This window comes from Rattus norvegicus, chromosome 1 (genome assembly GCF_036323735.1).
Source record: "Rattus norvegicus strain BN/NHsdMcwi chromosome 1, GRCr8, whole genome shotgun sequence".
Classification (NCBI taxonomy): Eukaryota; Metazoa; Chordata; class Mammalia; order Rodentia; family Muridae; genus Rattus; species Rattus norvegicus.
Window position 1 is genome coordinate 83,537,914 of NC_086019.1, and position 72,089 is coordinate 83,610,002.

Genomic DNA, 72,089 nt, shown 5'->3' on the forward strand with positions numbered 1-72,089 from the left:
GGCTAGCTACACCCTAGAAAAAGCAAGAAACTAATAGTCTTGGCAAGAAAACAAAGAGAAGAAAAGCACACAAAGATAATCTCACATCCAAATACAAATATAACAGGAAGCAACAATTACTATTCCCTAATATCTCTCAACATCAATGGTCTCAACTCCACAATAAAAAAAACCTAAATTAATAAACTGGATATGCAATGAGGACCCTACATTCTGCTACCTACAAGAAATACACCTCAGAGACAAAGACAGACACTACCTCAGAGTGAAAGGCTGGAAAAAACTTTCCAAGCAAATGTTCTGAAGAAGCAAGCTGGAGTAGCCATTCTAATATCAAATAAAATCGATTTTCAACTAAAAATCATCAAAAAAGATAAGGAAGGACACTTCATATTCATCAAAGGAAAAATCCACCAAGATGAACTCTCAATCATAATTATCTATGCTCCAAATACAAGGGCACCTACATATATAAAAGAAACGTTACTAAAGCTCAAAGCACACATAGCACCTCACACAATAATAGTAGGAAATTTCAACACCCAACTCTCTTCAATGGACAGATAATGGAAAAAGAAATTAAACAGAGATGTAGACAGACTAAGAGAAGTCATGAACCAAATGGACTTAACAGATATTTATAGAACATTCTATCCTAAAGCAAAAGGATATATATTCATCTCAGCTCCTCATGGTACTTTCTCCAAAATTGACCATATAATTGGTCAAAAAACAGGCCTCAACAGATACAGGAAGATAGAAATAATCCCATGCATCCTATCAGACGACCACGGCATAAAGCTGGTCTTCAATAAAAATAAGGGAAGAATGACCACATATACGTGGAAGTTGAACAATGCTCTACTCAACGATAATCTGGTCAAGGAAGAAATAAAGAAAGAAATTAAAGACTTCTTAGAATTTAAGGAAAATGAAGGTACAACATACCCAAATTTATGGGACACAATGAAAGCTGTGCTAAGAGGAAAACTCATAGCGCTGTGTGCCTGCAGAAAGAAACAGGAGAGAGCATATGTCAGCAGCTTGATCGCACACCTAAAAGCTCTAGAACAAAAAGAAGCAAATACACCCAAGAGGAGTAGAAGGCAGGAAATAATCAAACTCAGAGCTGAAATCAACCAAGTAGAAACAAAAAGGACCATAGAAAGAATCAACAGAACCAAAAGTTGGTTCTTTGAGAAAATCAACAAGATAGATAAACCCTTAGCCAGACTAAAGAGAGGACACAGAGTGTGCGTCCAAATTAACAAAATCAGAAATGAAAAGGGAGACATAACTACAGAATCAGAGGAAATTAAAAAAATCATCAGGCCCTACTACAAAAGCCTATATTCAACAAAACTTGAAAATCTACAGGAAATGGACAATTTCCTAGACAGATACCAGGTACCGAAGTTAAATCAGGAACAGATAAACCATTTAAACAACCCCATAACTCCTAAGGAAATAGAAGCAGTCATTAAAGGTCTCCCAACCAAAAAGAGCCCAGAAACAGATTGGTACAGTGTAGAATTCTATCAGACCTTCATAGAAGACCTCATACCAATACTATCCAAACTGTTCCATGAAATTGAAACCGATGGAGTACTACCGAATTCCTTCTATGAAGCCACAATTTCTCTTATACCTAAACCACACAAAGACCCAACAAAGAAAGAGAACTTCAGACCAATTTCCCTTATGAATATCAACGCAAAAATACTCAATAAAATTCTGGCAAACCGAATCCAAGAGCACATCAAAACAATCATCCACCATGATCAAGTAGGCTTCATCCCAGGCATGCAGGGATGGTTTGATATACAGAAAAGCATGAACGTGATCCATTATATAAACAAACTGATAGATAAAAACCTCATGATCATTTCATTAGATGCTGAGAAAACGTTTGACAAAATTCAACACCCCTTCATGATAAAAGTACTGGAAAGAATAGGAATTCTTGGCCCATACCTAAACATAGTAAAAAGCCATATACAGCAAACCAGTACGTAACATTAAACTAAATGGAGAGAAACTTGAAACAATCCCACTAAAATCAGGGACAAGACTGCTCACTCTCTCCCTACTTATTCAGTATAGTTCTTGAAGTTCTAGCCTGAGCAATCAGACAACAAATGGAGGTCAAGGGGATACAGATCGGAAAAGAAGAAGTCAAAATATCACTATTTGCAGATGATATGATAGTATATTTAAGTGATCCCAAAAGTTCCACCAGAGAACTATTAAGCCTCATGAACATCTTCAGCAAAGTGTCTGGTTATAAAATTAACTCAAATAAATCAGTAGCCTTCCTCTACACAAAAGATAAACAAGACCAGAACGAAATTAGGGAAACGACACCCTTCATAAAGTCCCAAGTAATATAAAATACCTTGGTGTGACTTTAACAAAGAAAGTAAAAAATCTATACGATAAGAACTTCAAGACTCTGAAGAAAGAAGTTGAAGAAGACCTCAGAAGATGGAAAGACCTCCCATGCTCATGGATTGGCAGGATTAATATAGTAAAAATGGCCATTTTACCAAAAGCGATCTACAGATTCAATGCAATCACCATCAAAATGCCAATACAATTCCTCAGAGAGTTAAACAGAACAATTTCCAAATTCATCTGGAATAACAAAAAAGCCAGGATAGCTAAAACTATCCTCAACAATAAAGGGACCTCCGAGGGAATCACTATCCCTGAACTCAAGCAGTATTACAGAGCAATAATGATAAAAACTGCATGGTATTGGTACAGAGACAGACAGATAGACCAGTGGAATAGAATTGAAGACCCAGAAATGAACCCACACACCTATGGTCACTTGATTTTTGACAAAGGAGTCAAAATCATCCAATGGGAAAATGACAGCATTTTCAACAAATGGTGCTGGTTCAACTGGTGGTCAGCATGTGGAAGAATGAAGATTGATCCATGCTTATCACCCTGTACAAAGCTTAAGTCCAAGTGGATCAAGGACCTACACATCAAACCAGATACACTCAAACTTATAGAAGAAAAAATTGGGAAGCCTCTTGAACACACGGGTACTGGAGAAAATTTCCTGAACAAAATACCAATGGCTTATGCTCTAAGATCAAGAATCAACAGATGGTGTCTCATAAAACTGCAAAGCCTCTGTAAGGCAAAGGACACTGTTGTTAGGACAAACCACAACCAACAGATTGGGAAAAGATCTTTACCAATCCTACAACTGATAGGGGGCTTATATCCAAAATATACAAAGAACTCAAGAAGTTAGACTGCAGGGAGACAAATAACCTTATTAAAAATGGGGTTCAGAGCTAAACCAAGAATTCACAGCTGAGGAATGCCGAACGGCTGAGAAACACCTAAAGGAATGTTCAACATTGTTAGTCATAAGGGAAATGCAAATCAAAACAACCCTGAGATTTCACCTCACACCAGTGAGAATGGCTCAGATCAAAAATTAAAGTGACAGCTAATGCTGGTGAGGATGTGGAGAAAGAGGAACACTCCTTCATTTTTGGTGGGATTGCAGACTGGTACAACCATTTTGGAAATCAGTCTGGACGTTCCTCAGAACATTAGACATTGAACTACCTGAGGACCCAGCTATATCTCTCTTGGCCATATACCCAAAAGATGCCCCAACATATAACTAAGACACATGCTCCACTATGCTCATAGCAGCCGTATTTATAATAGCCAGAAGCTGGAAAGAACCCAGATGCCCTTCAACAGAGGAATGGATACAGAAAATTTGGAACATCTACACAATGGAATACTACTCAGCTATCAAAAACAATGACTTTATGAAATTCATAGGCAAATGGATGGAACTGGAAAATATCATCCTGCCTGAGGTCATAGAAAAACACACATGGTTTGCACTCATTGATAAGTGGCTATTAGCCCAAATGCTTGAATTACCCTAGATGCACAGAACACATGAAACTCAAGAGGGATGGCCAAAATGTGAATGCTTTACTCCTTCTTTAAAAGGGGAACAAGAATACACTTTGCAGGGAATCGAGAGGCAAAGATTAAAACAGAGGCAGAAGGAATCCTCATTCAGAGCTTGCCCCACATGTGGCCCATACATATACACCCAGCCAATTAGACAAGATGGATGAAGCAAAGAAGGGCAGGCTGACAGTTACCGGATGTACATCTCTCCTGAGAGACTCACAGCCAGAATACAGCAAATACATAGGGGAATGTCAGCAGCAAACCACTGAACTGAGAATGGGACCCCCGTTGAAGGAATCAGAGAAAAAACTGGAAGAGCTTGAAGGGTCTCGAGACCCCATATGAACAACAATGCCAACCAACCAGAGCTTCCAGGGACTAAGCAACTACCCAAAGACTATGCATGGAATGACCCTGTGCTCCAACCTCATAGGTAGCAATGAATAGCCTAGTAAGAGCACCAGTGGAAGGGGAAGCCCTTGGTCCTACTAAGACTGAACCCCCAGTGAATGTGTTTGTTGGGGGGAGGGCAGTAATGGGGGGAGGATGGGGAGGTGGACACCTATATAGAAGGGGAGTGGGAGGAGTTATGGGGATGTTGGCCCAGAAACTGGGAAAAGGAATAACAATCGAAATGTAAATAAGAAATACTCAAGTTAATAAACAAAGAAGAAAGTGTTTTAGTATCTGTCACATTAAATTAATTCTAATTGTTTTTTTATTTTAAAAACTATTCTCTATACTGTCTTCTATTAGTTTTAGTATATTGAGTTTGATGTTGAAGTATTTGATCCACTTGGACTTGTGTTTTGTGTAGGGTAATAAATGTGGATCTATTTTCATTTGTATATGAAGACATAAAAGTAGAGCAGTACCGTTTCTCAGAGATATTCTCTTTCTTTCCAGTTCATTTTATGGGCATTTTTCTCAAACACCAAAAGTCCACATGTGTGGGCTTATTTCTGGGTCCTCACTTCAATTCCATCGAGCAGCCTGTTGTTATGTGAATATCTTGTGGTTTTATTATTATTTCTCTGTATTAAACACCCATATAACCCCTATGGAAATAGAGGCAGTCATCAAAAGTCTCACAACCAAAAATGTCCAGGTCCAGATGATTTTAGCACAGAATTCTATTAGACTTTCAAAGAAGAGCTAATACCAACAATCCTCAAACTGTTCCACAAGATAGAAACAGAAGGAATACTGCCAAACTCATTCCATAAGGTCACAGATACCTTGAAACTTAAACCACAGAAAGACTCAACAAAGAAAGAGAATTTCAGACTGAATTCTCTTATAAATATTGATGCAAAAATACTCAATAAAATACAAAACAAATCCAGGAACATATCAAAAAACATGATCAAGTAGACTTCAACCCAGGATGTAGGGACCAATATATGAAAATACATCAATGTAACCCACCATCTAAATGAACTGAAAGACAAAATCACATGACCATAACATTAAATGCTGGAAAAGCCTTTGACAAAATTCAATATTATCAATAGGGCATACGCGGGCTGGACCTATGCTCCCCTGTACAGAGATCCATCCATTTGCTTAAGAATTTCATGAAGTCTTTGTTTTCAGTAGTTGAGTAGTACTCCATTGTGTAAATGTAGCATATTTTTTTATATCCATTCCTCTGTTGAAGGACATCTGGGTTCATTCCAGCTTCTGGCTATTATAAATAAGGCTGCTATGAACATAGTGGAACGTGTGTTCTTGTTATATGTTGGAACATCTTTTGGGTATATGCCCAAGAAAGGTATAGCAGGTTCCTCAGGTAGTACTATGTCCAGTTTTGTGAGGAAATGGCAGACTGATTTCAACAGTGGTTGTACCAGCTTGCAATCCCACCAACAATGGAAGAGTGTTCTTCTTTCTCCACATCTTTGCCAGCATCTGTTGTCACCTGAGTTTTTGATGTTAGCCACTTTGACTGGTGTGAGGTGGAATCTCAGGGTCGTTTTGATTTGCATTTCTCTGATGACTAAGGATGTAGAACATTTCTTTAGGTGCTTCTCAGCCTTTCAATATTCCTCAGTTGAGAATTCTTTATCTCTGTATCCCATTTTTAATAGGATTATTTGGCTCTCTGGACTCTGTCTTCTTGAGTTCTTTATGTTTTAGCCCTCTATGGGATGTAGGATTGGTAAAGATCGTTTTCCAATCTGTTGGTTGCCATTTTGTCCTATTGACAGTGTCATTTGCCTTACAGAAGCTTTGCATTTACATGAGGTCACATTTGTTGATTTTTTTTTTTTTAGAGCTGAGGACTGAACCCAGGGCCTTGAGCTTGCTAGGCAAGCGCTCTACCACTGAGCTAAATCCCTAACCCGATTCTTGATTTTAGAGCATAAGCCACTGGTGTTATGTTCAAGAAAATTTCCCCTGTGCCTATGTGTTCTAGGCTCTTCCCCAGTTTCTCTTCTATTAGTTTCAGTGTATCTGGTTTTATGTTGAGGTCTTTAATATGCTTGGACTTGAGCATTGTAGAAGGAGGTAATAATTGGTTGATATGCATTCTTCTACATGCTGACCTCCAGTTGAACCAGCACTAAAATGTTGGCCTTAAGGGAGGAGTTAGAGAAAAAACCATAGGATCTGAAGGGGTACCTTCAGGAACAACCCTTTAGGAGAAAAACAATATCAACCAACCAGACACCACAGAGCCCCCAGGGACTAAACTACCAACCAAAAAGCACACAAGAAGCAACACTGCTCCCGCTGCATATATAGCAGAGAATGGCTTTGTTGGGCATCAATGGTGGTAGAGACCCTTTGTCCTGTAAAAGCTCAATGTCCCAGTGTAGGGGAATGCCAGGGCAGGGTGCTGGGAGTGGATGGGTGGGTGGGTGAGCATCCTCACTGAAGCAAGGGGATGGTGGATGGGATAGGTGGTTGCTGAAGGGGAAACCAGTAAAGGGGATAACATTTAACATTTAATTAAAGAAAATATCCAGTAAAACCAAAATTAAATTAAGAAAGTAAAGAAAATGCTGTGTGTTTCCCACTGGATGGTATCAGCTCCTTTGTCAAAGATCAAGTGACCACAGGTGCGTGGGTTCATTTCTGGGTCTTCAATTCTATTTCATTGATCTACCTTCCTGTCTCTGTACTGATACCATCATGATTGTTCTGCAATACAGTTTGATCTCAGGGATAATGATTTCCCCAGAAGTTCTTTTATTGTTGAGAATAGTTTTGCTATCCTGGGTTTTTTGTTATTTGTTATTCCAAATGAGTTTGAAAATTGCTCTTCCTATCTCTATGAAGAATTGAGTTAGAATTTTGGTGGTGATTGTAATGAATCTGTAGATTGCTTTTTGGCAAGATGTACACTTTTACTATATTAACCCTGGCAATCCATGAGCATGGGGGAGCTTTCTATATTTTGAGATCTTTGATTTCTTTTTTTTTAGAAACTTGAAGTTCTTCTCATACAGATCTTTCCATTGCTTGGTTAGAGTCACACCAAGGTGTTTTATATTATTTGTGACTATTGTGAAGAATGTCATTTGTCTAATTTCTTTCACAACCTGTTTATTTTTTGAGTAGAGGGAGGCTACTGATTTGTTAGAATTAATTATATATCCAGAGACTTTGCTGAAGTTGTTTCTCATATTTAGGATTTCTCTGGTAGAACTTTTAGGGTCACTTATGTATAGTATCATATCATCAGCAAATAGTGATATTTTGACTTCTTTCCTTAATATTTTGTATTTCTTGGATATTTTATGTATTTACATTTCAAATGTTATGCCCTTTTTCCCCTTTCCCCTATCCCCTCTTCCATCTTCCTGCTTCTATGAAGATGCTTTAACTCCCACACACTCTCACCTCAGTGACCTGGCATTGAGGAAAGGAGCCATTACGGGGCAAAGGCTTCTCCTTCTAATCATGCTGGACAATGCTGTCCTCTGCTACATATGCAGCTGGTGCCATGGTTTCCCCCATCTGCACTCATTGGTTTGTGGTTTAGTCCTTGGGAGCTCTCCAATTTGAATACCTTTGATCTTCTTTTGTTGTCTGCTTGCTCTCACTAAGACTTTGAGTACTATATCAAATATGTCGGAAGAGAGCAGGAGGCCTTGCCTAGTCCCTGATTTTAAATACTTTGTGCAGCATGAAAAGAACACAATTCAGGGATCTATCAAGCCACGCTTCTACCAATGTATTAAGTCATAGGACTCTGGAACAAGAAACTTTCCTGGGTTTCTACAACACATTCCTCAACTCTGGCATAAGAAGATGGATTAAGGTATCCTTATACACATGACTCCCCATGTGATGTGGATGATTTTCTTCCTGGGAACACCTCGAGTTTCTTTGTTTACACTTAGTGCCATTGATATGAAGTGTTTCTTTTAATGTATATATTCAATTGCAAGGCTAGGTGCTTAGTTTGTAGTCTGGAGAGAGGGAAAGATGATGGAGAGAAGAAATTGGAGGGGCAGATGGAGAATCAGAGTCTGCAGTAGAGGAAGTTGAAGGAGGGGAATGGAGAGAAGAAGAAGGGGAAGTAGAGGAGGGGGGAAAATACAGGAGGCATTGAAGGGATTAGAGGAAGAAGGTGGTAGAAGACAAGATGAACTGGAGTTAGAAATGAAGTGAGTGGAGCAGATGGTGAGGAAGAAGAGATGGAAATGGATGAGGTGGGGGAGAAAAAGCATTAGAGGAAGAAGAGAGGAAGGAAGAAGGAAGAGAGGAAGGCAAGTGGTCATTTTCAATACAAAAATATAAGAAATAGTACCAGACTGAGTCTAGTTGTGGAGAGAAAAGAGTGGGAAGAGGAGGGAGGAGGGAAGAAATTATGTAACAAGGAGGAGACAGAAGGTATAATTGGATCCCAGGCCTGTAAGACCTTCAGAGTGAGCTACATTTGCCACCTGACAGGAGGAACATGACCCTGCATGTCGGCTTTCTATTGGTTTCAATCTGCCTGTTTCACAGCCTTTTCAGTTTTCAAGAAGAAGGTAAGGGAGTGAAGTGAGTGTGTCTTGTGGTGGATTTTTGATGAAGCAGCCTGGTACATCATTGTCATACATAACAAACTCTGAGATGTCCTGGAGGGGAGAGGCCATTATGATTTCGTGTGTTCTAATAAATGAAAAGGAAAGGCAAGTTCTCTACAAAACATGATCTTACAAAAGGCTCAAACCTAGCAAGAAAAAACTAACAGGGGAGAAAGAATGAGAATGATAATTGGGGTATTCTTGTGGCAGGAATCACATGACAGAACAAGTATTCTCTTCATTGTGATATGTTTGAAATGCCTACATAAGGTGAAAGGAGACTGAGTTTTGTAAAGTCTATTCTATTCCCTTATTAAAATTGTGTTGTCCTGAGTGACTCTGAAATGGCTATTTACTGAAGGATTGCTTTCCAGTTCCTGTCTTAGTGTTGTGAGGACTGTGCAGAGCTCTGCAAACTATGCTTTATGGAGTGGCTAAGAGTCACTTGAGTACTCCTCAGCACATCTTTGCATCGAAAAATAATTAAAAGAGTGGATAAGTCTTTAAAAGTGAAAGAGAAAAAAGGAAGATGCTCTTTGTATAATCACTTTTATATCAACTGGAATTCCTATTTTATGATTATTGAAAGGCAGCACTTATTTCCATATATATATTAAGTTGAGTATTTCTTATATACATTTCGAGTGTTATTCCCTTTCCCGGTTTCTGGACAAACATCCCCTCCCCCCTCTATATATATTTTTATTTGAAAAACTTAAATGATATTTATTTGTGTATGTGCATGTACACTTGTATATCATAGTGCGCATATAGAGATCAAAGGAAAACTTGCAGGAGTCTGTTCTCTCCTTCCACTACATAGATTCTGGGGGACTAAACTCAGGCCACCAGCTTTGTCAGCAAGCACCTCTATCCCCTGAGCCATGCTGTTGGCTCAGTTCTCTCTTTTATCATGTACACACAGTACATAATCCAATAAACTACTTAAGATGTTCCTAAGACTTTTCTCATGTTATCCTGAACTTAGAATGATGCAGTGATGTTTTGTTTTTAGTCATCCAATTATTGCTTATTTATGATCCTCCTTTAGACAGCTTACAAACATTTGCTTTTGGAGTTACAAAGGATACCATCATTGCCTTTTTTCCCAAAAGACTTATATGTATGAGTGTTTTGGCTTCAGGATTATACATATACCATGTGCATGCCTGGTGACCATGGACAGTGGAAGATATGCCCTGGAACTGGCATTACAGGTGGTTGTGAGTTGCCATGTGGATCCTGAAAACTGAATTCAAGTCCCCTGCAAAAGCAGTGAGGGCTCTTAAACACTGAGCCATCCCCAGATGTCACCTCAGTTTTTGTATCATGTTGTCTTTTGGGGGGAGTGGTAGCTCATCATAGTGGTGATCAGAGGACAACTTGTGAGACCCCAATCTCTTCTTTCCACCATGTGGGTGCTAGGAATCTGACTTTTGTCCTCAGACTTGGCTTGGTGGAAGTGCCTACAGGCCTTTTGTTTGAGCCGCTGAAATGCATCCTGAAGGCTTGTGGTGCTAACTCTAGTCAGTGTGGGCTGTAATGATCATATTACTGTAATAGCCAGTCTAAAGATGAAAGAATATGATCAGAAGTTAGAAGCATTATGCTTTCAGAGAAATCCAATAATGAAAATCATCAAATCTTAGCACTTTGGCAGTGATATCGTGGTAGGATTGAAGTGAAAAATTAAAGATCACAAATATCTTTAGTCAATGATTGAACAGGCAAGGGGGAAGACAGAAGAAACAGGATTTGAATGGTACATACTGAAACCATTATGATCATAGTCTGAAGATGGAGAAGTTAGAGTTGGAAACACTTCACAGAGGACTGGTTTGAGTGATCTCTTTCCAGGGCTGAAATTATTATTTTAGGAATAAAATATATAACCAATAGCTAGCAAATGGTAACCCCTCCTGTATACTGTTTCTTCCACTTTTGTTTAGAATTGTAATTATTTTTAAGAATTTCATACATACATACAATAAAAATAATTATACACTTATTTTCCCTTTGATTTACACCTACATGTCCTATCCACAAATGTTTTTTAAACGTATTATTTTTTCTGAAAATGTTTTAGGGAATTTTATGTCATGTACCCCATCACACCTATTTCACAGTCCTCCCCTGTATACCCTCCCCTTAGTAACCCCTCCCCTAAAATAACCAAGTCCAATTTGTGTTATTTCTATACTCACTGGAACATGGTCAAACTCTCTTAGCCTGCCCCTTAAATAGAACTGAATTGTTTTGCTCTCGCACTCCATACCAGAAGCCATCAATTGTGGAGAGCTAACTCCAGCATTCTTATCACACTTTAATAGTTCTATTCAGTGGCTCAATATTAGGCTGCTACTATTTTGGGGAGGTGGTGGTGGTTGGGGATATGGTAAAGGTTGTCATAGAAGCCTTTCATGTCCCTCTTTCTCAACTATGCATTAACAGTCATTGATATAACTACAGAAGTAGCTTTTTTGGTCTTTACAGTCATCTGGAACATGGACCATGGGCTTCCACATAGCTTCTAGTGACAGTACGGACAATGAACATGGCCTTAGACTGCAAGAGGACCAAAGACATATACAAGGCCCTTAAAGGCAACCTGAACTTCAGAAATCACCATGGTTTCAGATGGTCATGAAAACTATTCACATCAACATGGCCCCAGTGGCAGCAAGGTTCATTAATATAAACATGGATTTGGTGGCAGTTCAGACCATGGACATCCTCATGCTCTTTGGTGGCAACATTGACCACAAACAGACCCAGGATACAGTAGGACCTCTGACCCAGACATGGTCCTGGGTAGCAGCATGAATCAAATATCGCCAGGGCTTCAGGTGATAGCCCAAGCCACCCACAACAATATGGTCCCCTGTAGTAGGATGGTCCACAGGTATCAACATGGACCTAGGCCACAACACTGACCACAAGCATTCACATGGTTTTTGGTAGTAACATAGATCATGGATATCAACACAGACCCTGGCTTCAGTAGGACCATGGGCCCAGGAATACTGCTCAGTGTCAGTATGGATCAGGAAATCATCATGGCCTCACATGGCAGCACAGGCCATTCAGATAAAATATGTCTCCCAGAGGAAGCACAGTTCCCAAATATCAGCATAGCTTTGGATGGACCATGGACATCTGAAGAACTTTGGTGTTATTGCAGGCTATGGACATCAACACAAACTCCATATCTTCAAGACCAAAAGTCCAGTCATGGCCCTTGAGGACAACACTAGCACAGACATCACTATTGCCTCAGGTGGCAGTTCAGATTATTCAGATCCATGTGACCCCAACAGCAGTATGGCCCAAGGAATTCAACATGGTTTCAGGAGGCAGTACAGACCATAGTCATCTGCAGGGCCTTTTGTGGTAACATGGGCTACAGACATCAACAGAGACCCTCAATACAGTAGGACCATAGATACAGACATACCTTTGGAGGTAGCACAGATATAGACATCACCATGGTGTTAGGTGGCAGTGCAGTCCACTCACATCAGCCTGGTTCTCAGTGGTGCTGCATCTCATCACGTTTCCAGATCTGTCTCTTTCCACAGTGCAAGAAGCAGATTTTTCTCCTTTTATTCTATCTTTCTAATTGCTCTTCATAATTGTGCCCACCACTTGTTCATGAAAGCAAGGAGGCCTAAGTGTCTTCTGATGCCTGTGATCCCAAACATTTTTGTTTGTTTATTTTTTTTTTGGTTCTTTTTTTTTTCCGGAGCTGGGGACCGAACCCAGGGCCTTGCGCTTCCTAGGCAAGCGCTCTACCACTGAGCTAAATCCCCAACCCTTGTTTGTTTATTTTATTGAATATTTTAGGTATTTACATTTCAAAGGTTATCTCCCCCCTCCCATTCCCCTACTCCTGTTTCTTTTTTCTCCCTCCACGTTTATTAAATTGGGTATTTCTTATTTACATTTCAATTGTTATTCCCTTTCCCGGTTTCCAGGCCAACATCCCCTAATTCCCCCTCCCCTTCTCTATAGGTATTCCCCTCCCCATTCTCCCCCCATTACCGCCCTCTCCCCAACAATCCCATTCAGTCTTGGCAGGACCAAGGGCTTCCCCTTCCAATGGTGCTCTTACTAGGCTATTCATTGCTACCTATGCAGTTGGAGCCCAGGGTCAGTGCATGTATATTCTTTGGGTAGTGGCTTAGTCCCTGGAAGCTCTGGTTGGTTGGTATTGTTGTTTATGTGGTGTCTCAAGCCCCTTAAAGCTCTTTCAGTCCTTTCTCTGAATCCTTCAACGGGGGTCCTGTTCTCAGTTCCATGGTTTGCTGCTGGCATTCGCCTATGTATTTGCTATATTCTAGCTGTGTCTCTCAGGAGAGATCTACATCCAGTTCCTGTCAGCCTGCACTTCTTTGATTCATCCATCTTATCTAGTTTGGTGGCTGAATATGTATGGGCCACATGTGGGGCAGGCTCTGAATGGGCATTCCTTCAGCCTCTGTTCTAAACTTTGCCTCCCTATCCCCTCCCAAGGGTATTCTTGTTCCCCTTTTAAAGAAGGAATGAAGCATTCACATTTTGGTCATCCTTCTTGAGTTTCATGTGTTCTGTGCATTTAGGGTAATTTCAGCATTTGGGCTTATATCCACTTATCAATGAGTGCATACCATGTGTATTTTTCTGTGATTGGGTTACCTCACTCAGGATAATATTTTCCAGTTCCATCCTACGAATTTCATAAAGTCATTGTTTTTGATAGCTGAGTAGTATTCCATTGTGTAGATGAACCATGTTTTCTGTATCCATTCCTCTGTTGAAGGGCATCTGGGTTCTTTCCAGCTTCTGGCTATTATAAATAAGGTTGCTATGAACATAGTGGAGCATGTCCTACCCCTGTTTCTAAGAAGATGTTCCCACTCCCACCCACCCACTCCCAACTCAGTGCCCTGGCATTCCCCTACACTGGTGAAACTAGCCTTCAGAGCACCAAGGGCTTCTCCTACTGATGCCAGACAATGCTATCCTTTGCTACATATGTGGCTACAGCCATATATGTGTATTCATTGATTGGTTTAGTCCCTGGGAGCTCTAAGAGGGTCTGCTTTGTTGATATTATTGTTCTTCCTATGGGGTTGCAAACCACTTCAACTCCTTCAGTCCTTTCTCTATCTCCACCACTGCAGTGAAACAATCTGATATTCTCCACTCCCATTAGGAGTCCCATAAAAACACCAAGCCAACAACCTTAACACATATGAACAGGACCTACCTCAGACTCATGCAGGTTTCATGATTGCCACTTTAGTCTCTATGAAAAGCTCCACTTATTTATGGAACCCTGGGCACTAGAGTCAAAGCTAAGCCATGCACTGACCTCTAAGGACACTGAACTAGAGTCATAGTCACTCAGGGTACTCTCTTGTCTTGTAGAAGCCATGATACATTAATACTTACTTTTAAAGTAGTTAAAAATTTTGTGTAACTTGAACTTACACAGGTCTTGTGCATCCTGTTACAACCACTGTGAGTTCAATGTACAATTTAGGAATAAAATTTTTTACATAAATTTAGCGAGATATTTTCGTCTCTAATTCTAAATGTTAAAAAAATTAGTGAAATAAATATTTGTTCCTAATTGTGTTTTTCAGAATATTATGCAGCAACTATAGGTGAGTTTGCTTTTTAAAAACCTTTTATTAGGTGTTGTAAAAAATGTTGTAGTAAGTGGTATCAATGGATATTTCATATTTTTAAAGGATAAAATATCATTTTATGTATATATACTATACAAAGCAAAGTGAGCTCCTTTAAAATAGGTAAGGGTTTTATATGGTTTGAATTTGCATGGGTCCTGTGCATGTTGATAGATCTCAAGATTCCTTCAATTTCTGCTCCATTTTTGTTTCTGCATTTTCTTTAGCCAAAGACAAATCTGGGCTAGAAATTTTTTGATGGGTGGGTGGCCCCATCCCTCCACTGGGGGACATGTCTATCTACTGAAGGTGGTGCATTCAGGTTCTCTCTCCCCAATGTTGGGTTTTTCAGTTAATGTCATTCACATTGGGTTCTGGAGATGTCTCACATCATTGGTGTCTGGAACTTTCTAGTAGTTCCCCAACTTCCCCACACTCCACTGTTACTTATTTCTATTTATTCTCCTGGCTCTCTAAACTTCTATCCTTTCTCTACAAATTCATGGTCTGCCTCCCTTTTTTCCTCCCCCTGCCCTCTTCCACCCAGGTCCCTCACCCTGCTTCCCATGATTATGTAGTTACCATTTCTAAGTGGATTTGGAACATCCACACATTGGTGTTCCTTCTTGCTAAACTTCATATGGTCTATGAGTTGTATCGTGGGTGTTCTGAGATATAGGACTAATATTCACTTATGAATGAGTACATACCATGTATGTCCTTTTGGGTATGGGTTAACCTCACTCAGGATGATATTTTTTAGTTTCACCTATTTGCCTACAAAGTTCATGAAATTGTCATTTTCAACAGGTGAGTATTATCTCATTCTATAAAGGTTTCACATTTTCTGTATCAATTTTTCCATTGAGGAACATCTGGTTTGTTTCCAGCTTTCGGCTGCTATACATAAGGCTGCTATGAGCGTAGTGGAGCATGTGTCCTGCAGCTTCTTTTGGGTGAATGTGCAGTAGTGGTATACCTCTGTCTTCAGAAAGAAATACTGCTAATTTTCCAAGTGGTTTTACTAGCTTGCCATCCTACCAAAAATGAAGGAGTATTCCTCTTTCTACATATCCTTGTCAGGATCTACTGTCACCTGAGTATTTGGTCTTGGCCGTTCTGACTGCTGGGATGTGGAATTTCAGGGTTGTTTTGATTTGTATTTCCCTGATGACTAAGGATGTTGAACATTTCTTTAGGTGCTTCTCAGCCATTCAGTATTCAACAGTTGAGAAATCTTTGTTTAGCTCTACTCCATTTTTAATTGGGTTATTTAGTTTTCTGGAGTGTAACTTCTTGAGTTCTCTGTATACTTTGGATATTAACCCTCTATCAGATCTAGGCTCACTAAAAAACGTTTTCCCAAGCAACAGGTTGCCATTTTGTCCTTTTGACAGTTTCCTTTGCCTGACAGAAGCTTTCCAGTTTCATTAGGTCCCATTTGTCAATTGTTTATCTTAAAGCCTGCTCTATTGGTGTTCTGTTCAGGAAAATTTCTCTTGTGCTGATGTGTTTAAAGCTTTCCCTCACTTTTTCTTTCTTTTGTTTTTAAAATTGGATATTTCTTTATTTACATTTCAAATGTTATTCCCTTTCCCAGTTTCCTGTCCATAAGTCCTCTATTCCCTCCACTCCCCTTTTCTATAAGGGTGTTCCATCCCCCTTACTCCTCCCCCCATATTACCTTATACTGGGGTCCAACCTTGACAGGATCAAGGGCTTCTCCTTCCATTGGTGCCCAACAAGGCCATCCTCTGCTACATATGCAGTTGGAGCCATGGGTCAGTCCATGTATCGTCTTTGAGTAGTGGTTTAGTCCCTTGAAGCTCTGGTTGGTTGGCAATGTTGTTGTTATGGGGTTGCAAGCCCCTTCAACTCTTTCAATCCTTTCTATAATTCCTACAATGGGTGTCCCATTCTCAGTTCAGTGGTTTGCTGCTAGCATTAACCTCTGTATTTGACATGCTCTGGTTGTGTCTCCCAGGAGAGATCTATATCCAGTTTCTGTCAGCCTCCACTTCTTAGTTTCATCAATCTTATCTAGTTTTGGTGGCTGTATATATATGGGCCACATGTGGGGCAGGCTCTGAATGGCCATTTCTTCAGTCTCTGTTCTAAACTTTGCCTCCATATCCCCCTTTTAAGAAGGAGTGAGGCATCCTCATTTCCATCATCCTTCTTGAGCCTCATGTGGTCTGTGGTTGCATCTTGGGTAGCTTGAGCATTTGGACTAATATCCACTTATCAGTGAGTGCATACCATGTGTGTTTTTTCTGTGATTGTGTTACCTCACTCATGATGATATGTTCTAGTTCAATGCATTTGCCTCTGAATTTCATGAAGTCATTCTTTTTGATAGCTGAGTAGTATTCCACTGTGTAGATGTACCACATTTTCTGTATCCATTCCTCTGTTGAAGGGCATCTGGGTTCTTTCTAACTTCTGGTTATTATAAATAAGGCTGCTATGAACATAGTAGAGCATGTGTCTTTATTTTATGTATGAGCATCTTTTGGGTGTATGCCCAGGAGAGGTATAACTGGGTCCTCAGGTAGCGTAGTGTCCAATTTTCTGAGGAACCTCCAGCCTGCTTTCCAGAGTGGTTATACCAGATTGCAATCCCCCCAACAATGGAGGAGTGTTCCTCTTTCTCCACATCCTCACTAGCATCTGCTGTTACCTGAGTGTTTTTTTTCTATCCCCTTGCAATCCCACCAGCAACTGGGGGAGTGTTCCTCGTTCTCCACATCCTTGCCAGGGTCTGCTGTCACCTGAGATTTTTATCTTAGCCATTCTGACTGGTGTGAGGTGGAATCTCAGGGTTGTTTTGATTTGCATTTCCCTGATGACTGAGGATGTTGAACATTTCTTTAGGTGCTTCTCTGCAATTTGGAATTATTCAGTTGAGAACTCATTATTTAGCTCTGTACCCCATTTTAATAGGATTATTTGGTTCTCTGAAGTCTTAACTTCTTGAGTTCTTTGTATATATTAGATATTAGCCTCTGTCAGATGTAGGATTGGTAAAGATCTTTTCCCAATCTGTTGGTTGCTGTTTTGTCCTAACCACAGTGTTCTTTGCCTTACAGAAGCTTTGCCATTTTATGAGGTCCCATTTGTCGATTCTTGATCTTAGAGCATAAGCCATTGGTGTTCTGTTCAGGAAAATTTCCCCTAGGCCTATGTGTTCGAGTTATCCCCCACTTTGTCTTCTATTAGTTTGAATGTGTCTGATTTTATGTGGAGGTCCCTGATCCACTGGGATTTGAACTTTTTTTTTTTATTAACTTGAGTATTTCTTATATACATTTCAAGTGTTATTCCCTTTCCCGGTTTCCGGGCAAACATCCCCCTCCCCCCTCCCCTTCCTTACGGGTATTCCCCTCCCAGCCCTCCCCCCATTGCCACCCTCCCCCGAAGAGTCTAGTTCACTGGGGGTTCAGTCTTAGCAGGACCCAGGGCTTCCCCTTCCACTGGTGCTCTTACTAGGATATTCATTGCTACCTATGGGGTCAGAGTCCAGGGTCAGTCCATGTATAGTCTTTAGGTAGTGGCTTAGTCTCTGGAAGCTCTGGTTGCTTGGCATTGTTGTACTTTTGGGGTCTCGAGCACCTTCAAGCTCTTCCAGTTCGTTCTCTGATTCCTTCAATGGGGGTTCTATTCTCAGTTCAGTGGTTTGCTGCTGGCATTCGCCTCTGTATTTGCTGTATTCTGGCTGTGTCTCTCAGGAGCCATCTAAATCCGTCTCCTGTCAGTCTGCACTTCTTTGCTTCATCCATCTTGTCTAATTGGGTGGCTGTATATGTATGGGCCACATGTGGGGCAGGCTCTGAATGGGTGTTCCTTCAGTCTCTGTTTTAATCTTTGCCTCTCTCTTCCCTGCCAAGAGTATTCTTGTTCCCCTTTTAAACAAGGAGTGAAGCATTCACATTTTGATCATCCGTCTTGAGTTTCATTTGTTCTAGGCATCTAGGGTAATTCAAGCATTTGGGCTAATAGCCACTTATCAATGAGTACATACCACGTATGTCTTTCTGTGGTTGGGTTAGCTCACTCAGGATGATATTTTCCAGTTCCAACCATTTGACTACGAATTTCATAAAGTCATTGTTTTTGATAGCTGAGTAATATTCCATTGTGTAGATGTACCACATTTTTCTGTATCCATTCTTCTGTTGAAGGGCATCTGGGTTCTTTCCAGCTTCTGGCTATTATGAATAAGGCTGCGATGAACATAGTGGAGCACGTGTCTTTTTTATATGTTGGGGCATCGTTTGGGTATATGCCCAAGAGAGGTATAGCTGGATCCTCAGGCAGTTCAATGTCCAATTTTCTGAGGAACCTCCAGACTGATTTCCAGAATGGTTGTACCAATCTGCAATCCCACCAACAAAGGAGGAGTGTTCCTCTTTCTCCGCATCCTCGCCAGCATCTGCTGTCACCTGAGTTTTTGATCATAGCCATTCTCACTGTTGTGAGGTGAAATCTCAGGGTTTCTTTGATTTGCATTTCCCTTATGACTAAAGATGTTGAACATTTCTTTAGGTGTTTCTCAGCCATTCGGCGTTACTCAGCTGTGAATTGTTTGTTTAGCTCTGAACCCCATTTTTAATAGGGCTATTTGTCTCCCTGCGGTCTAACTTCTTGAGTTCTTTGTATATTTTGGATATAAGGCCTCTATCTGTTGTAGGATTGGTAAAGATCTTTTCCCAATCTGTTGGTTGCCATTTTGTCCTAGCCACAGTGTCCTTTGCCTTACAAAAGCTTTGCAGTTTTATGCGATCCCATTTGTTGATTCTTGATCTTAGAGTATAAGCCATTGGTGTTTTGTTCAGGAAATTTTTTCCAGTGCCCATGTGTTCCAGATGCTTCTCTAGTTTTTCTTCTATTAGTTTGAGTGTGTCTGGTTTGATGTGGAGGTCCTTGATCCACTTGGACTTAAGCTTTGTACAGGGTGATAAGCATGGATCGATCTGCATTCTTCTACATATTGACCTCCAGTTGAACCAGCACCATTTGCTGAAAATGCTATCTTTTTTCCATTGGATGGTTTTGGCTCCTTTGTCAAAAATCAAGTGACCATAGGTGTGTGGGTTCATTTCTGGGTCTTCAATTCTGTTCCACTGTTCTATCTGTCTGTCTCTGTACCAATACCATGCAGTTTTTATCACTATTGCTCTGTAATACTGCTTGAGTTCAGGGATAGTGATTCCCCCTGAAGTCCTTTTATTGTTGAGGATAGTTTTAGCTATCTTGGTTTTTTTGTTATGCCAGATGAATTTGAAAATTGTTCTGTCTAACTCTTTGAAGAATTGGATTGGTATTTTGATGGGGATTGCATTGAATCTGTAGATCGCTTTTGGTAAAATGGCCATTTTTCCTATATTAATCCTGCCAATCCATGAGCATGGGAGATCTTTCCATCTTCTGAGGTTTCTTTAATTTCTCTCTTCAGTGTCTTGAAGTTCTTATTGTACAGATCTTTTACTTGCTTGGTTAAAGTCACACCGAGGTACTTTATATTATTTGGGTCTATTATGAAGGGTGTCGTTTCCCTAATTTCTTTCTCGGCTTGTTTCTCGTTTGTGTAGAGGAAGGCTACTGATTTATTTGAGTTAATTTTATACCCAGCCACTTTGCTGAAGTTGTTTATCAGCTTTAGTAGTTCTCTGGTGGAACTTTTGGGATCACTTAAATATACTATCATATCATCGGCAAATAGTGATATTTTGACTTCTTCTTTTCCGATCTGTATCCCCTTGACCTCCTTTTGTTGTCTGATTGCTCTGGCTAGAACTTCAAGAACTATATTGAATAGGTAGGGAGAGAGTGGGCAGACTTGTCTAGTCCCTGATTTTAGTGGGATTGCTTCAAGTTTCTCTCCATTTAGTTTAATGTTAGCAACTGGTTTGCTGTATATGGCTTTTACTATGTTTAGGTATGGGCCTCGAATTCCTATTCTTTCCAGGACTTTTATCATGAAGGGGTATTGAATTTTGTCAAATGCTTTCTCAGCATCTAATGAAATGATCATGTGGTTTTGTTCTTTCAGTTTGTTTATATAATGGATCACGTTGATGGTTTTCCGTATATTAAACCATCCCTGCATGCTTGGGATGAAGCCTACTTGATCATGGTGGATGATTGTTTTGATGTGCTCTTGGATTCGGTTTGCCAGAATTTTATTGAGTATTTTTGCGTCGATATTCATAAGGGAAATTGGTCTGAAGTTCTCTTTCTTTGTTGGGTCTTTGTCTGGTTTAGGTATAAGAGTAATTGTGGCTTCATAGAAGGAATTCGGTAGTGCTCCATCTGTTTCAATTTTGTGGAATAGTTTGGATAATATTGGTATGAGGTCTTCTATGAAGGTCTGATAGAATTCTGCACTATACCCGTCTGGACCTGGGCTCTTTTTGGTTGGGAGACCATTAATGACTGCTTCTATTTCCTTAGGAGTTATGGAGTTGTTTAACTGGTTTATCTGTTCCTGATTTAACTTCCGTACCTGGTATCTGTCTAGGAAATTGTTCATTTCCTGCAGATTTTCAAGTTTTGTTGAATATAGGCTTTTATAGTAAGATCTGATGATTTTTTGAATTTCCTCTGAATCTGTAGTTATGTCTCCCTTTTCATTTCTGATTTTGTTAATTTGGACACACTCTCTGTGTCCTCTCGGTAGTCTGGCTAAGGGTTTATCTATCTTGTTGATTTTCTCAAAGAACCAACTTTTGGTTCTCTTGATTGTTTCTATGGTCCTTTTTGTTTCTACTTGGTGAATTTCAGCTCTGAGTTTGATTATTTCCTGCCTTCTACTCCTCCTGGGTGTATTTGCTTCTTTTTGTTCTAGAGCTTTTATGTGTGCTGTCAAGCTGCTTACATATGCTCTTTCCTGTTTCTTTCTGCAGGCACTCAGCGCTATGAGTTTTCCTCTTAGCACAGCTTTCATTGTGTCCCATAAGTTTGGGTATGTTGTACCTTCATTTTCATTAAATTCTAAAAAGTCTTTAATTTCTTTCTTTCATTTTTTTTTTTTTTGGTTCTTTTTTTCGGAGCTGGGGACAGAACCCAGGGCCTTGCGCTTCCTAGGCAAGCGCACTACCACTGAGCTAATTCCCCAACCCTAATTTCTTTCTTTATTACTTCCTTGACAAGGTTATCATTGAGTAGAGCATTGTTCAATTTCCACGTATATGTGGGCATTCTTCCCTTATTGTTTTTGAAGACCAGTTTTAGGCCGAGGTGGTCCGATAGCACGCATGGGATTATTTCTATCTTTCTGTACCTGTTGAGGCCCTTTTTTTGACCAATTATATGGTCAATTTTGGAGAAAGTACCACGAGGAGCTGAGAAGAAGGTATATCCTTTTGCTTTAGGATAGAATGTTCTATAAATATCCGTTAAGTCCATTTGGCTCATGACTTCTCTTTGTCTGTCTACGTCTCTGTTTAATTTCTGTTTCCATGATCTGTCCATTGATGAGAGTGGGGTGTTGAAATCTCCTACTATTATTGTGTGAGGTGCAATGTGTGTTTTGAGCTTTAGTAAGGTTTCTTTTACATATGTAGCTGCCCTTGTATTTGGGGCATAGATATTTAGGATTGAGAGTTCATCTTGGTGGATTTTTTCTTTGATGAATATGAAGTGTCCTTCCTTATCTTTTTTGATGATTTTTAGTTGAAAATCGATTTTATTTGATATTAGAATGGCTACTCCAGCTTGCTTCTTCCGACCATTTGCTTGGAAAGTTTTTTTCCATCCTTTCACTCTGAGATAGTGTCTGTCTTTGTCTCTGAGGTGTGTTTCCTGTAGGCAGCAGAATGCAGGGTCCTCGTTGCATATCCAGTTTGATAATCTATGTCTTTTTATTGGGGACTTGAGGCCATTGATGTTGAGAGATATTAAGTAATAGTGATTATTGCTTCCTGCTATATTCCTATTTGGATGTGAGGTTATGTTTGTGTGCTTTTCTTCTCTTTGTTTTGTTGCCAAGACGATTAGTTTCTTGTTTCTTCTAGGGTATAGCTTGCCTCCTTATGTTGGGCTTTACCATTTATTATCCTCTGTAGTGCTGGATTTGTAGAAAGACATTGTGTAAATTTGGTTTTGTCATGGAATATCTTGGTTTCTCCATCTATGTTAATTGAGAATTTTGCAGGATACAGTAACCTGGGCTGGCATTTGTGTTCTCTTAGGGTCTGTATGACATCAGTCCAGGATCATCTGGCCTTCATAGTTTCTGGCGAAAAGTCTGGTGTGATTCTGATAGGTCTGCCTTTATATGTTACTTGACCTTTTTCCCTTACTGCTTTTAATATTCTTTCTTTATTTTGTGCGTTTGGTGTTTTGACAATTATGTGACGGGAGGTGTTTCTTTTCTGGTCCAATCTATTTGGGGTTCTGTAGGCTTCTTGTATGCCTATGGGTATCTCTTCTTTTAGGTTAGGGAAGTTTTCTTCTATGATTTTGTTGAAGATAATTACTGGTCCTTTGAGCTGGGAGTCTTCACTCTCTTCTATACCTATTATCCTTAGGTTTGATCTTCTCATTGAGTCCTTGATTTCCTGTATGTTTTGGACCAGTAGCTTTTTCTGCTTTACATTGTCTTTGACAGTTGTGTCAATGATTTCTATGGAATCTTCTGCTCCTGAGATTCTCTCTTCCATCTCCTGTATTCTGTTGGTGAAGCTTGTATCTACAGCTCCTTGTCTCTTTTTTGGTTTTCAATATCCAGGGTTGTTTCCATGTGTTCTTTCTTGATTGCTTCTATTTCCATTTTTAATTCCTTCAACTGTTTGATTGTGTTTTCCTGGAATTCTTTCAGGGATTTTTGTGACTCCTCTCTATGGGCTTCTACTTGTTTATTTATGATTTCGTGGAATTCTTTCAGGGATTTTTGTGACTCCTCTCTATGGGCTTCTACTTGTTTAATTATGTTTTCCTGGAATTCTTTCAAGCATTTTTGTGATTCCTCTCTGTAGGGTTCTACTTGTTCTCTAACGGAGTTCTTCACGTCTTTCTTGAAGTCCTCCAGCATCATGATCAAATATGATTTTGAAACTAGATCTTGCTTTTCTGGTGTGTTTGGATATTCCATGTTTGTTTTGGTGGGAGAATTGGGCTCCGATGGTGCCATGTAGTCTTGGTTTCTGTTGCTTGGGTTCCTGCGCTTGCCTCTCGCCATCAGATTATCTCTAGTGTTACTTTGTTCTGCTATTTCTGACAGTGGCTAGACTGCCCTATAAGCCTGTGTGTCAGGAGTGCTTTAGACCTGTTTTCCTGTTTTCTTTCAGCCTGTTATGGCGACAGTGTTCTGCTTTCGGGCATGTAGTTTTTCCTCTCTACAGATCTTCAGCTGTTCCTGTGGGCCTCTGTCTTGAGTTCACCAGACAGGTCACTTGCAGCAGAAAAGTTGGTCTTACCTGTGGTCCCGAGGCTCAAGTTCGCTCACGGGGTGCTGCCCACGAGGTCTCTGCAGCGGCAGAAACCAGGAAGATCTGTGCCGCCGTTTCCGGGAGCTTCAGTGCACCAGGGTTCCAGATTGCTCTGGTGTTTTCCTCTGGTGTCTGAGATGTGTGTGCAGAGTGCAGTCTCTTCTGGTTTCCCAGGCGTGTCTGCCTCTCTGAGGGTTTAGCTCTCCCTCCCACGGGATTTGGGTGCAGAGAACTGTTTATCCGGTCTGTTTCCTTCAGGTTCTGGCAGTGTCTCAGGCGCAGGGTTCCTGCCGCTCCTGGGCCCTCCCCCACGGGAACCCAGAGGCCTTATACAGTTTCCTCTTGGGCCAGGGATGTGGGCAGGGGTGGGCAGTGTTGGTGGTCTCTTCCGCTCTGCAGCCTCAGGAGTGCCCACCTGACCAGGCAGTTGGGTCTCTCTCTCATGGTGTCTGGGAGCAGAGAGTTGCTGCGTGCCGGGATCCGCGGGTGTGGGACTCCCGGTAAACACAGGAGGTGCCCGGTCCTAGAGGAATTCTGCCTCTGTGTGTCCCGAGAACACCAGGCAGGTCACTTACAGCAGAAAAGTTGGTCTTACCTGTGGTCCCGAGGCTCAAGTTTGCTCGCGGGGCGCTGCCCACGAGCTCTCCGCAGCGGCAGCAACCAGGAAGATCTGTGCCGCCGTTTCCGGGAGCTTCAGTGCACCAGGGTTCCAGATGGCGTCTGTTGTTTTCCTCTGGCGTCCGAGATGTGTGTGCAGAGTGCAGTCTCTTCTGGTTTCCCAGGCGTGTCTGCCTCTCTGAGGGTTTAGCTCTCCCTCCCACGGGATTTGGGTGCAGAGAACTGTTTATCCGGTCTGTTTCCTTCAGGTTCCGGCGGTGTCTCTACCTGAGTGTTTTATCTTCGCTATTCTGACTCCTGTGAGGTAGAATCTCAGGGTTGTTTTGCTTTTCCTTTCCCTGATGAGTAAGGATGTTGAACATTTCTTTAGGTATTTCTCAGCTATTCCCCTACTTTTTCTACTGTTAGATTCATTGTATCTGGTTTCATGTGGAGGTTCTTGATCCACATGTACTTGACCTTTGTACAAAGAGATAAAATGGATTAATTTGTATTCTTCTACATGCAGAATCTCAGTTACATCAGCACCATTTGTTGAAGATGTGGTCTTTTTCCCCACTGTATGTTTTTGGCTTCTTTGTCAAAGATCAATGATCATGGGTGTGTGGGTTCATTTTTGGGCCTTCAATTCTATTTCATTCATCTGCCTTCCTGTCTTTGAACCAACATCATTCAGTTTTTATCAATATTGCTGTTTAGTACAGCTTGAGATCAGAGATGGTGATTCCCTTAGTTCTTTTATTGTTGCAGATTGTTTTAGTTATCCTGGATTTTTTGTTATTCCATATGATGTTGAGAAATGTTCTTTCTATCTCTTTGAAGAATTGAGTTGGAATTTTGACAGGAATTGCATTGAGTCTGTAGTTTGATTTTCGTAAGATGTCCATTTTTACTACTTTAGTCCTGCCAATTGAAAGCTTGGGAGATCAATCTTCTGAGGTCTTCTTCAAACTCTTTTTTTCAGAGACTTGAATTTCTTGTCATACAGGTCTTTCACTTGCTTGTTTTGAGTTATGCCAAGATATTTTATATTATTTGTAACTATTACAAAGGGTGTTGTTTCCCTAATTTCTTTCTCAGCTCATTTATCCTTTGTGTAGAAGAAGGTTACTTATTTGTTTGAGTTTATTTTGTATACAGCTAATTTGCTGACATTGTTTATCAGTTGTAGGAGTTCCCTGGTAACATGTTGGGAGTTGCTTATGTATACTATCATATCACCTGAAAATAGTGATGTTTTGACATCTTCCTTTCCAATTTGTATCCCCTTGATCTCCTTTTGTTTTCTAAATGCTCTAGCTAGAACTTTTGAGTACTATATTAAATAGGGAAGGAGAGAATGGGCAGCTTTGTCCCTGATTTTAGTTGGTTTGCTTCAAATTTCTCTCCATTTAATTTGATTGTGGCTGTTGGTTTGCTGGATGTTGCTTTTATTATGTTTATGTATGGGTCTTGAATTCCTGTTCTTTCCAAGACTTGTAATATGAAGAGGTGTTGTATTTTGTCAAAGACTTTTTATGAACATCTAATGAAATGATTGTATGATTTTGTTCCTTGAGTTGTTTATATAGTGATTTATATTGCTCAATTTCTACATATTTAACCATTCCTGCATCCCTTGGATGAAACTTACTTGATCATGGTAAATTATCATTTTGTTTTGTTCTTGGATTTGATTTGTGAGAATTTTATTGTGTATTGTGCCTTGATATTCCTAAGCAAGATTTGTCCGAAGTTCTCCTTTTTTGTTGAGTCTTCATCTGGTTGAGTTATCAGCCTAACTGTGGCTTCATAAAATGAATTATGCAGTATTCATTCTGTTTCTATTTTGTGGAATAGTTGGAAGAGTATTGATATTAGGGCTTCTTTGAAGGTCTGATAGATTTCTGCACAAAAACCATCTGGCTCTGGGCATTTGGGAGGTGGGGAGAGACTTTTAATGATTGCTAATATTTCCTTAGGGGTTATAAGACTGTTTAGATAGTTTATCTGGTATTGACTCAACTTCAGAATAGGGAATACATATATAAGACGTCCATTTCATTTAGATTTTCCAGTTTTGTTGAGCATAGGCTTTTGTAATAAGATCTGATTTTTTTTCAATTTTCTCAGTTTCTATTGTTATGTCTACCTTTTCACTTTTAATTTTGTTAATTTGGATACTCTCTCTGTGCCCTTTATTTCTTTTGGCTAAGAGTTTATTGTGTTGGTTTTATTAAAGAACCAGCTCTTGGTACTGTTGATTCTTTGTATACTTCTCCTTGTTTCTAATTGGTTGATTTCAGTCCTGAGTTTGATTATTTCCTGCTGTTTACTCCTCTTGGGTGTATTTGCTTCTTTTGTTCTAGAACTTTCAGATGTGCTGTTACGTTGTTAATATATGTTCTCTCCATTTTTTTTATTAAGGCACTCCATGCTATGAATTTTCCCCTTTGCACTGCTTTCACTGTGACTCATAAGTTTATGTATGCTCTGCCTTCATTTTCATCAAATTCTAAAGTCATTAATATCTTTCCTTATTTCTTACCTGACCAAGTTATCGACCAAGTAGAGAGTTATTCACTTTCTATGGGTATGTGGACTTCCTGTTTTGTTGTTATTGAAGATGGTTCTTATTCTGTGGAGGTCTGATAGAATGTATGGGATTATTTTAATCTTCTTGTATCTTTTGAGGCTTGTTTTCTGTCCCATTATATGGTCAGTTTTGGAGACAGTATCATGAGGTGCTGAGAAGAAGGAATATTCTTTTGTTTTAGGTTGAAATGCTCTTTAGATATCTGTTAAATCCATTTGATTCATAACTCCTGTTAGTTTCTGTGTGTCTCTGTTCAGTTTCAGTTTCCATGATCTTTCTCTTGTTGAGAGTGGGGTGTTGAAGTCTCCCACTATCATTGTGGGGGATTCAGTGTGTGTTTTGAACTTTAATAACATTTCTTTTACAAATATGGGTGCCCTTGCATTGGGTGGTAGATATTCAGATTTGAAAGTTGGTCTTGGTGGATTTTTCCTTTGATTAGTAAAAAGTGTCCTTTCTCATCTCTTTTAATAACTTTTGGTTTAAAGTTGATTTTTTTGTGTATTACAGTGGTTATTCCAGCTTGTTTCTTGAAACCATTTGCTTGGGAAATTTTTTCCAGCCTTTTACTCCAAGGTTATGTCTGTCTTTGTCACTGATGTGTGTTTCTTGAATACAACAAAATGCTGCATGCTATTTATGTAGCCAGTCTGTTAGCATATGTGTTTTTATTGGGGAATTGAGTTCACTGATGTTGAAAGATATCAAAGAGCAATCATTCTTTGTTACTGTTATTTTTGTTTAGATGTGGTATTATATTTGTGTGGTTCTCTTCTTTTTGGTTTCTTATGAAGTTATTAATTTTGTGGCTTGTCTTCAGTATATTTTTCCTCCATGTGTTGGGGTTTTCCTCCTATCATTTTCTGTGGGGCTGGATTAGTGGAATGATATTGTTTAAGTTTATTTTTTTTTGTTTAAGTTTATTTTTGTTGTGGAATATCTTGGTTTCTCCATCTACATTAATTGAGAGTTTTGCTGGATATAGTAGCCTTGGCTGGCATTTGTGTTCTCTGATGAACTGCATAACATCTTTCCAAGATCATCTAGCTTGTAGAGTCTCTGATGAGAAGTCTGTTGTAATTTGGTAGATCTGCCTTTATATGTTACTTAGATTTTTTCTCTTAGAGCTTTTAATATGTTTTCTTGTTATGTGTATTTCCTAATTTGAATATATTGTGATGGGAGGAATATTTTTGGTCCAATATATTTGGTGTTCTGTGGGATTCTTGCATATTTATGATCATCTCTTTCTACAGGTTAGAAAAGTTTTCTTCTATGATTTTGTTGAAGATGTTTCTTGGCCCTGTGAATTGGGAATCTTCACTCTATTGTGTTCCTATTATTCTTAGGTTTGGTGTTTTCATTGTATCCTTAATTTCCTAGATGTTTTGGGTTAGAAGCATATTGTGCTTAGTATTTTTCTAACTATAATGTCAGTATATTCTATGGTATCTTCTATACCTGAGATTCTCCCTATCCCTATTCTTTGTATTCTGTTGGTGGTGCTTGCATCTGTAACTCCTGATCACCCTCCTAGTTTTTCCATCTCTAGTATGCTTTCCTTTGTGATTTCTTTATTGTTTATTTCCATTTTTAGATCCTCAGCTGTTTTATTCAATTTCTTCACATGTTTGATTGTGTTTTCTGTATAAGAGATTTATGTGTTTCCTCTTGAAGGGCTTCTACCTGTTTACCTGTGTTCTCCTGTATTTCTTTAAGGGAGCTATTTATGTCCTCCTTAAGGTTGTCTTATCATCTTCATGATATGGGATTTTAGATCAGAATCTTGATTTTCAGGTGAGTTGGGGTATCCAAGGCTTTCTATGGAGGGAGAATTGGGTTCTGATATTGCTAAGTGGCATTTGTTTCTGTTACTTATGTTTATGTGCTTGCCTCTCACCATCTAGTATCTCAAGTGTAAATTGCCTTCACTGTTTCTCACTAGATCCTGACCCTCCTGTGAGCTTGGTTGTGATGGATCCCTGGCTGTCAAGCTATCTCTAGGTGTTGGAGGTGGTCTGGAGTGCAGTCTCTGCCCTGGGTTGAGTTGTAGGCTAAAAGGAAAATATGTCTCTGACAGAGCAATTTAATGTGTCATTATGGATATATCAAACTGTTATTTTCTTTTCTCAAAGACTGAATACTTCAAAAAGTAACAAATCAGACTCTTTTTCTGTATCTGTTCCTAAGGTCATTTTTGGTAACATTTTTGGTAATATATTATAAAAATATTTTTCTTTAAAATTCCCTTTCTGATTGATATTTTATTTTTAATTTACTATTTTGAAAAGAGTTATTTCAGTTTTGGTTGTGCATATGTGTGTATGTCTGCCTGTGGGTATGTATATATTAGTGCTGGTGCCTACTGAGGCCGAGAGAGAGCATTAGATTTTCTGGTTCAGTCTTACCTGTTCTTTGAATGTTACAAATTTTCCTTCCCTCAACCATGATGTTCCTTGAGCCTCAGGGGAGGCGTATATGTCATAGATGTTTTATCTGTGGCCAAACACTCCACAGACACTTATTCTTTGCACTTTGACCAGTTGTGATTTGTAATGGGATTGGAATTTTAATTAGAACACCATTCCAACTAAAGCGAAAAACACAGGACTATATATTGTCAAAAATACTAGTTAACTTGACTAGAGAGGGAACTTCTAATATATATGATATTAACAATGAGAAATAATGTATAAGCTGATATAAAACAATAGGCTACTAGTCAACCTCGCAGAAATTACTAGAATCTGGCTTTGTGGCTCTTATAGGATAAATATATTATAAATACTTTTTCTGGATAATTAACATTAAGAAACTGATAAAAGAGGAAGTACTATTCTGTTTTACATGGATAATGAAGTCATTAAGAAATGTATAGGATAAGTAGAGAACCTACCAAAAATTTCCCAAGTGAGGGTCTGGAGGTTCAATCATTAGCAATGAAAAAGATGTAGGATTGTAGGATTTCTAAACAGTAAACTATTTCAGGAGCATAAAACTAGATCTGAAAATAGAGTATGTGTGGTATCTATGATGGTTTGAATAGGTATACTTCCCATAGACTCATGGGTTTGAATGTGGGGCCCATAGTGGGTGGCACCATTAGGAAGTGTGACATTATTGAAATAAATGTGGCCTTGCTAAAGGGAAGTGTGTCATTGTAGGGGTAGGCTTTAAAGTCTCCTATGCCAAAGCTGTACCCAGTATGATATACAGTCTTCTGCTGTTTGTGCATCATGATGTAAAATTCTCAGCTCTTTCTCCAGAACCATGTCTATTCATGCACTATCATGCTTCCTATCATGATTATAATGGACTAGACCTCTGAAACTGTAAGCCAGTCCCAATTAAGTATTTTTTTTTTTGCCGAAGAGTTGCTGTGGTCATGTGATTCTTCCTTGATACAATCTCATGCCAATACTCATTTCCTAAGACTAACACATCTGTTAATGTCATGTGCCAGAAAAGTCTGTTTTAAAGCCTATGAATGAAATCAACTTTACTTAAATATTTATTTTTCAGAGTCTATAATTAGAAATCCAGAGACAGAAGGTAAGTTAATCAGAAATTTTCATTATTAATGTATGTTTGTTATCTTTAAATTTTTTCTTTATTTTAATTCTATGTGTATGGGTGTTTTGCCTGTCTGTATGTGTGTTCACCACATGAATGCCTACTGTCAGTGGAGGCCAGAAGAAGGCACCACATTCCATGGAATTGAAGTTACAAATGGTTTTGAGAAGTGATATAGGTTCTGACAACTGAACTCAGGTCTTTTGGAAGAGCATCCAGTGCTCCTAATCACTGAGTTATCTCTTTAGTCCCTGAGTGTTCTCTTCTGATTCCATAAAAATGTGAACTCAGTGATTTTTTTCTAGTAAGTTTTTCTCTTTTTTCATAAAACACTGTATGTTTCCCTTTTAAATAGATAAAAGAGTGAAATATGCCTCCATGAATCCTTACCCAGCACTAAAAAGTTATACTTTTAAATTTCTGCCATTCTAAAAGGGAATGCTAGATTTTAAAAAATCATATAAAAATCAGCCAATAATAATTTGGGATATTGCAAACAAAACAATACTTAAGGAGCAAAATATGTTGTCTTATAATCAGTTGTCTAACCATGTTATAGATGTTTCAATATAAAAAACATGGTATTGACCTAGGTTGAATCAAATAAGTAATATTTTTTTAATACTTGTGGGATTCAGGTTGTGGTAGTTTGAATAAAAATGACCCCATAGTCTCATAGGGAGTGCTACTATTAGGAGTTGTGGCCTTGCTGGAGTAGGTATGCCCTTATTGGAATCAGTCACTAGAGAACAGACTTTGAAGTCTTAGAAGCTCAAGTCATTTCAGTTTGTGCTGCATGCCGATCCAGATGTAGAATTCTCAGCTCCTTCTCCTGCACCATATCTACCTGCATGCTGCCTTACTGGATCCATGACAATAAGTGACTAAGCCTCTGAAATTGTAAACCCAAAGAAATGTTTCCTTTATAAGAGGTGCCATGTTCATGGTGTCCCTTCACAGCAATAGAAACCTGAGTCCCAGGTCCTGCCTGTTTTTTCGCAATGGTTATCACAGTTCTAATAGAGGCTTTGATCTTTAAAGTAAAGGATTCTGAGGAATAACTCAGCTTTTAAAAAAGTTACATTTAGCTTTTAGTTGTGTATGTGTTTGTGTCTGAATTTGGGTGTGCTCATGTGAGTGCAAATGCCTTTGGAGGTCAGAGGTATAGGATCTTCCCTGGAGCCTGAGTTACAGGAAATTGTGAGTTGCCACACTGGGGTGCTTAGAACTGGACATGGATGCTATGAAATAACAATATGAGCTCTTAACCACTCAGCCATCCCTTTAGCCCTGAAAGAACTCACTTAAAGATTTAAAATAGAATAATGTTTTTAAAAATATAAATCTAATACATTAAAAGGGAGTGTGATGTAATTCTATTTTATTTATTTATTTATTTATTTATTTATTTATTTATATTATATATGTGAGTATACTGTAGCTGTCTTCAGATACACCAGAAGAGGGCATCAGATTTTATTACAGATGGTTGTGAGCCACCATGTGGTTGCTGGAATTTGAACTCAGGACCTCTGGAAGAGCAGTCACTGCTCTTAACCACTGACTCATGTCTCCAGCCCGTAATTCTATTTTAATTAAAATGTCTTATACAAAATGGTTTATAAATGTCAATTTCATATATGTAGACAATGTATTTTGATCATGTCCATTTCTAACACTCAATCCAACTTCTCACATTTCTTTCTCTCCTCCTTTCATGTCCTCTTCCTTTTTTTTTTCATTTTAACTGAGTTCAATCAGTGATGCCTGTTGGCTTAATGCTAGGCATCTCCCCACAGCTGCAGTGAGTTGATGAGAGGAATGGCCATGCCATGTCTAGAAGACAGCATGCCACAACTCTCCTTTCCATCCTTGTGTCATTACATTCTTTTCACCCCTTTTATGAGATATTCCCTGAACCTTGTGTGTGTGTATGTGGGTGTTGATGTAGATGTCTCATTTAGTTCAGGCATTCTTCATTTTTGTGGTTCCGTATAAATTATTTATTTATTTGTTTGTTTTTACACTCCAGATTTTATTCCCCTTCCAGTCCACTCCCCCCAACTGTTCCACATTCCATTCCTCCTTTCTGCCTCCCCCTCCCCCAGTCTCCACAAGGATGTCTCCACCTCACCCACTCCACCAGACCTCTAAATTACCTGGGGCCTCCAGTTTCTTGAAGATTAGGTGCATCTTCTCTGACCCAGGAGTCCTCTGCTATTTATGTGTTGGAGGTCTCATCTCAGCTGGTGTATGATGCCTGGTTGGTGATCCAGTGTCTAAGAGATCTCAGGGGTCCAGGTTAATTGAGACTGCTGGTCTTCCTACAGGGTTTCCTTCCTCCTTAGCTTCCTCTGGCTTTTTGCTAATACAACCAAAGACGCCAGCAGCTTCTGCTCATTAACCAATGAGCATATATCTGCATCTGACTTTTTCAGCTGCTTGTTGGGTCTTTTGGAGAACAGTCATGGTAGGTCACTTTTTTTCCTTTTTTTAATAACTTGAGTATTTCTTATTTACATTTCAAATGTTAATCCCTTTCCCGATTTCCGGGCCAACATCCCCCTAACCCCTCCACCTCCCCTTCATCATGGGTGTTCCCCTCCCAATTCTCCCCCCATTACCACCCTCCCCCAACAATCACGTTCACTGGGGGTTCAGTCTTAGCAGGACCCAGGGCTTCCCCTTCCATTGGTGATCTTACTAGGATATTCATTGCTACCTACGAGGTTAGAGTCCAGGGTCATTCCATGTATAGTCTTTAGGTAGTGGCTTAGTCCCTGGAAGCTCTGGTTGCTTGGCATTGTTGTTCATATGGGGTCTTCAGCCCCTTAAAGCTCTTCCAGTCCTTTCTCTGAATCCTTCAACAGGCGTCCTGTTCTCAGTTCAGTGGTGTGCTGCTGGCACTCGCCTCTGTATTTGCTGTATTCTGGCTGTGTCTCTCAGGAGAGATCTACATCCGGTTCCTGTCTGCCTGCACTTCTTTGCTTCATCCATCTTGTCTTATTGGGTGGCTGTATATGTATGGGCCACATGGGGGGCAGTCTCAGAATGGGTGTTCCTTCTGTCTCTGTTTTTTGTGGGTTTTTTTTTTGAGAAATAAATTTATTCAAGTCTTTTATTTATATCTTTGATTATCATTGCCTCTTTAATGTTTTTTCTCAGATTGCTCAGGTAATATAGTAAAGAACATTGTAAAAATAAAAGGGAGAATTACATATATTGTCCAACCTATAAACCTTTCATCATTATCTTTTATCCTTTTATATAAATGCATGTCAATACAGTTTTAATATCTTTTTAAAAATGCATTGTTTTAAAATGCTGTCTTCCATAAACTCAGTTTTTTATGATTTTGTCATCTTCTGTCTCTGTTTTAAAGTTTGCCTCTATTCCCTGCCAAGGGTATTCTTGTTCCCCTTTTAAAGAAGGAGTGAAGCATTCACATTTTGATCATCCTTGAGATTCATGTGTTCTGTGCATCTAGGGTAATTCAAGCATTGGTGCTAATAGCCACTTATCACTGAGTGCATACCATGTGTGTTTTTCTATGATTGGGCTACCTCACTCAGGATGATATTTTCCAGTTCCATCCACTTGCCAATGAATTTCATAGACTCATTGATTTTGATAGCTGAGTAATATTTCATTGTGTAGATGTACCACTTTTTCTGTATCCATTCCTATGTTGAAGGGCATCTGGGTTCTTTCCAGCTTCTGGCTATTATGAATAAGGCTGCTATGAACATAGTAGAGCACCTGTCTTTGTGATATGTTGGGGCATCTTTTGGGTATATGCCCAAGAGAGGTATAGCTGGGTCCTCAGGTAGTTCAATGTCTAATGTTCTGAGGAACCTCCAGACTGATTTCCAGAATGGTTGTACCAGTCTACAATCCCACCAAAAATGGAGGAGTGTTCCTTTTTCTCCATATCGTCGCCAGCATTTGCTGTCACCTCAGTTTTTGATCTTAGCCATTCTCACTGGTGTGAGGTGAAATCTCAGGGTTGTTTTGATTTGCATTTCCATTATGACTAAAGATGTTGAACATTTCTTTAGGTGTTTCTCAGCCATTAGGCATTCCTCAGCTGTGAATTCTTTGTTTAGCTCTGAACCCAATATTTAATAGGGTTATTTGTCTCCCTGTGGCCTAACTTCTTGAGTTCTTTGTATATTTTGGATATAAGGCCTCTATCTGTTGTAGGATTGGTAAAGATCTTTTCCCAATCTGTTTTTTGCCATTTTTTCTTAACAACAGTGTCCTTTGCCGTACAGAAGCTTTCCAGTTTTATGAGGTCCCATTTGTCGATTCTTGATCTTAGAGCATAAGTCATTGGTGTTTTGTTCAGGAAATTTTCTCCAGTGCCCATGTGTTTGAGATGCTTCCCCACTTTTTCTTCTATTAGTTTGAGTGTATCTGGTTCAATGTGGAGGTCCTTGATCCACTTGGACTTAAGCTTTGTACTGGGTGATAAGCATGGATCAATCTGCATTGTTCTACATGTTGACCTCCAGTTGAACCAGCACCATTTGCTGAAAATGCTATCTTTTTTCCATTGGATGGTTTTGGCACCTTTGTAAAAAATCAAGTGACCATAGGTATGTAGGTTCATTTCTGGGTCTTCAATTCTATTCCATTGCTCTATCTGTCTGCCTCTGTACCAATACCATGCAGTTTTTATCACTATTGCTCTGTAATACAGCTTGAGTTCAGGGATAGTGATTCCCCCGGAAGTCCTTTTATTGTTGAGGATAGTTTTACCTATCCCGTTTTTTTTTTAATTCCACATGAATTTCCAAATTGATCTATCTCTGAAGAACTGAATTGGTATTTTGGTGGGGATTGCATTGAATCTGTAGATCGCTTTTGGTAAAATGGCCATTTTTACTGTATTAATCCTGCCAATCCATGAGCATGGGAGATCTTTCCATCTTCTGAGGTCTTCTTCAATTTCTTCCTTCAGAGGCTTGAAGTTCTTATTGTACAGATCGTTTACTTTCTTGGTTAAAGTCACACCAAGGTACTTTATATTATTTGGGACTATTATGAAGGGTGATGTTTCCCTAATTTCTTTCTCGGCTTGTTTCTCTTTTGTGTAGAGGAAGGCTATTGATTTATTTGAGTTAATTTTATACCCAGCCACTTTGCTGAAGTTGTTTATCAGCTTTAGTAGTTCTCTGGTGGAACTTTTGGGGTCACTTAAATATACTATCATATCATCTGCAAATAGTGATATTTTGACTTCTTCGTTTGCAGTCTGTGTCCCCTTGATCTCCGTTGGTTGTCTGATTGCTCTGGCTAGAACTTCAAGAACTATATTGAATAAGTAGGGAGAGAGTGGGCAGCCTTGTTTCATCCTTTATTTTAGTGGGATTGCTTCAACTTTCTCTCCATTTAGTTTCATGTTAGCTACTGGTTTACTGTATATGGATTTTACTGTGTTTAGGTATGGGCCTTGAATTCCTGTTCTTTCCAGGACTTTTATCATGAAGGGGTGTTGAATTTTGTCAAATGTTTTCTCAGCATCTAATGAAATGATCATGTGGTTTTTATCTTTCAGTTTGTTTATACAGTGGATCACGTTGATGGTTTTCCATATATTAAGCCATCCCTGCATGCCTGGGATGAAGCCTACTTGATCATGGTGGATGATTGTTTTGATGTGCTCTTGAATTCGGTTTGCCAGAATTTTATTGAGTATTTTTGCGTCGATATTCATAAGGGAAATTGGTCTGAAGTTCTCTTTCTTTGTTGGGTCTTTGTGTGGTTTAGGTATAAGAGAAATTGTGGCTTCATAGAACGAATTCGGTAGTGCTCCATCTGTTTCAATTTTGTGAAATAGTTTGGATAGTATTGGTATGAGGTCTTCTATGAGGGTCTGATAGAATTCTGCACTAAACCCATCTGGACCTGGGCTCTTTTTGGTTGGGAGACCTTTAATGACTACTTCTATTTCTTCAGGAGTTATGGGGTTGTTTAAATGGTTTATCTGTTCCTGATTTAACTTCGGTACCTGGTATCTGTCTAGGAAATTGTCCATTTCCTGCAGATTTTCAAGTTTTGTTGAATATAGGCTTTTATAGTAAGATCTGCTGATTTTTGGAATTTCCTCTGATTTTGTAGTTATGTCTCCCTTTTCATTTCTGATTTTGTTAATTTGGACACACTCTCTGTGTCCTCTCATTCGTCTGGCTAAGGGTTTATCTATCTTGTTGATTTTCTCAAAGAACCAACTCTTGGTTCTGTTGATTCTTTCTATGGTCCTTTTTTTTCTATTTGGTTGATTTCAGCTCTGAGTTTGACTATTTCCTGCCTTTTACTCCTCCTGGGTGTATTTGCTTCTCTTTGTTCAGAGCTTTTAGGTGTGCTGTCAAACTGCTGATATATGCTCTCTCCTGTTTATCTCTGCAGGCACTCAGCGCTATGAGTTTTCCTCTTAGCACAGCTTTCACTGTGTCCCATAAGTTTGGGTATGTTGTACCTTCATTTTCCTTAAATTCTAAGAAATCTTTAATTTCTTTCTTTATTTCTTCCTTGACCAGGTTATCGTTGAGTAGAGCATTGTTCAACTTCCACGTATATGTGGGCGTTCTTCCCTTATTGTTATTGAAGACCAGCTTTATCCCAAGGTGGTATGATATCACCCATGGGATTATTTCTATCTTCCTGTATCTGTTGAGGCCCGTTTTTTGACCAATTATATTGTCAATTTTGGAGAAAGTACCATGAGGAGCTGAGAAGAATGTATATCCTTTTGCTTTAGGATAGAATGTTTTATAAATATCTGTTAAGTCCATTTGGTTCATGACTTCTCTTAGACTGTCTATCTGTTTAATTTCTGTTTCCATGACCTGTCCATTGATGAGAGTGGGGTGTTGAAATTTCCTACTATTATTGTATGAGGTGCAATGTGTGTTTTGAACTTTAGTAAGGTTTCTTTTACGTATGTATGTGCCCTCGTTTTTGGAACATAGATATGTAGGATTGAGAGTTCATCTTGGTGGATTTTCCTTTGATGAACATGAAGTGTCTTTCCTTATCTTTTTTGATGACTTTTAGTTGAAAATTGATTTTATTCGATATTAGAATGGCTACTCCAGCTTGCTTCTTCAGACCATTTGCTTGGGAAGTTGTTTTCCAGCCTTTCATTCTAAGGTAGTGTCTGTCTTTGTCTTTGAGGTATATTTCCTGTAGGAAGCAGAATGCAGGGTCCTCATTGCATATCCAGTTTGTTAATCTATGTCTTTTTATTGGGGAGTTGAGACCACTGATGTTGAGAGATATTAAGTAATAGTGATTATTGCTTCATGTTATATTCATATTTGGATGTGAGGTTATGTTTGTGTGCTTTTCTTCTCTTTGTTTTGTTGCCAAGGTGATTAGTTTCTTGCTTTTTCTAGGGTGTAGCTTCTCTACTTATGTTGGGCTTTACCATTTATTATCTTTTGTAGCACTGGATTTGTAGGAAGATATTGTGAAAATATGGTTTTGTCATGGAATATCTTGGTTTTTCCACCTATGTTAATTGAGAGTTTTGCAGGATACACTAACCTGGGCTGTAATTTGGGTTCTCTTAGTGTCTATGTGACATCTGTCCAGGATTTCTGGCTTTCATAGTCTCTGGCGAAAAGTCTGGTCTGATTCTGATAGGTCTGCCTTTATATGTTACTTGACCTTTTTCCCTTACTCCTTTTAATATTCTTTCTTTATTTTGTGCATTTGGTGTTTTGACTATTATGTGACGGGTGGAGTTTCTTTTCTGGTCCAATCTATTTGGAATTCTTTAGGCTTCTTGTGTGCTTATGGGCATCTCTTTTTTAACGTTAGGGTAGTTTTCTTCTATGATTTTGTTGAAGATATTTACTGGTCCTTTGAGCTGGGAGTCTTCACTCTCTTCTATACGTATTATCCTTAGGTTTGATCTTCTCATTGAGTCCTGAATTTACTGTATGTTTTGGACCAGTAGCTTTTTCCTTTTTGAATTATCTTTGACAGTTGTGTCGATGATTTTTATGGAATCTTCTGCTCCTGAGATTCTCTCTTCTATCTCTTGTATTCTGTTGGTGATGCTTGTATCTACAGCTCCTTGTCTCTTCCTTTGGTTTTCTATATCCAGGGTTGTTTCACTGTATTCTTTCTTGATTGCTTCTATTTCCATTTTTAATTCCTTCAACTGTTTGATTGTGTTTTCCTGGAATTCTTTCAGGGATTTTTGTGGTTACTCTCTATAGGCTTCTACTTGTTTATTTATGTTTTCCTGCGTCTCTCTAAGGGAGTTCTTCATGTCTTTCTTGAAGTCCTCCAGCATCATGATCAAATATGATTTTGAATCTAGATCTTGATTTTCTGGTGTGTTTGGATAGGCAGTGTTTGCTTTGGTGAGAGAATTGGGCTCTGATGATGTCATGTAGTCGTGGTTTCTGTTGCTTGGGTTCCTGAGCTTGCCTCTCACCATCAGATCATCTCTCGTGTTACTTTGTTCTTCTATTCCTGACAGTTCCTAAACTGTTCTATATGCCTGTGTGTCAGGAGTGCTTTAGACCTGTTTTCCTGTTTTCTTTCAGCCAGTTATGGGAACAGAATGTTCTGCTTTTGGCGTGTAGTTTTTCCTATCTACAGGTCTTCAGCTGTTCCTGTGGGCCTGTGTCCTGAGTTCACCAGGCAGGTCACTTTGAGCTGAAAAGTTGATCTTACCTGTGGTCGGGAGGCTCAAGTTTGCTCATGGGGTATTGCTTATGAGTTTTCCGCGAGGGCAGCCACGAGGAGGACCTGCACCGCCCTTTCCGGGAACCCCCGTGCACCAGGGTCCCAGATGGTGTTTGGTGTTTTCCTCTGGCATAAGAAATGTGGATAGAGTGTAGTCTTTTCTGGCTTCCCAGGCATGTCTCCCTCTCTGAAGGTTTAGCTCTCCCTCCCATGGGATATGGGTGCAGAGAACTTTTGATCCGGTCGGTCCCTTCAGGTTTCTGTGGTGCCTCCTGGCCCAGGGCACCTGCAGCTTCAGTGGCCTTATCTACCAGATCCCAGAGGACACATACAGTTTCCTCTCAGGCCAGGGATGTGGGCAGGGGTGGGCAGTGTTGGTGGTCTCTTCCGCTCTGCAGGCTCAGGAGTGCCCAGCTGTCCGGGCAGTGACCTCTCTCTCCCAAGGTGTTTCAGAGCAGTGAGCTGCCAACGGGGATCAGCGAGGTTGGGAATCCAGGTAAAAACCGGAAGTGTCCGGTCCTAGAAGAAGTTTGCCTCTGTGTGTCCTGAGGTCACCATTCAGGCCGCTTGGAGCAGAAAATTTGGTCTTACCTGTGGTCCCCAGGCTCAAGTTTGCTCGTGGGGTGTTGCTTATGAGCTCTCCAAGAGGGCAGCAACCAGGAGGATCTGCGCTGCCCTTTCCGGGTGCCCCCGTACACCAGGGTCCCAGATGGGGTTTGGTCTTTTCCTCTGGAGTCAGAAATGTGGGCAGAGTGTAGTCTCTTCTGGCTCCCCAGGTGTGTCTGCCTCTCTGAAGGTTTATCTCTCCCTCCCACGGGATTTGCATGCAGAGAACTGTTGATCCGGTTGGTCCCTTCAGGTTCCAGCGGTGTCTCAGGCGCAGGGGACCTAATGCTCCAGTGCCCTTATCTGCTGGATCCCAGAGGACATATACAGTTTCCTCTTGGGCCAGCGATGTTGGCAGGGGTGGGCAGTGTTGGTGGTCTCTTCTGCTCTGCAGTCTCAGGAGTCCGCACCTATCCGGGCGGTGAACTTTCTTGGTAGGTCACTTTTTATGAATGCACCATAACTTCAGTAATGGTGTCTGGTCTTGGGGTCTTCCCTTGAGCTGGAACCCACTTTGGACTTAGCACTGAACATTCTGTTCAGTAGGCTCTTCTCTATTTCCATCCTTGCATTTCTTTCAAACAGGAAGAACTATGGATCAGAGTTTTGACTGTGGGATAGCAACCCCATCCCTCACTTGATGCCCTGACTTTCTGCTGGAGGTGGGTTCAATAAGTTCCCTCTCCTCACTGTAAGGCATTTCATCTAAGGTACCCCTCTTTGAGTTCTGAGAGTCTCTCACTTCCCAGGTCTCTGTTACATTCTAGAGGGTCCTCTCAACTTCCTTCCTTCTGAGTTCTCCTGTTTCCATTCCTTCGTCTGGTGTTCACGGTTTCAGTCTTTTTCCCCTACCTAATACCAGATCGTGTTCTCTTATCGCCCCACCCCATTCCCTTTCCCTCCCCTCTATCTCTCTTCCTCCCTCCCTCCCTCTAAAAACCACTCTACTAACACACTTAGGGAAAGATAAAGCATTTTTGTTTTCTTTCAGATGGCGTATGTGTCTTTCCATTCTGGTATAGAAGTGAAATATTCTATGACTGTGTCACTTTCAATGTGAAACACAAGTGGTGTTCATTGAACAAGACTTTTCAAGGTTACTGGAAGTACTGTGCTCTTTCGGGTAAGTGCTTGATTCACAGATGGGAGGGTCATCCCTTGTCTTGGGGATCATTTGTTGTGATAGACAAGAACACAAAATCCAGAGCAAATTCTGTTGTGAAAATAAGAGTCACACAACTTCTTTGTTGCTGTTCAGTGAGTCCAAATGCTGTGTGGGTGTATACCTGTGAGTGTGCAGAGGCCAGAGGTCAATGCCATGTTTCTCTTTCTATTACTCTTTAACTTTTTATTATTATTTATATTTTGAGACAGGGTCTCTCATTAAACTTTGTAGTTGCTGATTTGTTGAAACTATCTGTTCAGCAAGGGCAGGGGATTTTCTCTCTCTACCCTTCCTCGGAAATTGGAGGCATGTAATTCTATACCTGAATTTTTATTTGGGTCCAAGGTAAGTTGCACAGTGAGGAATTTAGATACTGAACTGTCTTTCAATTCCCCAAGATGTGTATTTCTGACAACATCAAAAATCACATGGAATTAAAGATATTGTAGAGGTGTTTTTTCTCCATCTTTATTAAATTGGGCATTTCTTTTTTTTTCCATCTTTATTAACTTGAGCATTTCTACTTACATTTCGATTGTTATTCCCCTTTCCGGTTTCCGGGCCAACATCACTCTCACCCCTCCCACTCCGCTTTAATATGGGTGTTCCCCTCCCCATGCTCCTCCCATTAACGTCTTCCCCCAACAACCCCTTTTACTGGGGGTTCAGTCTTGGCAGGACCAAGGGCTTCCCCTTCCACTGATGGCCTTACTAGGCTATTCATTGCTACCTATGCAGGTACAGCCCAGGGTCAGTCCATGTATAGTCTTTGGGCAGTGGCTTAGTTCCTGGAAGCTCTGGTTGCTTGGCATTGTTGTTTATATGGGGACTCAAGACACTTCAAGCTCTTTCAGTCTTTTCTCTGATTCCTTGAATGGGGGTTCCATTCTCAGTTCAGTGGTTTGCTGCTGGCATTCGCCTATGAATTTGCCATATTCTGGCTGTGTATCTTGGGAGAGATCTACATCCGGTTCCTGTCATCCTGGACTTCCTTGCTTCATCCATCTTATCTAGTTTGGTGGCCTGTATATATATGGGCCACATGTGGGGCAGGCTCTGAATGGGCATTCCTTCAGCCTATGTTCTAAACTTTGCCTCCCTATTCCCTCCAAAGGCTATTCTTGTTCCCCTTTTAAAGAAGGAGTGAAGCATTTGCATTTGGACCACCCCTCTTGAGTTTCATGTATTCGGTGCATCTAGGACAATTGAAGCATTTGGGCTAATAGCCATTTATCAATGAGTGCATACCATGTGTGTTTTTCTGTGATTGGGTTACCTCACTCAGGATGATATTTTCCAGTTCCATCCATTTGCCTATGAATTTCATAAAGTCATAGTTTTTGATAGCTGAGTAATATTCCATTGTGTAGATGTATCACAATTTCTGTATCCATTCCTTTGTTGAAGTGCATCTGGGTTCTTTACAGCTTCTGGCTATTATAAATAAGGCTGCTATGAACATAGTAGAGCATGTGTCTTTGTTATATGTTGGGGCATCTTTTGGGTATATGCCCTAGAGAGGTATAGCTGGGTCCTCAGGTAGTTCAATGTCCAATTTTCTGAGGAACCTCCAGACTGATTTCCAGAATGGTTGTACCAGTCTGTAATCTCACCAACAACGGAGGAGTGTGCCTCTTTCTCCACATCCTTGCCAGCATATGCTGTCACCTCAGTTTTTGATCTTAGCCATTCTCACTGGTGTGAGGTGAAATCTCAGGGTTGTTTTGAGTTGCATTTTCCTTATGACTAAAGATGTTGAACATTTCTTTAGGTGTTTCTCAGCCATTAGGCATTCCTCAGCTGTGAATACTTTGTTTAGCTCTGAACCCCATTTTTTAATGCAGTCTAACTTCTTGAGTTCTTTGTATATTTTGGATATAAGCCCTCTATCTGTTGTAGGATTGGTAAAGATCTTTTCCCAATCTGTTTTTTGCCATTTTGTCTTAACAACAGTGTCCTTTGCCTTACAGAAGCTTTCCAGTTTTATGAGGTCCCATTTGTCGATTCTTGATCTTAGACCATAAGTCATTGGTGTTTTGTTCAGGAAATTTTCTCCAGTGCCCATGTATTTGAGATGCCTCCCCACTTTTTCTTCTATTAGTTTGAGTGTATCTGGTTCAATGTGGAGGTTCTTGATCCACTTGGACTTAAGCTTTTTACTGGGTGATAAGCATGGATCGATCTGCATTCTTCTACATGTTGACCTCCAGTTGAACCAGCACCATTTGCTGAAAATGCTATCTTTTTTCCATTGGATGGTTTTGGCACCTTTGTAAAAAATCAAGTGACCATAGGTATGTAGGTCCATTTCTGTGTCTTCAATTCTATTCCATTGCTCTATCTGTCTGTCTCTGTACCAATACCATGCAGTTTTTATCACTATTGCTCTGTAATACTGCTTGAGTTCAGGGATAGTGATTCCCCCGGAAGTCCTTTTATTGTTGAGGATAGTTTTACCTATCCCGTTTTTTTTTTTATTCCAGATTAATTTCCAAATTGCTCTATCTCTGAAGAACTGGATTGGTATTTTGGTGGGGATTGGATTGAATGTGTAGATCGCTTTTGATAAATGGCCATTTTTACTAATATTAATCCTGCCAATCCATGAGCATGGGAGATCTTTCCATCTTCTGAGATCTTCTTCAATTTCTTCCTTCAGAGGCTTGAAGTTCTTATCATACAGACTTTTCACTCGCTTGCTTAAAATCACACCGAGGTAATTTATATTATTTGGGACTATTATGAAGGGTGTCATTTCCCTAATTACTTTCTAGCTCTGTTTCTCTTTTATGTAGAGGAAGGCTATTGATTTATTTGAATTAATTTTATACCCATGCATTTTGTTGAAGGTGTTTATCAGGTTTAGTAGTTCTTGTGTGGATCACTTAAATATACTATCATATCATCTGCAAATAGTGATATTTTGACTTCTTCTTTTCCAATCTGTATCCCCTTGATCTCCTTTTGTTTTCTGTTTCTCAGGCTAGAAATTCAAGAACTATATTGAGTAATCAGGGAGAGAGTGAGCAGTCTTGTCCAGTCCCCGATTATAGTGGGATTGCTTCAAATTTCTCTCCATTTAGTTTCATGTTAGCTACTGGTTTGCTGTATATGGATTTTACTGTGTTTAGGTATGGGCCTTGAATTCCTGTTCTTTCCAGGACTTTTATCATGAAGGGGTGTTGAATTTTGTCAAATGTTTTCTCAGCATCTAATGAAATGATCATGTGGTTTTTATCTTTCAATTTGTTTATATAATGGATTAAGTTGATGGTTTTCCATATATTAAGCCATCCCTTCATGCCTGGGATGAAGCCTACTTGATCATGGTGGATGATTGTTTTGATGTGCTCTTGGATTCGATTTGCCAGAATTTTATTGAGTATTTTTGCGTCGGTATTCATAAGGGAAATTGGTCTGAAGTTCTCTTTCTTTGTTGGGTCTTTGTGTGGTTTAGGTATAAGAGAAATTGTGGCTTCATAGAAGGAATTCAGTAGTGCTCCATCTGTTTCAATTTTGTGGAATAGTTTGGATAGTATTGGTATGAGGTCTTCTATGAAGGTCTGATAGAATTCTGCACTGAACCCATCTGGATCAGGCCTCTTTTTGGTTGGGAGACCTTTAATGACTACTTCTATTTCTTCAGGAGTTATGGGGTTGTTTAAATGGTTTATCTGTTCCTGATTTAAGTTCAGTACCTGTTATCCATCTAGGAAATTGTCCATTTCCTGCAGATTTTCAAGTTTTGTTGAATATAGGCTTTTGTAGTTGATGAATTTTTGAATTTCCTCTGATTCTGTAGTTATGTCTCCCTTTTCATTTCTGATTTTGTTAATTTGGACACACTCTCTGTGTCCTCTGGTTAGTCTGGATAAGGGTTTTTCTATCTTGTTGATTTTCTTAAGAACCAGCTTTCTCTTCTGTTGATTCTTTGTACAGTCCTTTTTGTTTCTACTTGGTTGATTTCAGCTCAGAATTTTATTATTTCCTGCCTTCCCTTCCTTCTTCCCTTCCCTTCCTTCCCTTTGCTTCTTTTTGTTCTAGAGCTTTTAGGTGTGCTGTCAAGCTGCTGATATATGCTCTCTCCTGTTTCTCTCTGCAGGCACTCAGAGCTATGAGTTGTCCTCTTAGCACAGCTTTCACTGTGTCCCATAAGTTTGGGTATGTTGTACCTTCATTTTCATCAAATTCTAAGAAGTTTTTAATTTCTTTTTTATTTCTCCCTTGCCTAGGTTATCATTGAGTAGAGCATTATTAAACTTCCATGTCTATGTGGAAGTTTTTCCCTTATTTTTATTGAAGACCAGCTTTAACCCGTGGTGGTCTGATAGGACACATGGGATTACTTCTATCTTTCTATAACTGTTGAGGCATATTTTATGACTGATTATATGGTCAATTTTGAAGAAAGTACCAGAAGAGGTGAGAAGGTATATCCTCTTGTTTTAGGATGGAATGTTCTATCAATATCTGTTAAGTCCATTTGGTTCATGACTTCTCTTAATCTGTCTATGTCTCTGTTTAATTTCTGTTTCCATGATCTGTTGATTGATGAGAGTGGGGTGCTGAAATCTCCTACTATTATTGTGTGAGGTGCAATGTGTGCTTGTGCTTTAGTAAGGTTTCTTTTATATATGTAGGTGACCTTGTATTTGGGGCATAGATATTTAGGATTGAGAGTTCATCCTGGTGGATTTTTCTTCCGATGAATGTGAAATGTCCTTCCTTATCGTTTTTGATGACTTTTGGTTGAAAATTGATTTTATTCCATATTAGAATGTCTACTATAGCTTGTTCATTCAGACCATGTGCTTGGAAAGTCGTTTTCCAGCTGTTTACTGTGAGGTAGTGTCTGTCTTTTCTCTGAGGTTTGTTTCCTGTAGGCAGCAGAATGCTGGGTCCTCATTGTGTATCCAGTTTGTTAATCTATGTCTTTTTATTGGGGAATCAAGACCACTGATATTGAGAGATATTAAGGAATAGTGATTGTTGCTTCCTGTTATATTTGTGTTTGAATGTGAGGTTATGATTGTGTGCTTGTCTTCTCTTTGCTTTGTTTCAAGAAAGTTACTTTCTTGCTTTTTCTAGGGTGTATCTTGCCTCCTTATGTTGGACTTTACCATTTATTATCCTTTGTAGGGCTGGATTTGTAGAAAGATATTGTGTTAATTTGGTTTTTCATGGAATATCTTGGTTTATCCATCTATGTTAATTGAGAGTTTTGCTGGATACAGTAACCTGGGCTGGCCTTTGTGTTCTCTTAGGGTCTGTATGACATCTTTCCAGCGTCTTCTGGCTTTCATAATCTCTGGTGAGAAGTCTGGTGTAATTCTGATAGGTCTGCCTTTCTATGTTACCCATGAAAGCAGCAACCAGAAGTACCTTCCCCACCTTTTCTCTGAACCCTGTGTACAGGTGGCCCAGATGTTGCTAAGCATTTTCCTTTAGAGTCAGAAATGTGGGCAGAGAGTAGTCTCTTCTCCTTCTCAAGTGTGTCTGCCTCTCTGAAGGTTTAGCTCTCCCTCCCACAGGATTTGGGTGCTGGGAGTTCTTTGATCGGGTCCCTTCAGATCCGGGCGAGGTCTGGACTGCAGGGGACCTGCAGCTTGAGTGCCCCTATCTTCCTGTTCCCAGAGGCCCTATACAGTTTCTTCTTGGGCCAAGGATGTGGGCAAGGGTGGGCAGTACTGGCGGTCTCTCCTGCCCTGCAGTCTCAGGAGTACCCACCTGTCTGGGCAATGAGCTCTCTCTCCCATGGGAGCTGTTTTCGGGGATCAGCGAGTTTTAGGCTCCTGCTAGAAACTAGAAGTGTCTGGTCCCAGAAGAATTTTGCCTTTGTATGTCCTGAGTCCAACAGGCAGGTCACTTGGAGCAGAAAAGTTGGTCTTACCTTTGGTCCCAGGCCTGAAGCTGCTCCTCAGCAGTGGGTTTCAGCTCTCTGTGAGGGCAGCAACCAGGAGGTCCTGCCCTGCCTTTTCTTGGGACCCTGTGCACAGGGCGCCCAGATAGTGCTAGGCATTTTCCTCTAGAGTCAGAAATGTGGGCAGAGTAGTGGCCTCTGGCTTCTCAGGCATGTCTGCCCCTTTGAAGGTATAGCTTCCTAGAGGTGTTTTTGATTCCATCATCTTGGTAAGAGAACTCCTAGTAGACTATCAAGGAGAAATTAATTACAACGTAGTTGCAATCACATTTTCAGAAGCTACATGGAAGGACAGATTATGCAGAAGTGTGTGTGTGTGTGTGTGTGTGTGTGTGTGTATGTGTGTGTACTGCAAAGAAGAAAGTATTCCACTTCTCACTGCCTCTTCCTTTTACAGACTATGCTCCATGTGCCTTTCCTTTCTGGTACAGACGTATGATCTACTGGGATTGCACAAAGGATGGGGACATGTTTGGAAAAAAGTGGTGTTCACTCACCCCAAATTTCAACAAAGACCATGTTTGGAAATATTGTATATAGTGGTGAGATTTACTGGAAGATGATGATGTCATCAATGCATTAATTGTTTGGAGGAAAAGGAAGAAAAATACTAATTCTTCTTAGAAAGGACTTTCTATCCTTTCTTTTGGTCAAGAGTGGAAGAGATTGAATCTTTATTGCAAGTTTTTGTTTACATTTAATAGTTCTTTTTCTGGGCTTCAAGTTGAAGATGCTCTGACTAGAGATGACTTAGGGTATAGATGATGGAATGTGGGATTTTAAGATGGAGAGTTATTATTCAGCCTCTACTTTCTATTTGCTATGTTTATAAAATTAAAACATTAAAAATAATATCAGGGTAAAAGGGGCCTGCCAATGTAGTCTTTGGTAAGTTGTCATAGTCACACTACTCAATTGGACACATTGATTATAGGGGACATGATGCATGTTTGGGGACAAAGTGAGTATGGGAAATCTCCATAAATTCTTCTTGTTTTTGCTTTGAAGAGGAAAGTGGTACAGTTAAGTCAATTAGAATTTCATTGTGAACAAAGGCCAAATTTTGAGAACAAAGTTCTTCCCCAGCTCTGTGTCCACTTTGTTTTGTATCTGAACCAAGCCAAATCATGCTCAGCCCTTTCTGCTTCTAACACCATTTGTACCTGACAGTGAAGAATACATAGCAAATGCTTCACATTTTTACCCAAAAGGGAACAGCTGACCCCTAAATCCATTCTAATAGAAGGAAAGTGTTTTGCCATGGAAATACCACAGCAACACAATGCAACTTTCAAGCACTCTACTGGGAAGCAAAATCTTTCTAAATTGTCCAATAGGTGAAGTCAACTGAGCAGAATTCAAAGATGGATTTCAAAGATAATATACTGAGGAATTTTCAACACTAGAGAGTAGGAGCTGAATCTAGCACTGTGCAAATTAGTGGGCATTATAACTGTCTCCTACTTCATCCAGTACATAAAGAAGCCTATGCAAACCTCAACTACTGTAGGATTGTTGCTATATGTAACAAGATAGTTGACATAAATTCAGTGAGCTTGTCAGCATGATCACATGACACTTGGTTGGGTGGAGGATTGACAGGATGCCAGAAGTACCCTGTTGAGTAGTCCCTACCTTAGAACCCAGGTAGCAATCTTTATGCATATCTAGGCCTTGGCTTTCCTTGGCTGCTAGGTATGTTTATCTGACATCAGCACCCACTTGGTTCCTGAAAGGAGAAAGCTAATAATATGTGTACTAGTGATCTTTGTCTGTGTCCTTTCTTATCTAGGAAGCAGAGGCAGTGGTTCCTGAAAGCTGTCTGAAAAAGTGTCTGTTCTAGAGCTGGACATTAGAGTTAATGCAAGAATACAATAGAAACTGGAAGTCTAGGTCTCCATTCCCAAGCTTTTTGTGCCTTAAAATGGTTTGCACTGAGCCTCCTCACTCAGTGTCTGCATTTTGCAATGTTTATAACATTTCAGAAAAAGATGGTGTCTTGGTATATAAGCAAGGTTTGCCTTAAACTGGTGAGTTCCTACCATAGCCTTCCAAGTGCTGGGATTACAGTGCCTCACCATCATGCCTGCTGCAATACTGACGCATTCGAAAATCACAATGTAGAGACTACTGAGTTGTCTCAGTTTGTAAAATTGCTTGCCACCAAGCCTAATGATCTGAGTTCAATTCCTAGAATCTATATAGTAGAAGGGGAGAACAGGCTCTTGCAAGTTGTCCTCTGACCTCTTCTTCCTTCCACACAATTAAAGATAAATAAATGCAACTAAAAATTAGACATTCCTGGCAACGGATAAAGAGACACCTTTTTGTCCTGTTGTTCTTAATTCAGTCAGGGGCATAGAAGATAGCAACCCTTTGTTCAGCCTAGCCTGATGCCTGGCTTGGTGGCCAAATCTGTCTTACCCCTAGGACTCATAAAAATCAAATCAAATCAAATCCAAACAGTACACTGTTGGAAGAGGAAGACAAAGAGAGAACTGCAAGCCACTATTTCACCCATAGTCCTGCTCTCCAGTGCATGGCTCAGGTTGACTACCATGCCTTGTAGCACAGATGGAAGATGTCACCCAGAGACCTGCCAGCTGTGTGACCAGCCTGCAGCAGGAGCCATCATAATGTGTGAGTATCAGATGATCAGATAGGAGAGAAAGAGAAGTGAAGCAGCTTGAGTATTATGAAGAGGGATGGAACTGGGGACCCCAGGGTGGAGAGGAGAAGCCTTTGAGTGGCCAACTCTGCCACCCGAGGCCATGGTGTGGTCCTAGTCTGAGTTGATCCTGAGGGTCATGACTGATTCTATGGCCATGTGGCAGGGTTGATAAGATGTCCATGGCTCATATTACCACTAGAGAAAATGGCGATATCCCTGGTTCTGACAGTTGTTGGGGACCAAGTCAGTGTCTGCAGGCTGTGCATAATTGGCCTTGCCCATCTCTGGATTTGGCACTCTGAAAAGCTAGCCCAATCTCTCACCTTCAGCATCACTCAGAAGAACAGGCCCTGCACCTCACTTCAGGCAGCATAGTAGACTGGCCCTGGTGGTAGGTGACATAGTCCCAAGGGTGTGAGTGTGGGGGAGATGACCCTACCATATTGCCATGTAGTGGCAGAGATATGGAGGTGATGCCACCCTGTTGCCACCTTTTGTAGCCCAGAAAGCTGCCTACAGGGTCTTGAGCTAAGGAGAACTAGCCCTGCCTCTCACCAGCTGCAGCACTAAGGGAAATGGGCCCTGCACCTTTCCTGGACAGATCAGCAGAGCTGTCCTGGTGGCAGGGACACAGGTGAGCCAGCCCTGAGGGTAAGAGCTTGAGAGAGTTGGCCATACACTGATTCTGGCATGAGGTAGCATGGGTGAGGGAATTATGTCTTTCCCACTAACTCCTCACCACCCATGACAGTCAAAAGATCTGGCCCTGGGTCATGAGTGTGAGAGAGCTGTTCCTTGCCAGATACAGCACTCAGGACCTGCACCTCACCTGAGCAGCACCGTAAAGCTGGTCCTAGGTGGTGTGGGTATATGTGAACCTCAGGACTGAGGGTATGAGAGTGGGAATGTTGGCCAAGCCCCTTACAGAATATAGCATTTGGGGTAGTGGGTTTTGTACCTTGACTGGGCAGTCCAGTGTAGCTGACTCTGGAGGCATGGGTGTGAGTGAGCCAACCCCATGGGCATGAGAGCAGAAGAGCTGATCCTGCCACCTGCTAATGGTAGGTATCACTGGGTAGCCTAGCTAGAGAAATGCTATAAAGATAGCCCTGATAATGTGGAAAAGGGAGAGATTGTGGGCTGACTAGCTCAGCTATCACCCAGGTCCAGATCTAGGCCTCTGACTTGGCCCACCCCCAAACTTATCATCTGTAAATGGTTGGGGTATGTGAAGGTGCCATTCCTCCTGTTCCAAAGCTGCAGGATCTCAATGACACAGGACAACAACAGGATAACTGGGAGGAGTCATGAAGATCCAATATTGATGCTTTCACTGAAGCCAGAGAGCTTGAATCAAGTAAGTCATAGCAATAAACATTTGTAACTGAAGATGTGTGGACAAAATAGTATTTTGTGGGACACACTGTGACACATTACAGTTTCCAGGATGAGATGTTTTCTATGCTTTATTTTTGTTGTTTACGTATGTTTTATTTTGGAGCAGCGGTTGCAAAGGTAAAGAATAGAAATGAGGGTGCAGGGAGATGAACAGAACTGGGCTGCATAATGCAAAACTCTCAAAGAATCAACAAAAAGTTAAATAATGATTTTCATAGTGATTTTACAAGTTTTCACTCCCGTCATCAATGGAGGAGTGTTCTCCTTGCTTCACATCCTCAATGGTATTGCTGTCTCTTGAGTCTTTTATTTCAGCCATTCTGATAGGTGTAAAATGGAACACCAGAGTTGTTTTGATTTGCATTTCCCTTATGACTAAGGACTTTGAATATTTGGGGATTTTTCTGTTGGAAATTCTTTGTTTAGTTCCAGACACCATTTTCAAATTCGTTTATTTGGGTTGTTGGTGCCTAACTTCTTAAGGTCTTTGTAAATCTTGGATATTAGCCCTCTGTCAGATATTGGGTTAGTGAAGAGTCTTTTCCCTGTCTGAGCACTGCCAATTTGTCCTATTGACAAATCCTTTGCTTTAACAAAAAGCTTTGCAGTTTCCTGAGCTCCCATTTATCAATTGTTGATCTTAGAACCTGAGCCATTGGTGATCTATTCAAAAATGTGTCTCCTGTACCAATGTATTCAAGGGTATTTCCCACTTTCTCTTCTATGACATTTACTGTATTCCGTTTTATATTGAAGTCCTTGATCCACTTGGATTTGAGTTTTGTGCAAGGTGATAAGTATGGATCTATTTTTCCTTTTCCACATGTAGACATCTAGCTAGTCCAGCACCATGTATTGAAGATACTTTCAATTTTTCATTGTATGTTTTTGGCTTTATCAAAAATCAAATGTCCATAGGTGTGTGGGTTTATTTCTGGGTCTTTGATTTGATTCCATTGATCAACATGTCTGTTTCTGTTTCAATACCATGCAATTTTTCTTATCACTATTGGTCTATAGTATGGGTTGAGGTCAGGAATATTGATTACACTCAAAGAAAACTGAGAATAATTCTACCTCAAGACATAGTTATACCACTCCTGGGCATATAAACAAAAGATGCTCCAACATCTCACAAAGACCCTTCCTCAAGTATGTTCATAGCAGCTTTATTCAAAATAACAAGAAACTGGAAACAACCTAAATGACACTCAAATGAATAATGGATAAAGAAAATGTGATGCATCTACACATTGGAATACTGTTCATCTATTAAAGATCAAGATATCATGAATTTTGCAGATAAATGGATGGAACTTGAGAATATCCTGATCTGATTTAGGTAACCCAGTCCCCCAGGACATGCATGGTATCCTCACTTATAAGTGGATATTAGCCATAAAATATGGGTGCCATGTTACATTCTACAGACCCAAAGAAGCTAAACAAGAAGGAAGGTCCATGTGAGGAAGCTTGAATTTCACTTAGAAATGGGAATAAAATAGTCATAAAAGGCAGATGTAGGGAGGGAACTTGGAGGGAGGGGTGTGGCGGGGAATGGGGCATTTAGGATCAGGTATGGTAAAAGAGAGAAGAAATGGCTAGATGGCCATGAAAATTAATAGAAATCTGCACCTGATGTGGTGAGGGGGTTGCGAGGGTCATCTCCCAGGAGGAGACATGGACTGGGACAAGGAAGGCACCTAGGACTCAATGAAGGTGACCTTATCTGTGACCTACCACTATGTTGGGAATATGGAACCTGAAGAGCCTACCTCCTGTATCTAGGCAGGAACCCCAGTGGAGCGATAGAGATACCAACCCACTCACAAAATTTTCAACCCCAAATTTATCCTGTCTACAAGTAATGCAGGCCTGGAGGTGAGCAGAGAATGGGAAGATATCCAACCAATAATTGGCTCAACTTGAGACCCATGCCATCGGCAAGCATCAATAAGTGGAAAGACCAACAGAGTCAATTAACCTGGACCCTTGGGGCTCTCAGAATCTGAAATCAACAACCAAAGAACATAAGGGCTAGACCTAGGCTTCCCTACTCATATGTATCAGATGTACAGCTTGACCTTCATCTGGGTCCTGAACAACTGGAATGGGGGCTAGCCAAAAAGCTGTTGCCTGTATGTAGGATATGGTCTACTAGCTGGACTGCCTTTTCTGACCTCAGTGGGAGAAGAAGAGCCTAGCCTTGAAGAGACTTGAAGTGCCAGGGTCAGGGGTATATCCAGGGGCCCCCTAATTTCCTAGAGGAGAAGTGAAAGGAGGAGGTGGCATCGAGGGGGCAATGAGTGGGATGTAAAATGAATAAGTAAAAACAAATTATATTTTTAAAAAGGTAAAAAATAACATAAGGATCAAGTTGTTAAGGGAATCATGCTTACCCACAGTGAGAGTGATTTCTCCTCACATGGCATGGCCAAATCAGAACTAGATCTTCAAGGCATCACAACTGTGTAATTGTAATTGATTATGTACCAATGCAAATCCATAGCAGAAAGACTCCAGAAAACATGACTTTGAAAAAAAATCAGTACTATGCTATTTGTTCATCTGATAAGGAAAAGAGAAATTTGAATTTATAAAGGCTTGTCAAAGTGGAAATGCAGAACTTGGGAAGTTAGGATTGATATATCAACAGTAGTAGGTCTACACATAGAGCTCTTCTGATGGAGTGCATGCCTAGTGTGGGCAGTCCCTTGAGTTCTGTCCTCAGCACTTCATAAACTAGGTATGACTTTGCAACCCAGTAATCTCATAACTTGGGAGCTAGAGACAAGAGGCTCAGAAGTTCATGGAAATTCTGGTGGTTTGAGGTCTATCTGGGCTACACCAGCCCCTGTCTCAAAAACCAACCAACCTAAAAAGAACATCCCTTCCCAAACCTTCTCAAACCTAAATTATCAGTAATACTCATCATTTCCAAGGAAAGAATAAAACAGCAAGGAGAATGGAAAGGAATTTTAAAACATGCTATTTATGAGAAATTTAAGAGAATGAAAAGAGTCGGAGAATTGAGTACAGAACCAATGGCCCCTAGGAAAGTTAGGTCATCTAAAGACACAAAAGGCAAATGCCAGGGAGATAAAGTAGTCAGCTGCTGTGATGCAGAAGGCTAAGAGAATAATAAATGAGAAAGGCAATTCTACACTCCAATATTTATCTAATTACAAATCATATGAGAATCTTAAAAAATCCTCACTCCTAATGATTAGAAGAGACAAAAATCTGTAAGGAGATGCTAGTGAAGGGATCTGCCACACATTTGTGAATTCAGAGGACATTGTGGACAGAGTTACCAGACCACATAGGTTTCATCTTTTCCACTCACGAAAATTCAAAATATCTTATAAACCTTCCTATTCTCCAAAGAAACTTGAACTGAAAGAAGAGGGGCAGTCAGGAGTGGTCTGCACAGTTTGACGACTCAATGTTCTTCAGAGAGAAGCCTGATCACGAGTCCTCCTTTGGGAAGGGTTTGCCTATTGGAAGATGTACATAGATGATTTAACCTCAGTTCTACAGTTTCAGTCTTAGCTAACGTTCACATTCTATTTCAGTCTTCATGTGTATGTCTATGCCTATGCTACTGGCACTAACTACAGGGTCTCTTGGGAGCTAGTTGAGGGTTCTAACAGTGGGTTTTTCCTCACTGCTTCATTTTAGTCTTTTAGAAGAGGAATGTGGATGCCTGGCTTTACCCAGTCCCATTCAGTGACAGAAACTAAGGGATGACACATTATATCAAAGAAAAAGGAAATTTGTGGATGTTCCTATTGCCCCCTAAAGTCTTTGGGCATGTGGCAAGGCTTAGACGTGTTATTCCCACTGAGTCTCATGTGAATTTTATCTCTTGTACACATGGTCTCTTCAAAAGGGGAGATTGGGAGTTTACAAAAAAAGGAGCAATTCTCTTATTTAACATTCCTGTCAGAACAAGTGACCAACATGGATTGAGCTACACTCACTTGGAAGATTTGCATTTTTGTTTGTGAGCTCATGGATATGCATCCCAGAGACCTTCAGCCAGTTCTTGGCCATAGGGTACAGCATACCTCTGACATATTTGAAATCTTAACCTTGGAGAGATGGTACAAGTTTTGGGTTTCCCACCAAGTTAGAAGAATACCTGAGCTATCTATATGAATTATTTTGTCATCATATTCTTAACTCCCATTCTACTTTCCCCTTCTTTTTAAGAAATACAGTTTTGACAGAGAGAGAGAGAAAGAGAGAGAGAGACAGAGACAGAGAGACAGAGACAGAGCAAGACAGATGGAGATAGAGATACAGAGGGAGACAGAGAAAAAGAGATGGAGTAAGACAGAGAGAGATGTAGATAGATAGATAGATAGATAGATAGATAGATAGATAGATAGATAGACAAACAGACAATCTAAATGTACAGGGAAGTAAGGCTTGTATATGAGCTGATCATAAGGGTATTAAGTCACTAAGTAAGGTGACAAAAGAGACAAAAGAGGAATATGTGAGCTGTTGGCTAAAGACTTTTTTCCATGGTGGACCAGAAACAGCAGCCGAGTATTCTGTGTATCAGAGTCAAACATTTTTACACATGCCCAAAGGCATGAAGAATCTGGAAGAGGCAAAGTATTGTTGCTTATTAGCTTATGAGTAGACCTGAGGCCATATTCATGCCCATGAGCTGTGCTGTTACTAAGGATCAGGATTATGTGAGTGGCCAGTTCTGCCACTTGGGGTCATGTTGAGGTCCAAAGTCCATGATGCTGCCAAGGGCAATGCCTGGGTCTATGGTCCTGATATGGCTTGGGCCTGTGTTGATGTTTGTGGCCCATGTTACGACTAATGGCCAGGCAGATGTCTGTAGTCTGTGCTGCAGCTTGAGACCATGGTGATGTCTAGGTTTGTGCTGCCACCAAGGGTCATGTCTGGGTTTGTGGTCCTAGTTCAGCTAGGGTGTGTGTGCTGTTTGGCCCATGATGCCACTGAGGGCCATGTTGATGTCTACAGTCTGGGCTGCCTTTGAGGGCCTTATCAAGGTCTGTTGTCCTACTGCATCATGGGCTGTATTCCTGGTCAGTGCTGTCACCAGAAACTGCGAGGAGGCCCATGATTCATGGTCCTGATGACTGAAGAGCAAGGAGGCATTTTTTACTGTGATGTTGATGACTGCAGATGCACAGTAAAGAAACTGTAAATTGAATGGGAAGAGTACCCATTTCTGAGGCAGGCAAGTGATCTATAATCACCTTGTGAGCCCTTATCACTGCCCTTATGGTCTGTAATGAGAAACTGGTTATATTTTTCAAAGTTTTGGTTTGGCTGATGCCAACCTATATCTGATTTTGCCTCACTGTTTCTATAGGATCTTTTCATTGAGAGAAGGCTTACCTTGAATGAAAGACACCATTCTATGGTCTGGGGTCATGAACTGAGTGCAAAGAAGAAAGTGAATGGAACACTAGAACCCATTTTCTTTGTTGCCGTTTACTGACTGTAAACACAATGTGATTAACTGTTTCATGCTTCTTTTCTATAGCCATGAATGATCTGTGTCCCAACTTTGTTATGATGAATTACTGAATGCTAAACCTTTGAGTTTATGTACAGGAGAGACAGCTTGGGAGTTAAGAGTAGTTGCTGCTCTTCCAGTGGTCCCACCTTCAATTCACAACACTCAATTATTTGCTCACAATTGTTTGTAATGTCCAGTTCCAGGGGATGCTCTACTTTGATCTGGCTTCCAAAAGTACCTCACACAAGGTACATCAAGATACATGTAGGAGAAGCACTTGTATTGGTTACTTTTCTATTGTTGTGATAAGACACTAGAGCTAAGGTAACTTATAAGGCAAAGAGTTTAATCGGGATTATTATGCCAGAGGCCCATTGTACCAGAGGATGCCTATTTTTCACACTGCCTGAATGGCTGGGAACCAGAAGCTGGATGGCCCAAAGACCTAAGGTAGAACTAGACACAACTAGAGGGAGGGTGTGTGTGTGTGTGTGTGTGTGTGTGTGTGTGTGTGTGTGTGTGAGTTTGAGAGAGACAGAGAGAGAGACAGAAACAGAGACAGAGAGACAGAGAGACAGAGAGTAAATTAAATAATTCTTAATGATATTCTTCTATACTCATCATATAGGTGCCCAGGCCAACTGTCATTAGAGAGGCTTCATCCAGCAACTGATGGGAGCAGATGCAGAGACACACAGTCAAACATTAGGCAGAGCCAGGGGAACCACACAGAAGAGGAGGAGGAGGGATTACAGTAGCTGAAGGGGTTGAGGACACCACAAGAACAGAGCCCACAGAATCAACCAAATAGGGCTTACAGAGATGGAAACAGAAATCATGGCGCCTGTATGGGTCTGCAGTAGGTCCTCTGCATCTGTGTTATGGCTATGTAGCTGAATGTTGTGGGACTCCTGACAGTGGAAGTGGTAGTGTCTCTGACTATTTTGCCTATTCTTGGCACCCTTTTCCTCTTACTTGGTTGCTTGAGCTGCCTTGATTTGAGAGTTTGTGCCTGGTCTCATTCCACCTTGTTATGCCATATTTGGTTGATGTCTCTGGGAGGCCTGCTCTTTTCTTGGGTGGGATGGCAAATAGAAGCATCAGAGATGAATTAAAAAGAAAAGAAATTTTCAATCCAAAATTTATACTGTCTACAAGAAATTAAGTATGGAGATAGAGCAGATACTGAGGGAATTGCCAACCAATAACCAGCCCAACTTGAAACCCATTCCATGGGCAAGCACCAATTCCTGACACTATTAATGATACTGTTATGCTTGCAGACAGGAGTCTAATATGACTTTTCTGAAAGCCTCCACCTAGCAGATGACAGAAACATATGAATAAACCCACAGTTAAACATTGGACAGAACTCAGAGGCTCTCATAGAAGAATTGGGGAAAGGATTGAGAGCCCCAAACAGGATAGACACTTCACAGGAAACCGACAGAATCAGCTATCCTGAACTAATGGGGGCTTTCAGAGACAGATTCCCCAACCAAAGAGCATGCATAGGTTGAACCTAGGCCCTCTGCAATATATAGCAAATGTGCAACTTGTCTTCATGTGGGTGCTATAACAACTAGGGCTTGAGCTATCCCTGAAGCTGTTGCCTGTCTGTGGAATATGTTCCCCTAACTGGGTTGCCTTGTTTGGCCTCAGTGGGAAGGAATGCAGGCCCAGCTCTGGAGAGACTTCATGTGCCAGGGTGTGGGGGGATATCAGGGCGGGGGGCTCCACCATCTCAGAGGAGAAGGGGAGTGGGGATGGAGGATGGGGGGAGGAACTGTGTGTGTGGGACTTCAAGAGGGGGGCAGCGATTGGGATGTAAAAATAAAAATAAAAAAACAAAGAATAATCGGGGTTCGGGATTTAGCTCAGCGGTAGAGCACTTGCCTAGCGAGCGCAAGGCCCTGGGTTCGGTCCCCAGCTCCGAAAAGAAGAAAAGGAAAACAAAACAAAGAATAAAAGAGTAAGAGGTGTTCTCACAGCTTATGTCTGAGCCATTGTAGACTGCTCCCTGCACACACATCTCGGACGCCAGAGGAAAAAGCCAAAGACCATCTGGAACCCTGGTGCACTGAAGCTCCCGGAAGGGGCGGCACAGGTCTTCCTGGTTGCTGCCGCTGCAGAGAGCCCGTGGGCAGCACCCCACGAGCGAACCTGAGCCTCGGGACCACAGGTAAGACCAACTTGTCTGCTGCAAGAAAGCTGCCTGGTGAGCTTGGGACACACGGAAGCAGAATTTCTCTAGGACCGGGCACGTTCTGTGTTTACCGGAAGTCCCACACCCGCAGATCCCGGCCCGCAGCAGCTCTCTGCTCCCAGACCCGGTGAGAGAGAGACCCAACCGCCTGGTCAGGTGGGCACTCCTGAGGCTGCAGAGCGGAAGAGACCACCAACTTTGCTCACCCCTGCCCACATCCCTGGCCCAAGAGGAAACTGTATAAGGCCTCTGGGCTCCCGTGGGGGAGGGCCCAGGAGCGGCAGGACCCCTGCCTGAGACACCGCCGGAACCTGAAAGAAACAGACCGGATAAACAGTTCTCTGCACCCAAATCCCGTGGGAGGGAGAGCTAAACCTTCAGAGAGGCAGACAAGCCTGGGAAACCAGAAGAGACTGCTCCCTGCACACACATCTCAGACTCCAGAGGAAAAAGCCAAAGACCATCTGGAACCCTGGTGCACTGAAGCTCCCGGAAGGGGCAGCACAGGTCTTCCTGATTGCTGCCGCTGCAGAGAGCCCCTGGGCAGCACCCCACGAGCGAACTTGAGCCTCAGGACCACAGGTAAGACCAAATTTTCTGCTGCAAGAAAGCTGCCTGGTGAACTCAAGACACAGGCCTACAGGAACAGCTGAAGACCTGTAGAGAGGAAAAACTACACGCCCGAAAGCAGAACACTCTGTCCCCATAACTGACTGAAAGAGAGGAAAACAGGTCTACAGCACTCCTGACACACAGGCTTCTAGGACAGTCTAGCCACTGTCAGAAATAGCAGAACAAAGTAACACTAGAGATAATCTGATGGCGAGAGGCAAGCGCAGGAACACAAGCAACAGAAACCAAGACTACATGGCATCATCGGAGCCCAATTCTCCCACCAAAACAAACATGGAATATCCAAACACACCAGAAAAGCAAGATCTAGTTTCAAAATCATATTTGATCATGATGCTGGAGGACTTCAAGAAAGACATGAAGAACTCCCTTAGAGAACAAGTAGAAGCCTACAGAGAGGAATCGCAAAAATGCCTGAAAGAATCACAAAAATCCCTGAAAGAATTCCAGGAAAACATAAATAACCAAGTAGAAGCCCATAGAGAGGAGACACAAAAATCCCTGAAAGAATTCCAGGAAAACACAATCAAACAGATGAAGGAATTAAAAATGGAAATAGAAGCAATCAAGAAAGAACACATGGAAACAACCCTGGATATAGAAAACCAAAAGAAGAGACAAGGAGCTGTAGATACAAGCTTCACCAACAGAATACAAGAGATGGAAGAGAGAATCTCAGGAGCAGAAAATTCCATAGAAATCATTGACTCAACTGTCAAAGATAATGTAAAGCGGAAAAAGCTACTGGTCCAAAACATACAGGAAATCCAGGATTCAATGAGAAGATCAAACCTAAGGATAATAGGTATAGAAGAGAGTGAAGACTCCCAGCTCAAAGGACAAGTAAATATTTTCAACAAAATCATAGAAGAAAACTTCCCTAACCTAAAAAAAGAGATACCCATAGACATACAAGAAGCCTACAGAACTCCAAATAGATTGGACCAGAAAAGAAACACCTCCCGTCACATAATTGTCAAAACACCAAACGCACAAAATAAAAAAGAATATTAAAAGCAGTAAGGGAAAAAGGTCAAGTAACATATAAAGGGAGACCTATCAGAATCACACCAGACTTCTCGCCAGAAACTATGAAGGCCAGAAGATCCTGGACTGATGTCATACAGACCCTAAGAGAACACAAATGCCAGCCCAGGTTACTGTATCCAGCAAAACTCTCAATTAACATTGATGGAGAAACCAAGATATTCCATGACAAAACCAAATTTACACAATATCTTTCTACAAATCCAGCACTACAAAGGATAATAAATGGTAAAGCCCAACATAAGGAGGCAAGCTATACCCTAGAAGAAGCAAGAAACTAATCGTCCTGGCAACAAAACAAAGAGAATGAAAGCACAGAAACATAACCTCACATCCAAATATGAATATAAAGGTAAACAATAATCACTATTCCTTAATATCTCTCAATATCAATGGCCTCAACTCCCCAATAAAAAGACATAGATTAACAAATTGGATACGCAACGAGGACCCTGCATTCTGCTGCCTACAGGAAACACACCTCAGAGACAAAGACAGACTCTACCTCAGAGTGAAAGGCTGGAAAACAACTTTCCAAGCAAATGGTCAGAAGAAGCAAGCTGGAGTAGCCATTCTAATATCAAATAAAATCAATTTCCAACTAAAGGTCATCAAAAAAGATAAGGAAGGACACTTCATATTCATCAAGGGAAAAATCCACCAAGATGAACTCTCAATCCTAAATATCTATGCCCCAAATACAAGGGCACCTACATACGTAAAAGAAACCTTACTAAAGCTCAAAACACACATTGCACCTCACACAATAATAGTGGGAGATTTCAAAACCCCACTCTCATCAATGGACAGATCATGGAAACAGAAATTAAACAGTGATGTCGACAGACTAAGAGAAGTCATGAGCCAAATGGACTTAACGGATATTTATAGAACATTCTATCCTAAAGCAAAAGGATATACCTTCTTCTCAGCTCCTCATGGTACTTTCTCCAAAATTGACCATATAATTGGTCAAAAAACGTGCCTCAACAGCTACAGACAGATAGAAATACTCCCATGCGTGCTATCGGACCACCACGGCCTAAAACTGGTCTTCAATAACTATAAGGGAAGAATGCCCACATATATGTGGAAATTGAACAATGCTCTACTCAATGATAACCTGGTCAAGGAAGAAATAAATAAAGAAATTAAAAACTTTTTAGAATTTAATGAAAATGAAGATACAACATACTCAAACTTATGGGACACAATGAAAGCTGTGCTAAGAGGAAAACTCATAGCGCTGAGTGCCTGCAGAAAGAAACAGGAAAGAGCATATGTCAGCATCTTGACAGCACACCTAAAAGCTCTAGAACAAAAAGAAGCAAATACACCCAGGAGGAATAGAAGGCAGGAAATAATCAAACTCAGAGCTGAAATCAACCAAGTAGAAACAAAAAGGACCATAGAAAGAATCAACAGAACCAAAAGTTGGTTCTTTGAGAAAATCAACAAGATAGATAAACCCTTAGCCAGACTAACGAGAGGACACAGAGAGTGCGTCCAAATTAACAAAATCAGAAATGAAAAGGGAGACATAACTACAGATTCAGAGGAAATTCAAAAAATCAGCAGATCTTACTATAAAAACCTAAATTCAACAAAATTTGAAAATCTTCAGGAAATGGACAATTTCCTAGACAGATACCAGGTATCGAAGTTAAATCAGGAACAGATAAACCAGTTAAACAACCCCATAACTCCTAAGGAAATAGAAGCAGTCATTAAAGGTCTCCCAACCAAAAAGAGCCCAGGTCCAGACAGGTTTAGTGCAGAATTCTATCAAACCTTCATAGAAGACCTCATACCAATATTATCCAAACTATTCCACAAAATTGAAACAGATGGAGCCCTACCGAATTCCTTCTACGAAGCCACAATTACACTTATACCTAAACCACACAAAGACACAACAAAGAAAGAGAACTTCAGACCAATTTCCCTTATGAATATCGACGCAAAAATACTCAACAAAATTCTGGCAAACCGAATTCAAGAGCACATCAAAACAATCATCCACCATGATCAAGTAGGCTTCATCCCAGGCATGCAGGGATGGTTTAATATACGGAAAACCATCAACGTGATCCATTATATAAACAAACTGAAAGAACAGAACCACATGATCATTTCATTAGATGCTGAGAAAACATTTGACAAAATTCAACACCCCTTCATGATAAAAGTCCTGGAAAGAATAGGAATTCAAGGCCCATACCTAAACATAGTAAAAGCCATATACAGCAAACCAGTTGCTAACATTAAACTAAATGGAGAGAAACTTGAAGCAATCCCACTAAAATCAGGGACTAGACAAGGCTGCCCACTCTCTCCCTACTTATTCAATATAGTTCTTGAAGTTCTAGCCAGAGCAATCAGACAACAAAAGGAGATCAAGGGGATACAGATCGGAAAAGAAGAGGTCAAAATATCACTATTTGCAGAAGACATGATAGTATATTTAAGTGATTGCAAAAGTTCCACCAGAGAACTACTAAAGCTGAAAAACAACTTCAGCAAAGTGGCTGGGTATAAAATTAACTCAAATAAATCAGTTGCCTTCCTCTATACAAAAGAGAAACAAGCCGAGAAAGAAATTAGGGAAACGACACCCTTCATAATAGACCCAAATTATATAAAGTACCTCGGTGTGATTTTAACCAAGCAAGTAAAAGATCTGTACAATAAGAACTTCAAGACACTGAGGAAAGAAATTGAAGAAGACCTCAGAAGATGGAAAGATCTCCCATGCTCATGGATTGGCAGGATTAATATAGTAAAAATGGCCATTTTACCAAAAGCAATCTACAGATTCAATGCAATCCCCATCAAAATACCAATCCAATTCTTCAAAGAGTTAGACAGAACAATTTGCAAATTCATCTGGAATAACAAAAAACCCAGGATAGCTACAGCTATCCTCAACAATTAAAGGACTTCTGGGGGAATCACTATCCCTGAACTCAAGCAGTATTACAGAGCAATAGTGATAAAAACTGCATGGTATTGGTACAGAGACAGACAGATAGACCAATGGAATAGAATTGAAGACCCAGAAATGAACCCACACACCTATGGTCACTTGATTTTTGACAAAGTAGCCAAAACCATCCAATGGAAAAAAGATAGCATTTTCAGCAAATGGTGCTGGTTCAATTGGAGAGCAACATGTAGAAGAATGCAGATCAATCCATGCTTATCACCCTGTACAAAGCTTAAGTCCAAGTGGATCAAGGACCTCCACATCAAACCAGACACACTCAAACTAATAGAAGAAAAACTAGGGAAGCATCTGGAACACATAGGCACTGGAAAAAATTTCCTGAACAAAACACCAATGGCTTATGCTCTAAGATCAAGAATCGACAAATGGGATCTCATAAAACTGCAAAGCTTCTGTAAGGCAAAAAACACTGTGGTTAGGACAAAACGGAAACCAACAGATTGGGAAAAGATCTTTATCAATCCTACAACAGATAGAGGCCTTATATCCAAAATATACAAAGAACTCAAGAAGTTAGACCGCAGGGAAACAAATAACCCTATTAAAAATGGGGTTCAGAGATAAACAAAGAATTCACAGCTGAGGAATGCCGAATGGCTGAGAAACACCTAAAGAAATGTTCAACATCTTTAGTCATAAGGGAAATGCAAATCAAAACAACCCTGAGATTTCACCTCACACCAGTGAGAATGGCTAAGATCAAAAACTCAGGTGACAGCAGATGCTGGCGAGGATGTGGAGAAAGAGGAACACTCCTCCATTGTTGGTGGGATTGCAGACTGGTAAAACCATTCTGGAAATCAGTCTGGAGGTTCCTCAGAAAATTGGACGTTGAACTGCCTGAGGATCCAGCTATACCTCTCTTGGGCATATACCCAAAAGATGCCTCAACATATAAAAGAGACATGTGCTCCACTATGTTCATCGCAGCCTTATTTATAATAGCCAGAAAATGGAAAGAACCCAGATGCCCTTCAACAGAGGAATGGATACAGAAAATGTGGTACATCTACACAATGGAATATTACTCAGCTATCAAAAACAACGAGTTTATGAAATTCGTAGGCAAATGGTTGGAACTGGAAAATATCATCCTGAGTGAGCTAACCCAATCACAGAAAGACATACATGGTATGCACTCATTGATAAGTGGCTATTAGCCCAAATGCTTGAATTACCTTAGATCCCTAGAACAAACGAAACTCAAGACGGATGATCAAAATGTGAATGCTTCACTCCTTCTTTAAATGAGGAAAAAGAATACCCTTGGCAGGGAAGGGAGAGGCAAAGATTAAAACAGAGACTGAAGGAACACCCATTCAGAGCCTGCCCCACATGTGGCCCATACATATACAGCCACCCAATTAGACAAGATGTATGAAGCAAAGAAGTGCAGGCCGACAGGAGCCGGATGTAGATCTCTCCTGAGAGACACAGCCAGAATACAGCAAATACAGAGGCGAATGCCAGCAGCAAACCACTGAACTGAGAATAGGTCCCCTATTGAAGGAATCAGAGAAAGAACTGGAAGAGCTTGAAGGGGCTCGAGACCCCTAAAGTACAACAATGCCAAGCAACCAGAGCTTCCAGGGACTAAGCCACTACCTAAAGACTATACATGGACTGACCCTGGACTCTGTCCCCATAGGTAGCAATGAATATCCTAGTAAGAGCACCAGTGGAAGGGGAAGCCCTGGGTCCTGCTAAGACTGAACCCCCAGTGAACTAGTCTATGGGGGGAGGGCGGCAATGGGGGGAGGGCTGGGAGGGGAACACCCATAAGGAAGGGGAGGGGGGAGGGGGATGTTTGCCCGGAAACCGGGAAAGGGAATAACACTCGAAATGTATATAAGAAATACTCAAGTTAATAAAAAAATACATAAATATAGGAAATAAAAAAAAAGAAAGAAAAAAAAAAAACAACAAAACAAAGTCTTTGGGAGATGCTAGGTTCTCCTTCTTTCAGCAGTCATCAGTTGCCCGCTTGAAATTTTTGCCTAGAGCTGTGGTCCATGTTAGAACTTTCCCTTTCAGTAGAATGTCTATTGATACTGCCATTGATCGAACCACAGCCATTTATTTCTTCTTTTTTTTTTAATCTTTATTAACTTGAGTATTTCTTATTTACATTTCGATTGCCGATTGTTATTCTCCTTCCCGGTTTCCAGGCCAACATCCCCATAATCCCTCCCCCTCCCCCTCCCCTTCTATATGGGTGTTTCCCTCCCCATTCTCCCCCCATTACCACCCTCCCCCTCAACAATCACGTTCACTGAAGGTTCAGTCTTGGCAGGACCAAGGGCTTCCCCTTCCACTGGTGCTCTTACTAGGCTATTCATTGCTACCTATGAGGTTGGAGCCCAGGGTCAGTCTTTGGGTAGTGGCTTAGTCCTTGGAAGCTCTGGTTGCTTGGCATTGTTGTTCATATGGGGTCTCCAGCCCCTTCAAGCTCTTCCAGTCCTTTCTCTGATTCCTTCAATGGGAGTCCCGTTCTCACTTCAGTGCTGGCATTCACCTATGTATTTGCTGTATTCTGGCTGTGTCTCTCAGGAGAGATCTACATCCGGTTCTTGTCAGCCTGCACTTCTTTGCTTCATCCATCTTATCTGATTGGGTGGCTGTATATGTATGGGCCACATGTGGGGCAGGCTCTGAATGTGTGTTCCTTCTGCTTCTGTTCTAAACCTTGCCTCCCTATTCCCTGCCAAGGGTATTCTTGTTCCATTTTTAAAGAAGGAGTGAAGCATTCGCATTTTGGTCATCCTTCTTGAGTTTCATGTGTTCTGTACATCTAGGGTAATTCAAGCATTTGTGCTAATACCCACTTATCAATGAGTGCATACCATGTGTGTTTTTCTGTGATTGGGTTACCTCACTCAGGATAATATTTTCCAGTTGCATCCATTTGCCTAAGAATTTCATAAACTCATTGTTTTTGATAGCTGAGTAATATTCCATTGTGTAAATGTACCACTTTTTCTGTATCCATTCCTCTGTTGAAGGGCATCTCGGTTCTTTCCTGCCTCTGGCTAGTATAAATAAGGCTGCTATGAACATAGTGGAGCATGTATCTTTGTTATATGTTGGGGCATCTTTTGGGTATATGCCCAAGAGAGGTATAGCTGGGTCCTCAGGTACTTAAATTTCCAATTTTCTGAGTAACCTCCAGAATGACATCCAGAATGGTTGTACCAGTCTGCAATCCCACCAACAATGGAGGAGTGTTCTTCTTTCTCCACATCATTCCCAGCACCGGCTGTCACATGAATTTTTGATCTTAGCCATTGTCACTGGTGTGAGATGAAATCTCAGGGTTGTTTTGATTTGCATTTCCCTTATGACTAAAGATGTTGAACATTTCTTTAGGTGTTTCTCAGCTATTCAGCATTCCTCAGCTCTGAATTCTTTGTTTAGCTCTGAACTCCATTTTTTAATAGGGTTATTTGTCTCCCGGCGGTCTAACTTCTTGAATTCTTTTTATATTTTGGATATAAGTCCTCTAACTGTTGTAGGATTGGTAAAGATATTTTCCCAATCTGTTGATTGCCATTTTATCCTACCTAGAGTGTCCTTTGCCTTACAGAAGCTTTGCAGTTTTATGAGATCCCATTTGTCGATTTTTGATCTTAGAACATAAGCCATTGGTATTGTGTTCAGGAAATTTTCTCCAGTGCCCATGTGTTGGAGATACTTTCCCACTTTTTCTTCTATTAGTTTGAGTGAATAGAGTTTGATGTGGAGGTCCTTGATCCACTTGGAATTAAACTTTGTACAGGGTGATAAGCATGGATCGATATGCATTATTCTATATGCTGACCTCCAGTTGAACCATTTGCTGAAAATGCTATCTTTTTCCATTGGATGGTTTTGGCTCCCTTGTCAAAACATAAGGGGCCATAGGTATGTGTGTTCATTTCTGGGTCTTCAATTCTATTCCACTGGTCTATCTCTCAATCTCTGTACCAATACCATGCAGTTTTTATCACTATTGCTCTGTAATACTGCTTGAGTTCAGGGATAGTGATTCCCCAAGGAGTTCTTTTATTGTTGAGGATAGTTTTAGCTATCCTGGGTTTTTGTTATTCCAGATGAACTTGCAAATTGTTCTAACTCTCTGAAGAATTGGATTGGTGTTTTGATGGGGATTACATTGAATCTGTCGAGTACTTTTGGTGAAATTGCCATTTTTACTATATTAATCCTGCCAATCTATGAGCAAGGGAGATCTTATCATCTTCTGAGATCTTTTTCAATTTCTTTCTTCGAGGCTTGAAGTTCTTATCATATAGATATTTCAATTGTTTGGTTAAAGTCACACTGAGGTATTTTTTATTATTTGGGACAATTATGAAGGGTGTCGTTTCCCTAATTTCTTTCTTAGCTTGTTTCTCTTTTGTGTAGAGGAAGGCTACTGATTTATTTGAGTTAATTTTATACCCAGTCACTTTGCTGAAGTTGTTTATCAAGTTTAGTAGTTCTCCAATGGAACTTGTGGGATCACTTAAATATACTATCATATCATCTGCAAATAGTGATATTTTGACTTCTTCTTTTCCAATCTGTATCCTTTTGATCTCCTTTTGTTGTCTGATTTCTCTGGCTAGAACTTCAAGAACTATATTGAATAAGTAGGGAGACAGTGGGCAGCCTTGTCTAGTCCCTGTTTTTATTGAGATTGCTTTAAGTTTCTCTCCATTTAGTTTAATGTTAGCTACTGGTTTGCTGTATATGGCTTTTATATATACTGTATATGTTTAGGTATGGGCCTTGAATTCCTATTCTTTCTAGGACTTTTATCATGAAGGGGTGTTGAATTTTGTCAAATGCTTTCTCAGCATCTAATGAAATGATCATGTGGTTTTGTTCCTTCAGTTTGTTTATATAGTGGATTACATTGATGGTTTTCCACATATTATGCCATTCCTGCATGCCTGAGATGAAGCCCACTTGATCATAGTGGATTATTGTTTTAATGTGCCATTAGATTCAGTTTGCCAGAATTTTGTTGAGTAGTTTTGCATTGATATTCATAAGGGAAAGTTGTCTGACGTACCGTTTCTTTGTTGGGTCTTTGTGTGGTTTAGGTATAAAAGTAATTGTGACTTCATTTGAAGGAAGTAGTGCTCCATCTGTTTCAATTTTGTGGAATAGTCTGGATAGTATTGGTGTGAGGTCTTCTATGAAGGGCTGATAGAACTCTCCACTGAACCCGTCTGGACCTGGGCTCTTTTTGGTTGGGAGACCTTTAATGACTGCTTCTATTTCGTTAGGAGTTATGGGGTTGTTTAAATGGTTTATCTGTTGCTGATTTAATTTCGGTACCTGGTATCTGTCTAGGACATTGTCCATTTCCTTCAGATTTTCTAGTTTTGTTGAATATAGGCTTTTGTAGTAGCATCTGATGATTTTTTGAATTTCCTCTGATTCTGTTGTTATGTCTCCCTTTTCATTTCTGATTTTGTTAATTTGGACACACTCTTTGTGTCCTCTCATTAGTCTGGCTAAAGGTTTATCTATGTTGTTGATTTTTCTCAAATAACCAACTTTTTGTTCTGTTGATTCTTTCTATGGTCCTTTTTGTTTCTACCTGGCTGATTTCAGCTCTGAGTTTGATTATTTCCTGCCTTCTATTCCTCCTGGGTGTATTTGCTTCTTTTTTTCTAGAGCTTTTAGGTGTGCTGTCAAGCTGCTGATATATGCGCCCACCTATTTCTTTCTGCAGGCTCTCAGAGCTATGAGTTTTCCTCTTAGCACAGCTTTCATTGTGTCCCATAAGCTTGGGTATGTTGTACTTTCATTTTCATTAAATTCTAGGAAATCTTTAATTTCTTTCTTTATTTCCTCCTTGACCTGGTTATCACTGAGTATGGCATAGTGTTCAACTTGCCTGTATATGTGGGGATTCTTCCCTTATTGTTATTGAAGAACAGCTTTAGCCCGTGGTGGTCTGATAGGACACAGGGATTAATTTCTATCTTTCTGTATCTGTTGAAGCCTGTTTTATGACCAATTGTATGGTCAGTTTTGGAGAAATTACCATGAGGTGGTGAGAAGAAGGTATATCCTTTTGTTTTAGGATAGAATGTTGTATAAATATCTGTTAAATCCATTTGGTTTATGACTTCTCTTAGTCTGTCTATGTCTCCGTTTAAGTTCTGTTTCCATGATCTCTTCATTGATGAGAGTGGGGTGTTGAAATCTACTATTATTGTGTGAGGAGCAATGTGTGCTTTGAGCTTTAGTAAGGTTTCTTTTATGTATGTAGTTGCCCTTGTATTTGGAGCATAGGTATGTAGGATTGAGAGTTCATCTTTGTGGATTTTTCCCTTGATTAATATGAAGTGTCCTTCCTTATACTTTTGATAACTTTTAGTTGAAAATCGATTTTATTCGATATTAGAATGGCTACTCCAGCTTGCTTCTTCAGACCATTTGCTTGGAAAATAGTTTTTCAGCTTTTCACTCTGAGGTAGTGTCTGTCTTTGTCTCTGAGGTGTGTTTGTTGTAGGAAGCAGAATGTAGGATCTTCATTGAATATCCAGTTTGTTAGTCTATGTCTTTTATTGGGGAATTGAGTCAATTGATGTTGATAGATATTAAGGAATAGTGATTGTTGCTTCCTGTTAGATTCGTATTTGGATGTGAGATTATGTTTGTCTGTCCTTTTTTCTCTTTGTTTTATTTCAAGACAGTTACTTTCTCGCTTTTTCCAGTGTGTATCTTCCCTCCTTATGTTGGGGTTTAAAATTTATTATCCTTTGTGGGGCTGGATTTGTAGACAGATATTGTGTAAATTTGGTTTTGTCATGAAATATCTTGGTTTCTTCCTCTATGTTAATTGAGAGTTTTGCTGGATACAGTAACCTGGTCTGGCATTTGTGTTCTCTTAGGGTCTGTATGACATCTTTCCCTGATCTTCTGGCTTTCATAGTCTCTGGTGAGAAGTCTGGTGTGATTCTGCTAGGTCTAACTTTATATGTTATTTGACTTTTTTCCCTTACTGCTTTTAATATTCTTTCTTTATTTTGTGCATTTGGTGTTTGGACTATTATGTGAAGGGAGGAGTTTCTTTTCTAGCCCAATCTATTTGGAATTCTCTAGGCTACTTGTGTGTTTATGGGCATCTCTTTCTTTAGGTTAGGGAAATTTTCTTCTATGATTTTGTTGATGATATTTACTGGTCCTTTGAGATGGGAGTCTTCACTCTCTTCTATACAGATTATCCTTAGGTTTAATCTTCTCATTGAGTCCTTGATTTCCTGTATGTTTGGGACCAGTAGCTTTTTCTGCTTTACATTATCTTTGACAGTTGTGTCGATGATTTCTATGGAATCTTGTGCTCCTGAGATTCTCTCTTCTATCTCTTTTATTCTGTTGGTGATGCTTGTATCTACGGCTCCTTGTCTCTTCCTTTGTTTTTCTATATACAGGGTTGTTTCCCTTTGTGCTTTCTTTATTGCTTCTATTTCCATTTTTAATTCCTTCACCTGTTTGAATGTGTTTTCCTGGAATTCTTTTAGAGATTTTTGTGATTCCTCTCTCTCTGTAGGCTTCTATTTTTTTATTTATGTTTTCCTCCATTTCTCTAAGGGAGTTCTTTATGTCTCTCTTGAAGTCCTCCATCATCATGATGAAATATGATTTTAAATCTAGATCTTGCTTTTCTTGTGTGCTTGGATATTCAGTGTTTGCTTTGGTGGGAGAATTGGACTCCAGTTATGCCATGTAGTCTTGGTTTCAGTTGGTTTCATTTACTTGTGGGTATAATCTTAGTTTGCGGCTGAATTCAATTTTCAGGTATATGTAAAATTTTTTCCACTTATGTTCTTCTGGGAAAGTGATTTATAGTTCTGTTTTGTGTATTCTCTTCTAAACCCTCCATATTATTATTCAATAGTGTGTGTGTGTGTGTGTGTGTGTGTGTGTGTGTGCATGCATGTGCCTCAGAGTGTAGGTGTCCATGGAAGCCAGAGGCATTTTATCTCCTTGAGCTGGAGCCACAGGCAGTTCTCTTGCATTCTGCAACATAAAGAGCAATATATTAGTGGATACTCTACCTTTTAAATAGTATTATTTCATTATCTCCACTAAATTTTTGTTCTTAATTTTATTTGAATGATGTGGGTGGTATTCCCTTGAATTCAGTCTTTCAATTGTCATTATTCTTTTTGTGCTTCTCTATTGATTGACAATTACTTGCTTTTCTCTTTCTGGTTATTAGAGTCACTTTTAAGGAATGATATTTTCTTAGTTTTGAGGCTCAACTTACTTATCTAGAATAAGGAGTGGGAAAGAAGAAGAGAGGCAGAGAAAAAAGAAAAGAGAAGAGAGAGGAGTGAAAGAAAGAGAGGAGAGAGGGAGA

The 72,089-nt window shown here is 40.3% G+C and overlaps 1 protein-coding gene across 1 annotated transcript; it reads left to right on the forward strand.

Annotated features, from left to right (window-relative positions):
* Window positions 1-11,651: 11,651 nt before the first annotated feature.
* Bsph1 (binder of sperm protein homolog 1) lies at window positions 11,652-47,793 on the forward strand. The gene is made up of 3 exons (XM_039097328.1): window positions 11,652-11,768; window positions 41,129-41,291; window positions 47,651-47,793. Exons 1-3 carry the CDS (start codon window positions 11,652-11,654, stop codon window positions 47,791-47,793), a joined length of 423 nt encoding a protein of 140 aa, XP_038953256.1.
* The last annotated feature ends 24,296 nt before the right edge of the window (window positions 47,794-72,089 follow it).

What these genes read in the sequence shown, in the direction of transcription:
- Bsph1 (XM_039097328.1), top strand. Translation starts at nt 11,652, where the DNA reads ATGGCCCCAGTGGCAGCAAGGTTCATTAATATAAACATGGATTTGGTG. An exon ending in ACAAACAGACCCAGGATACA is followed by an intron (nt 11,769 to 41,128) that starts GTAGGACCTCTG and finishes TAACACACTTAG; the next exon opens with GGAAAGATAAAGCATTTTTG. An exon ending in GAAGTACTGTGCTCTTTCGG is followed by an intron (nt 41,292 to 47,650) that starts GTAAGTGCTTGA and finishes TTCCTTTTACAG; the next exon opens with ACTATGCTCCATGTGCCTTT.